The sequence below is a fragment of the Salvelinus sp. IW2-2015 genome, linkage group LG5, assembly GCF_002910315.2.
Source record: "Salvelinus sp. IW2-2015 linkage group LG5, ASM291031v2, whole genome shotgun sequence".
NCBI lineage: Eukaryota > Metazoa > Chordata > Actinopteri > Salmoniformes > Salmonidae > Salvelinus > Salvelinus sp. IW2-2015.
The window spans coordinates 17128088-17200176 of NC_036844.1; the positions used below are offsets into that span (position 1 = coordinate 17128088).

Here is a 72089-nt window from a genome sequence, read left to right on the forward strand (position 1 = left end):
TATTATGAGCTAAAGGCATGCTCGGTTCGGCTGGCGCCTAGCCTAACTTGTGTACTTGCATACTCCCTTAAAAGACCTTCGCTTGAAAATCAAGAAAAAGCAGCAATAGTATTGTTTGTCCATCTTGAAACGCTGTAGCTAGTATACTTCCTCAAAATAGTCTGAATTAATCTAAAATAACTCGTTAATTTTGACGTTTTTGCCAAGGAGATCTTAGTCGCTTTACATCTAACTAAGCAGCCTGGTCTCATTGACTAGACGTAACATAGGAAACATCAATCCGGAACACTCAAGCTAGTGCGATATGTTACGTTTGGTATGGTTACACAAGACAGAAGATTACTTATGACAAAAATTAAAGGTGGGTTGTTGATCTGGGTATATGGGCGGATGTAAAATATAAATGTCTTTCAACCCAAAGGTTGTGTGTTCAAATCTCATCACGGAGAATTTTAGCTAATTAGCAACTTACTACTTTTTAGCTACTTTACAACTGCTTAGCATGTTAGCTAACCTTTCCCTTAGCCCTAACCGTAACCCTTTTAGCTAACTCTTCCACTAAACCTAAACTTAACCCTTTAACCTAACTCCTAACCTTAACCCATAATCCTAACCCCTAGCCTAGCTAATGTTAGCCAGCTATCTAATGTTAGCGTTAGCCACCTAGCTAACGTTAGCCACAACAAATTAGAATTTTTTACATATATGTTTTGCAAATTTGTAACATATTGTACATTTTGCAAATTCGTAACATATCATACCAATTGTAATTTGTAACATATTATACGAAATGGAGGATGGACATCCAAAAACGAATACATACCATACGAAACGTAACATACACAATATATACAAAAGTATGTGGACACCCATTCAAATGAGTAGATTCGGCTATTTCAGCCACACATGTTGCTGACAGGTGTATAAAATTGAGTGTGCAGCCTTGAAATCTCCATAGACAAACATTGGCAGTAGAAAGGCATTACTGAAGAGCTCAGTTACTTTCAACGTGGCACAGTCATAGTATGTCACCTTTCCAACAAGTCAGTTTGTCAAATTTCTGTCCTGCTAGAGCTGCTCTGGTCAACTTTAAGTGCTGTTATTGTGAAGTGGACATCTAGGAGCAACAACGGCTCAGCCATGAAGTGGTACGCCCCACAAGCTCACAGAATGGGACTGCCGAGTGCTGAAGCGCACAGCATGTAAAAATCATCTGTCCTTGGTTGCAACACTCAATACCGAGTTCTAAAAGGCCTCTGGAAGCAACGTCAGCACAACAACTGTTAGTCGGGAGCTTTATGAAATGGATTTCAATGGACGACCAGCCGCACACAAGCCAAAGATCACCATGCGCAATGCCAAGCGGCTGGAGGGTGTGGAGTGGTGTAAAGCTTGCTGCTGTTGGACTCTGGAGCAGTGGAAATGCCTTCTCTGGAGTGATGAATCACGCTTCACCATCTAGCAGTCCGACAGACAAATCTGGGTTTGGAGGATACCCCAAAGCATAGTGCCAACTGTAATGTTTGGTGGAGGAAGAATAATGGTCTAGGAATGTTTTACATGATTCGGGCTAGGCCCCTTAGTTTCAGTGAAGGGAAATCTTAACGCTAGAGCATAKAAGGTCCATACAGAAGTTGTTTGTTGAGATCGGTGTGGAAGAATTTGACTGGCCTGCACAGAGCCCGGACCTCAACCCCATCAAACACCTTTGGGATGAATTGGAACGCCGACTGCGAGCCAGGCCTAATCGCCCAACATCAGTGCCCAACCTTACTAATGTTCTTGTGGCTGAATGGAAGCAAGTCCCCTCAGCAATGTTCCAACCTCTAGTGGAAAGCCTTCCCAGACGAGTGGCGGCTGTTATAGCAGCAAAGAGAAAACCAACTCCATATTAATGCCCATGATTTTGGAATGAGATGTTTGACGAGCAGATGTCCACATACTTTTGGTCATGTTGTGTATCATACCAAATGGAGTGTCTCTGATTTACATACAGAATGATATGAAATGCTCTGAGACCAGGTTGAAATAAGATGTTTGGTGCAATATTTCTCAAGTGAACAAAATTAGCATGAAAATGAGACGTCTTTAATTGAATGACAAACACTAAATTGAAGAATCCCTAATGTTGACCAATGACTGACGAAGGGGCGTAGACTTAGGCTCCAAACTTCGGCTTGCCTCAAGAAAGATTTTTGTGTGAGTGAATAGCCTTAAAAAAAAACTTGCCGAAAACCAAAAACCAACAAACACGTAACAAAATGTTATCATAATATATGCACAATGTAATGAACACGATGGGAGACAGAGAGCTGGTTTCAAATGCAGGGCACAGCAGGTGTTAATTGTAAAGGACCACAGGAGGAGGCAGGTAGCTGGGTCCAGGGGCAGGCAGAAGGTCATACACAAGGGGTCCAAAAAAGGCAACAGTACAGGCAGGGAAAAGGATAGTAACGTCGTCCAGGAGATCAGGCAATAGGTTGGTAACAGGAAATAAACAGGGAATAGGCAAAAGGCGTCGTTAGTGAGGCAGGCAAAAACTATCATACATGGCAGGAGTAAATTACAGGGGAACCCAGCGCTCCAAATGGAAGTGTGTTACAAAACAAACAATACCTCACGATGATGGGGGTGCAAAGAACTGAACTAAGTAGTGTGTGATAATGACATACAGTTGTGAACCGGTGATCAGAATTCAGGTGATTGGGATCTGGAGAGTGAGCTGCGTTCAGGGGATCTACGTGTTTGAGAGTGTGAGCTGGAAAGTGGGCTGGAAAGTGAGCTGCGTTCAGGGGATCTACGTGTTTGAGAGTGTGAGCTGGAAAGTGGGCTGGAAAGTGAGCTGCGTTCAGGGGATCTACGTGTTTGAGAGTGTGAGCTGGAAAGTGGGCTGGAAAGTGAGCTGCGTTCAGGGGATCTACGTGTTTGAAAGTGTGAGTTGGAAGGAGACGTTACACACAAACTGTTCCGAACTGTTTCGGATGGGAAGCATGCGTACGCCTTAACTCTCAGGTCCTCAACGGTAGCACTATTAATAGTACAAATTCAATCAGAAACAGTGCTTGCTGCCTGCTCATGGACCTTAGTCATCAGCTCAGGTATATGCTGTGACATCACCAGTGTCAGCTCTCTCTTGTTATCTTCTCTCCCTTTCCTTAAGGTACTGATCCCAGAACACAGACATGCACTTAAATCCCCTAAGAGGTTTCACTCTGCACCTTAAGTTTTAAAAAATTACCCAGATTTATTTGACAACCTGGGTTCCCATGGTGACAGGTTTTTCTGATTTTCGAGACACATAGTCAGGTCCAACATTAATTCTAGGCTTGACAAAGAGGAGCAAAAATACTGTATAAAATAGATAATACAAATACTGAGCTGCTTTTTTAATAACTACTAGGCTGCAATGCCTTCAGAAGGTATTCACACCCCTTGACGTCTTGTGTTACAAAGTGGGATTAAAATGGATTTAATTGTAATTTTTAGTCAACGATCTACACAAAATATTCTGTAATGTCAAAGTGGAAGACATTTAAAAGAAAATACAAATCATGAAAAATGAAACAGAAATATATCTTGGTTAGATAAGTATACACCCCCAGAGTCAATACATGTTAGAATCACATTTGGCAGCACAGGAGGTTGGTGGCACCTTAATTGGGGAGAACGGGCTCCTGGTAAGGATGGGAGCGCAATCAGTGGAATGGTATCAAATACATCAAATACATCGTTTCTAGGTGTTTGATGCCATTCCATTCGCTCCATTCCTGCCATTATTATGAGCCGTTCTCCACTCAGCAGCCTCCACTGTTTGGCAGTGATTACAGCTGTGAGTGTTTCTAGGTAGGTCTCAGAGCTTTCCACACATGAATTGTGCACCATTTGCCCATTATTCTTTTCAAAGTTCTTCAAGCTCTGTAAAATTGGTTGTTGATCATTGCTTGACAACCATTTTCAAGTCTTGCCATAGATTTTCAAGCAGATTTAAGTCTAAACTGTAACTAGGCCACTCAGGAACATTCCCTGTCTTCTTGGTAAGCAATTTTAGTGCCTTGTTGCAAACAGGACACATGTTTTGCATTATTTTGATTCTGTACAGGCTTCCTTCTTTTCACTCTCTCAATTAGGTTAATATTGTGCAGTAACTACAATGTTGTTGATCCAGCCTCAGTTTTCTCCTATCACAGCCATTACACTCTGTAACTGTTTTAAAGTTTCCATTGGCCTCATGGTGAAATTAGTGAGCTGTTTCCTCCCTCTCCGGCAACTGAGTTAGGAAGGATGCCTGTATCTTTGTAGTGACAGGGTGTATTGATATACCATCCAAAGTGTAATAATAACTTCACCATGCTCAACGGGATATTCAATGTCTTTCTTTATTTTTACCCATCTACCAATACGTTCCCTTATTTTGCGAGGCATTGGAAAACCTCTCTCGTCTTTGTGATTGAATGTGTGTTTGAAATTCACTGCTCGACTGAGGGACCTTACATATAATTGTACTGTATGTGTGGGGTACAGAGATGAGGTAGTCATTCAAAAATCATGTTCAACTGTCACGTTCTGACCTTAGTTCCTTTTCTATGTCTTTATTTTAGTTTGGTCAGAGCGTGAGTTGGGGTGGGCATTCTATGTTGTTTTTCTATGTTTTGTTCTATGGTTATATTTCTATGTGTTTGGCCTAGTATGGTTCCCAATCAGAGGCAGGTGTCAGTCGTTGTCTCTGATTGGGAGCCATATTTAGGTAGCCTGTTTTCCTTTGTGTTTTGTGGGTGGTTGTCTTCCTGTGTGTGTGTTTTCACCATACGGAACTGTTTCGTTTTCTATCATTCACGTTGTTATTTTTGTATTCTTAGTGTTCAGTTATTAAATTGAATATGGACACTTACCACGCTGCGCTTTGGTCCTCACCTCACTCCAACGACAAGCGTTACATCAACACTATTATTGCACACAGAGTGAGTCCATGCAACTTATTATGTGTTGTTAAGCACATTTTTACTCCTGAACTTATTTAGGCTTGTCATAATAAAGGGGTTGACTTATTGACTCAAGAAATGTAATCTTTTAATTTTGAATTAATTTGTAAAAAATGGCTAAAAACATAATTCTACTTTGACATGATGGGGTATTGTGTAGGCCAGTGACACAATCTAATCCATGTTAATGTCAGGCTGTAACACAACAAAATGTGTAAAATGTCAAGGGGTGTGAATACTTTCTGAAGTCACTGAAGTCACTGTATATTGTATGCTCCAAAGGATTTCAAAGGGGTTCAAGTCCATAGATGGCCATTGTAAAATTTAGATTTTGTGGTAAATTCACAATTTCTTTGTGGATTTTGATGTGTGCTTGGGGTTATTGTCTTGGTGGAAGTTCCACTTCAGCCTCCTGGCAATATCCTGGTACTTGGTAAAGTTCATGAAGTCGTTGACCTTAAGAAGCCTTTTGGACCTAGACTTGGTGCTCCGGTACCACTTGCCGTGCGGTAGCAGAGAGAACAGTCTATGACTAGGGTGGCTGGAGTCTTTGACAATTTGTAGGGCCTTCTTCTGACACCGCCTGGTAAAGAGGTCCTGGATGGCGGGAAGTTTGGCCCCAGTGATGTACTGGGCCGTACGCACTATCCTCAGTAGTGCCTTGCGGTCGGAGGCCGAGCAGTTGCCATATCAGGCAGGGATGCTCTCGATGGTGCAGCTGTAGAACTTTTTGAGGATCTGAGGACCCATGCCAAATATTTTCAGTCTTCTGAGGGGGAATAGGCTTTGTCGTGCCCTCTTCACGGCTGTCTTAGTGTGTTGTTGGTGATGTGGACACCAAGGAACTTGAAGTTCTCAACCTGGTCCACTGCAGCCCCGTCGATGAGAATGGGTGGAGTACTCGTTCCTCCTTTTCCTGTAGTCCACAATCATCTCCTTTGTCTTGATCACATACTCGGCCCATTCAACAGTTTTAGATGAATATGTGTGAAAAAAGGACTGGGGGCGGGAGGGTCGAAATATACTTCTCTCATGTGCAAAGATACTCAAAAGGGGTGATGATATTAATTAACAATAATTTTGATCCAAATGTGCAAATTTTCCAAACAGATCCGCAAGGTAGATGGATGATTTTAAGTATGTTATTGGACAATAAACAGATATGGCTCATTAATCTATACGGTCCAAATAATAATGATGCTTCTTTTAAAATATATATAATAATTTATCAAACCTACAACAAATACAAGACTCTATTATTATGGTGGGAGATTATAATATGGATTTAAATACCTCAATGGACCGTAAAGGAAATCACACAAACTATCACCCTCATGCACTTAAGGAAATCACAAATGTCATGGATATATTGGAACTAGTGGATATATGGAGGCTTAAATACCTTGACCTAGTGAGATATAGATGGCGGAGACTGAATCAAGCTAGTCGTCTTGAATATTTTCTTATGTCATTCTCGCTGGCACCAAAAGTTTAAAAAGTGTTCATAGGGGACAGAATGCGGTCAGGCCATCAAATCATTAGCATATATATTTTACTCTAACAGAATTTCCACATGTGCGAGGATATTGGAAATTTTATCAAAGGCTATTGGATGATAACTTGTTTCTAACTAGGACAGAAGAATTTCTAACTGACTTTTTCTGACATAGGTACAGCATCGGTACAGCAAATACCCTTTTTGTATGGGACACTTTTAAATGTGCCTTTAGAGGCCATGCAATTCAGTACTCATCTCTAAAACCAAAGCAATTTAGGTCAAAAGAGTCCACATTAACAAAGGACATGAAAGGACTAATAGTACAGATAGAAATAAAAACTGTACCATAGAGGCACAGAATATGTTAGAGGAAAAACACTAATAAATGGAGGAACTTATTGAAGAAAGATCAAGTGTAATATATTATAACAAATAAAGCGCACTGGATGGAATATGGGGGAAAATGCACCAAATTATTTTTTAATCTTCCACATAGAAATGCTACCAAAAATAATTTACTGAAACTTGTTTCAAATGATGGAGTCGACCATGATTCACCAAACAATATTTTGATAGAGGTGGCAAAGTACCTTAAGCATATGTTTTCGTTTCAGTCTCCTCCATCTCCACAAACCAAAGATAATTTTATGGATTGTTTTTCTATTAATAATGTAAAATTAACGACTTTATGGAAAGACTCATGTGGAGGCCAAATTACAGAGGAGGAACTTCTTGATGCAATTAAAGCCTTTAAGTCCAGGCTTCACGGTTGGAATGGTGTTCTTCGGCTTGCAAGCGTCCCCCTTTTTCCTCCAAACATAACAATGGTCATTATGGCCAAACAGGTCTATTTTTGTTTCATCAGACCAGATGACATTTCTCCAAAAAGTACGATCTTTGTCCCCATGTGCAGTTGCAAACCGTAGTCTGGCTTTTTTATGGCGGTTTTTGAGCAGTGGCTTCTTCCTTGCTGAGCGGCTTTTCAGGTTATGTCTATACAGGACTTGTTTTACTGTGGATATAGATAATTTTGTACCTGTTTCCTCCAGCATCTTCACAAGGTCCTTTGCTGTTGTTCTGGGATTGATTTGCAATTTTCGCACCAAAGTACGTTCATCTCTAGGAGACAGAATGTGTCTCCTTCCTGAGCGGTATGACGGATGCGTGGTCCCATGGTGTTTATACTTGCTATTGTTTGTACAGATGAACAATGGTTTACCTTCAGGTGTTTGGAAATTGTTCCCAAGGATGAACCAGACTTGTGGAGGTCTACAATTTTTTTTCTGAGGTCTTGGCTGATTTCTTTTGATTTCCCATGATGTCAAGCAAAGAGGCATTGAGTTTGAAGGTAGGCCTTGAAACACATCCGCAGGTACACCTCCAATTGACTCAAAGGATGTCAATTAGCCTATCAGAAGCTTCTAAAGCCATTACATCATTTTCTGGAATGTTCAAGCTGTTTAAAGGCACAGTCAACTTAGTGTATGTAAACTTCTGACCCACTGGAATTGTGAGGGTGTGACAAGTTTACCTATTTGCTTATAGTCTTGCCTACACCTATCGACTTGTTTTTTCTTGTCACTATAGGGGTGCTGTTTCAACTTTGTAAAATATCGTCCCCAAATTAAACTGCCTCGTACTCAATTCTTGCTCGTACAATATGCATATTATTATTACTATTGGATAGAAAACACTCTCTAGTTTCTAAAACCGTTTGAATTATATCTGTGAGTTAAACAGAACTCGAGTTGGAGCAATTTTCCTGTGAGGAAGTGAGAAGTCTGAAATCATGCAGGCTGTTCTGAGGTCGCTTTATTAATTTGCCTGTCTTCTATTGGTTGAGATGCACTGCATACGCCTTCCCCTGGATGTCAGCAAATAGTGAGAATTGGAATGGAGTTGCTAGGCAGATCTGAGGCCTTATAAATAGGCTCGGAACGTGATGTCCTCTCTTTCCTTCGTTCGCCATGACGCAAGGCAGACCTCAGGATGGCGTTCTAGAAAGCTCCCGTTATAGCCCTTAGATATATCCGGCTCTGATTTTATTCGATATAGGTATTAGAAACATCATAACGTAGTTATTTTAAACCGAGTTATTTCAGTTTATGAGAGTGTATTGCGATTTTCGAAATGTTCTTTGTGCTGCGCAATAGTGAGTTGGGCACGTCTTCGCCACATGGCTAATGTTTACAGCTAATTCCAAAGTTGAAGGCGACAATCTACAACCGAGCAACGATTATTTTGGACAAAGGACAACTTGCCCAAGATTCTGATGGAAGCTCATCAAAAAGTAAAAACTATTTATGATGTTAATTCGTTGTTCTGTGGAAAAATTTAAAATGATTATTCCTCCATTCATTTTGGTGGGGTCTCGCTATAACGTACCCTGTATGTCGTAGTAACGTTAATTTAAAAATCTAACACAGCGGTTGCATTAAGAACTATTGTATCTTTCATTTACTGTCCAACCTGTATTTTTGTCAAGTTTATGATTATTTATTGATTAGATTAGGTGCCTCTCCAGATTGCCTGAAATGTTGCTACTAATCACATTGTATAACCATGATTTGTGCTGCTAAATATGCACATTTTCGAACAACACCTATATGCATTGTGTAATATGATGTTACAGGACTGTCATCTGATGAAGTATATCAAGGTTAGTCAAAAATTATATATCTTTTGCTGGATTGTTACGATCGCTAACCTTTGCTGCTGGTAAATTGCTTGTGTTTCTGGCTATTGTGGTAAGCTAATATAATGCTATATTGTGTTTTCGCTGTAAAACACTTAAAAAATCTGAAATATTGGCTGGATTCACAAGATGTTGGGCTTTCATTTGCTGTACGCTGTATATTTTTCAGAAATGTTTTATGATGAGTATTTAGGTATTTGACGTTGGTCTCTGTAATTATTCTGGCTGCTTCAGCGCTATTTCAGATTGCAGCTGCAATGTAGAACTGTGATTTATACCTGAATTTTTTTTTTTTTTTTCTAACAAAACATATGCTATACAATAAATATGTTATCAGACTGTCATGTGATGAAGTTGTTTCTTGGTTAGTGACTATTTATATCTTTATTTGGTCGAATTAGTGATGGCTACCTATGCAGGAAAAAAATGGTGGAGAAAAAAAAGTTGTGTCTTTTGCTATGGTGGTTAGCTAATAGAAATACATATTGTGTCTTCCCTGTAAAACATTTAAAAAATCAGAAATGAATCCTGGATTCACAAGATCTGTATCTTTCATTTGGTGTCTTGGACTTGTGATTTCATGAACATTTTATTATATGATATCCCTGTAGCTTTAGGCTAGGCTATGCTAGTCTGCTTTTTTGATGGGGGGATCCCGGATCCGGGTTTGTGACTCGTTAGATAGGAGCAAAGAATATTAAATTTTATTTGGAATGGCAAGACAGAATAAATTAAACAGGCCTATTTATAAAATGAATACGAATTCAGAGAGCAGAAAGTATTAAATATTAAAGCATTAGACCTCTCTCTAAAGGCGTCCATCATACACATGTTATACTTAAATCGGAACTGGTTCTCTAGCAGATTAGTGAGAATGTCTCACCCCATGTTCAAGAATGGCCTTTTCCCCTTTATTCAGATTACAACCTCTCACTTTCAGTTATTTTAAAATTAAATCAAAGCCTTAGAAAGTTGGTTGCAATTTCAGTTTAATCCATCTGAAAATACAAATAATACCACAAATATTGGGGTTAAACTCAAATACACTAATTGATAGAAAATCATTATTTACATAAGTATTCAGACCCTTTGTAATGAGACTCAAAATTTATCTCTGGTGCATCCTGTACCATTGATCATCCTTGAGATGTTTCTACAACTTGATTGGAGTCCACCTGTGGAAAATTCAATTGATTGGACATGATTTGGAAAGGCACACACATGTGGTAAGGTCCCAAAGTTGACAGTCATTGTCAGAGCAAAAACCAAGCCACGAGGTCAAGGTAATTGTCTACTTAAATAAAGGTTAAATAAAAGATGAATAACTATACAATTGTCCGTAGAGTTCCGAGTCAGGATTTAAAAAAATATGTTTATTATTTAACCTTTATTTAACAAGGTAGGCCAGTTGAGAACAAATTCTCATTTACAACTGTGACCTGGCCAAGATAAAGCAAAGCAGTGTGACAAAAACAACAACACAGAGTTGCACATAAACAAATGTTCAGTCAATAACACAAAATAAAAGAAAAATAGACAAATCTATGTACAGTGTGTGCAAATGTAGAAGAGTAGGGAGGTAGTCAATAAATAGGCCCTAGAGGCGAAAATAATTACAATTTAGCATTAATACCGGAGTGATAGATGTGCAGATGATGATGTGCAAGTAGAGACACTGGGGTGCAAAAGAGCAAGAGGGTAAGTAATAATAGGGGGATGAGGTAGTCGGGTGGGCCATTTACAGATTGGCTGTGTACAGGTACAGTGATCGGTAAGCTGCTCAGACAGCTGATGCTTAAAGTTAGAGGGAGATATAAGACTCCAGCTTCAGAGATTTTTGCAATTCGTTCCAATCATTGGCAGCAGAGAACTGGAAGGAAAGGCGGCCAAAGGAAGTGTTGGCTTTGGGGAAGACCAGTGCAATGTACCTGCTGGAGCATGCGTGTGCTACGGGTGGGTGTTGCTATGGTGACCAGTGAGCTGAGATAAGGCGGGGCTTTACCTAGCAAAGACTTATAGATGACTTGGAGCTAGTGGGTTTGGCGACGATATGTAGTGGGGCCAGCCAACGAGAGCATACAGGTCGTAGGGGTAGGTAGTATATGGGGCTTTGGTGATAAAACGGATGGCACTGTGATAGACTACATCCAGTTTGCTGAGTAGGGTGTTGGGTACTATTTTGTAAATGACATCGCCGAAGTCAAGGATCGGTAGGATAGTCAGTTTTACGAGGGTATGTTTGCCGGCATGAGTGAAGGAGGCTTTGTTGTGAAATACGAAGCCGATTCTAGATTTAATTTTGGATTGGAGATGCTTAATGTGAGTCTGGAAGGAGAGTTTACAGTCTAACCAGACATCTAGGTATTTGTAGTTGTCCATATTCTAGTTCAGAACCGTCCAGAGTAGTGATGCTGGTCGGGCGGGAGGGTGCGGGCAGCGATCGGTTGCGGGCAGCGAGTGTTGTATGGCATTGAAGCTTGTTTGGAAGTTTGTTAGCACAGTGTCCAAAGAAGAGCCAGATGTATACAGAATGGTGTCGTCTGCATAGAGGTGGATCAGAGACCAGAAGCATCACCAGCAGCTAGAGCGACATCAATGATATATACAGAGAAAAGAGTCGTCCCGAGAATTGAACCCTGTGGCACCCCCATAGAGACTGCCAGAGGTCCGGACAACAGGCCCTCCGATTTGACACACTGAACTCTATCTGAGAAATAGTTGGTGAACCAGGCGAGGCAGTCATTTGAGAAGCCAAGGCTATTGAGTCTGCCGATAAGAATGTGGTGATTGACAGAGTCGAAAGCCTTGGCCAGGTCGATGAAGACGGCTGCACAGTACTGTCTTTTATCAATGGCGGTTATGATATCGTTTAGGACCTTGAGCGTGGCTGAGGTGCACCCATGAACAGCTCGGAAACCAGATTGCATAGTGGAGAAGGTACGGTGGGATTCGAAATGGTCGGTGATCTGTTTATTAACTTGGTTTTCGAAGATTTTAGAAAGGCAGGGCAGGATGAAAATAGGTCTATAACAGTTTGGGTCTAGAGTATCTCCCCCTTTGAATAGGGCGATGACCGCGGCAGCTTTCCAATCTTTGGGGATCTCAGACGACACGAAAGAGTTGTTGAATAGGCTAGTAATTGGGGTTGCAACAATTTCGGCGGATATCTGGACCCTGGAGAGGGTCCAGATTGTCTAGCCCAGCTGATTTGTAGGGATCCAGATTTTGCAGTTCTTTCAGAACATCAGCTGTCTGGATTTGGGTGAAGGAGAAGCGGGGGGATCAAGTTGCTGCAGGGGGTGCTGAGATGTTGGCCAGGGTAGGGGTAGCCAGGTGGAAAGCATGGCCAGCCGTGGAAAAATGCTTATTGAAATGTTCAATTATCGTAGAGTTATCGGTGGTGACAGTGTTGTGTCGAGGCACAGATCTGGGGAAGGGTACCAACATACATTTTTTTTTGCATTGAAGGTCCCCGACAACACAGTGGCCTCCATCATTCTTAAATTAAAGAAGTTTGGAACCACCAAGTATCTTCCTAGAGCTGGCCCTCTGGCCAAACTGAGCAATCGGGGGAAAAGGGCCTTGGTCAGGGAGGTGACCAAGAACCCGATGGTCACTCTGACAGAGCTCTAGCGTTCCTCTTTGGAGATGGGAGAACCTTCCAGAAGGACAACCATCTCTGCAGTACTCCACCAATCAGGCCTTTATGGTAGAGTGGCCAGACGGAAGCCACTCCTCAGTAAAAGGCACATGACAGCCCGCTTGGAGTTGGCACCTAAAGGACTGTCAGACCATGAGAAACAAGATTGAACTCTTTGGCCTGAATGCCAAGCATCACGTCTGCAGGAAGTCTGGCACCATCCCTACAGTGAAGCATGATGGTGGCAGCATCATGCTGTGGGGGTGTTTTCAGCTGCAGGGACTGGGACACTAGTCAGGTTTGAGTGAATGATGAACAGAGCAAAGTACAGAGAGATCCTTGATGAAAACTTGCTCAAGAGTGCTCAGGACCTCAGACTGATGTGATGGTTCACCTTCCAACAGAACAATTACCCTAAGCACACAGCCAAGACAACGCAGGAGTAGCTTCGGGACAAGAACGGGACTTGAACGGGATCTAACATCTCTGGAGAGACCACGAAAATAGCTGTGCAGCAACGCTCCCCATCCAACCTGACAGAGCTTCAGATGTTCTTTAGAGAAGAATTGGAGAAACTCCCCAAATACAGGTGTACCATCCTGCAAAGCTGTCATCAAGGCAAAGGGTGGCTACTTTGAAGAATCTAAAATATGTTTTGATTTGTTTAACACCTTTTTGGTAACTACATGATTCCATATTTGTTATTTCATAGTTTTGATGTCTTCACTATTATTCTACAATAAAATGTAGAAAATAGTACAAATAAACCCTTTAATTAGTAGGTGTCCAAACTTTTGACTGGTACTGTATATGTTTTTGTATTTATGAACCATTTTTTCTCTTTTCATTTGTGAGTTCTTTGCCTTTTCCTGTGGTGATGGATGACAAAGGGATTTTACATGTGTTACCTAATTTTTATACCCCAGTAAAACAGGAAGCCATGGAAGACCACAATACAGTTCCTTAAACTGAGATTAATTTTCAAAAGTAGAATGATCTAATTTTGTTTGTTTTTATTTCTTTAGGGGTGCCAAAGATTTTGACACCTATCTTTTTGAGACAAAAAGTATTACTTGTTAAACTAAATCTATCTCTGAGCAATTGTATTAGTATAATATAATCTCATTTCAAATTGTTTTGGCATACAATGTAGCTCCATATTTGTATTATCTATTTTATACAGTCTTTTTTCCCTCATTTTTATCAAGGGTGCGAATAATTTTGGACCTGACTGTAGGAGCAGAGGAGCAATTTACTAAGAGAGAGAATTAGCTCAGGCCTTTGCTGCTTCCATGCGAAAGGGAATTGTTTTAATTGTTTTACATATTAAGAGCCAAAGTCCTTTTGTGTGGAGATGTGGAGCGCTAAACCATTTTTCATGACTGGAGTCACATTCATTAAGATTCTGTTTGTTCCTCATTCCAGGGGTTCGCTGGAGGAGCTGAAATATTAAAGTGACAAGAATGAGTTGACACAGCGTCATTTAAAAAGTAGCGACAGAGCAGGAAACCATCTGGTTACTCAGTGGGGTGTGTGTATGTGCTTATGTGCTAAACATGTCTTCTCAGTACCGTATGTGATCTGTAATGAGGTAGCAATTTACCTTAATTACTTTTGTTAAGAAACTGTCTTTGCGTATTTAGGTTCCTTTTTTGTTTTCGTTAGCCTTTCTGACTAAATGCTTATGGCAAATCAGTTGATCCCTGCACTTACTCACTATACGTTACAATAATTACTGTACTGTAGCTTACCCTTAGTTTGAAGTTCTAGTATGTACAGTAACCATCTGTACTAGAACTTAAAATGAAGGGTAAACTATTGAGAGTTTCCCCCCCAATGTATTGCAACACATAAGAGAGTGACAGTACACAGCGGGGTGGCTTTCTTTGCTGTAATGCCTGGGAGACAGTGGGTTAGTGTTTGTACTATACTGTACGTGGGCAGCATTCCCTCAGTGCTGTTCATACAGTAGGTGAGAATCTTTTTAACTCCTCCTTTTCAGAGGAAAATAGGTTTTTAATCTTTCACCTGCTAGCCACAGGAAAGCCTCTCTGCTCTGCTCTGCTCTCTGCTTAGATAATGACTGAAGCTCCACTAATTTGTCCCTGAGTCTCTCAAACAGTGACAAATCAGCGTTTATCTCCACCTCTCCTTATTAAAATACTCTTTGATTTATTTGACTGTCTTGTGTACTTTATGGATGTTTTCACATTATTGTTAAATACAGTACTGTAGGCGTGGAGTCAGATTTGAAGTAGTTTGTGCTATTTTGGTTCAACAGTGAGAAATCTTTGTTTAGTCCCATGTGAGCAGTGTGATACACCTTTTAGCTTAGTTTTCAGTGTCTGTGGGTTTACTTTAATAAGCATTGGTCTTTATAAGTGGGCTTATCCATAGTGAGGAAATGTTTGCTTATGAATCATTGAGTCCAGATTGTAGGGTTTGAGAGCGTGGCGCAGAATGCCACAGACTGACCGGCTAGATCCCTCTCTAATAATGGCTTTAGGAGGATCTTAAGGTATATGCCAACAACCGACGCACATCCTTCTGCTCTATGTTATTCTATAGACCATTGATCCTTTATATATCCTATTGATATAGGCAACGCCATATCTGTATGTACATTTCATATAGTCCATGAGCCAGACTATTAGTTTCTCCCTTGTGAAAGGGCAAGGACAGAGTACAAGAAAATGAACTTGTTTGTCATTAGTGAGGATTGGCTTGGCTAACTCTGTGTTGGGCTTGTCCTGTTGATCTTTTACAAGCAGCAGTGTCAGCTTCAGAGACTTACAAGCTTTTTGTATATATAGTATTGGATCTGGGACATAAAGGGGTCTGCCTAGCTTATTCAGGAAGCCGGTAGAATGTCATAGACAAGCTGTCTGACTGTTATGATCCCTTCCTTATTGTGACTGGAAACTGGGGGGTGAGGGGAGGGTAACAAATGAGCAGGTTAACGTTTATTGGCATGAATCTTTTCCTTGGAGGCAAAACTGAGCGTTTTCTGTCAGGTGGGCCAGCTGCAAAGTCAAAATTGTCTATATTGTAAAAATGTATGAAAACAAAAATGTGCTTTTTGGTCTTAATTTAGGGTTAGGCATTAGGGTTAGTAGTGTGGTTAGGTTTAAAAATCAGATTTTATGACTTTGTGGCTTTGCCAGCTAATGACCACTGCAGAGCTGCCTCCACAGCAAGATTCATGACAATAAATACCAACCTGCAACACATGATAGAGTGTGTTGGCACGTTACATATCAATCTGATGAATTGATAGATGGAAAGTCCATCTATGTGTCTATCCGTCTGACCATATGTCTGTTGTGCATTTGAATATACATGTGTGCTATTGTGTCTCATTGTGCATCAGAATCATCTTTCTCCTTCTGTTCAGTCAGCTGAATGTCAATGTTGGCTGTCAGTGTCAAGCTGGGGAGGAACAGGTAATGGCTTTAAGGAGAGGATTGCTCATGTTCTCTCATTCTGCACCTTTGCCTTTTTCGTCACTCTTTTGTGCTTTCGCCGTTTCCCCCCAACCCTGTTCACGTTGTCCCACCTTACCTTATCCCACCTTATCATCCCTTTTCTAATACCTTTCCAGCACCTTCCCCGCCTCAGGTGGTCAGAGAGAGACAGAAATTGAAAGAGGAAAGATAAATGAAAAGAACAGTAGATGTGCCTTTTGGCTGATGGCGGGGAGATGGCCCACTTTGTTTTATGTGCTAGTAGTCAATTCCCTCATTGAATTTCCTCAGTGTTTCTAAATAGATGACAAACCCCTTGTGAATAGTACCCATAACCATAATATGCCAATGGGAATTGTCTTAAGACCTGTATCGAATAAATCAAATAACACACACTTTTTTTTACACCTGTTTGTGTGCGTATGTGTGCCCTCTTCTTCTCTGATGTATGTGTCGTCATCTTTAATCTTCCTGTCCCATTGTTCTGTACAGACCACAGGTGAGTGGGAGCCGCCCCTACAGAATGCTGCAGAATGCTGAATGACAGCACCTGCCGAAGGTACAAACAGCAACACTACAAACAATGAGCTTCTGTTTAATGTCAAGTGTTCATCTGTTTCCTGCTCCTACAAAGTGCATCACTGGTGTGAGCTTTAATCAGGGGTGGGAGGTGACATAGAGAAAGAGAGTAGAGAAAGAATGAGGGACAGAAATGGATATATACTGTATGTATTTCTCTTTTTCATCTATGAGTAACTAACTCAGGAGTACCTTATTTCATCATGTACTTATACAGTATATTTTCATATACTGTAAGCTATTGTGTAAGGACTAGTAAGCAGAGACCAAAACGGAAACCAATTCTTCTTCTGCCAGTTTATAGGTTTAGTTGAAGGACTGGAACCTAATGGTACTGACAGAAGAACACCGGGGGCTGTTCTTCACTGCCACGGAGGAAGCATAACTGAGCAGCTCAAGTGCACATGGATGATGTTCTCATGTTCTCCAATCCGCACAGTGATTTAGTGAGGAGTGCACTGGAGATTGCAAAGGAATCTGAATGGCAGCTTTATGATTCATTCTCCATCATGGTTCTGTCTGTCTGAAATGATCTCTGGCTATTTGCACCCCAAGTAGACCCTTAGACAAACACTGTGCTTTGTTGGAGAATAAGAGGAGAGTGCATGCGATGGGACAAATGTAGGTGGATGATTGTTGCGAGGAGTGGGCCTTGGATATGGTTATAGGGCCAGGAGATTTCCTTATTTTTCCCATCAGAGCAGGAACAACTTTGGGCCCAAGTTGTAGTCTTTAACAATGTTTAAAATTCCCCAACTGTGGTACTCAGGGCTGTAAAAACAAAATGGGGCTCCTCAGGAAGGTGGTGTCTGGCCAGCTGTGGGGCCCCACGTGGGCCCTCTGTATTCCTGTTTTCTAGACGTCCTTTGATCAGATAATTGCCCCTCAAACCCAGAGTTTGAAGGCCCTGAGAGTCGCTATGGCGACGCAGCTCTCCATCCTCTTTTTCTATTGAGTAGTCTTTATTGGGTCTAGCTTGTGTGGGAAGGATTGCCGGGGTTGCTGAAGGAAACAGCGTGACATGCTCCATGGGGCACACTGGCCAGTTATATTGTATCCCTTTGAAAACCAACACAAAAGAGCATTTTATATGTAATGCCAGTGTTAAATTAATCAGGTTCATGGTGAAAGTTAGGTCTGTATATGATTAGAATACAGTTTACATTTAAAATGTAAGATAGGATACCCTTTGCATGGGTGGACTCCTTCACCCTCCGGAGATTTGCTGAAAATCACACAGAGGGACATGTGTGTGGGTCTGTCGGTGTGTGTTTTGCACAGAGAAAAGCCCTGTGCTGAGTTGAATTGGTCTCCTACGCTGTGCAAATAGCCCATCTTTGTTGCTATGCTAATGCCCCACTACAGACCATACAATGGCTTCCAGATGCATAATGACACAATCAATCAAGCTAGCATCTTGTTTTATAGCAGTGATCAGATCACAAACACTCCAACATACACATCGCACCATACTAGATCCTCTCTCTCTCTCTCTCTCTCTCTTCTCCTCATCATTTCTGTTCAGTGCACACACTCTCTCTCTCTCACTCTCTCGTTCTTTCTTTCTGACTCTCTCTAATGAACCCACAGAGTGCAGGTGTAATTAAAAAATATACATACACTACCATTCAAAAGTTTGGGGTCATTTAGAAATGTCCTTGTTCTTTAAAGAAAAGCACATTTTTGTCCATTAAAATAACATCAGATTGATCAGAAATACATTGTCGACATTGTTAATGTTGTATATGACTATTGTAGCTGGAAACGGATGATTGTACGCCTATGTAGATATTCCATAAACAGAGGCCCATTATCAGCAACCATTACTCCTGTGTTCCAATGGCACGTTGTGTTAGCTAATCCAAGTTTATCATTTTAAAAGGCTAATTGATCATTAGAAAACCCTTTTGCAATTATGTTAGCACACCTGAAAACTGTTGTTCTGATTAAAGAAGCAATAAAACTGACCTTCTTTAGACTAGTTGAGTATCTGGAGCATTAGAATTTGTGTTCGATTACAGGCTCAAAATGGCCAGAAAAAAAGACTTTCTTCTGAAACTCGTCAGTCTATTCTTGTTCTGAGAAATGAAGGCAAGAAATTGCCAAGAAACTGAAGATCTCGTACAACGCTATGCACTACTCCCTTCACAGAACAGCGCAAACTGGCTCTAACCAGAATAGAAGTGGAGTGGGAGTGGGATGCCCCGGTGCACAACTGAGCAAGAGGACAAGTACATTAGAGTGTCTAGTTTGAGAAACAGACGCCTCATAAGTCCTCAACTGGCAGCTTCATGAAATAATACCTGCAAACCACCAGTCTCAATGTCAACAGTGAAGAGGGGACTCCGGGATGCTGGCCTTCTAGGCAGAGTTGCAAAGAAAAAGTCATATTTCAGACTGGACAATACAAATAAAAAAGATTAAGATGGGCAAAAGAACACAGACACTGGACAGAGGAACTCTGCCTAGAAGGCCAGTATCCCGTTGTCGCCTCTTCACTGTTGACGTTGAGACTGGTGTTTGTGGGTTTATTTAATGAAGCTGCCAGTTGAGGAGTTGTGAGGCGTCTGTTTCAATTTGATGTTATTTTAATGGACAAAAAATGTGATTTTCTTTCAAAAACAAGGACATTTCTAAGTGACCGCAAACTTTTGAATGGTAGTGTATGTCCACCATTCATATCAGCGCGCGCACACACATACACACGCGCACGTGCACACACACACACACACACACACACACACACATTATAGTAGGGGAGTGTCATTGGCTTACTAGGTTATTGGTTTTTAAAACTTGTTATTGTGGAGCTTTCAACTTTGACTTGCTGTCACTAGTTTTGAATTCCTTTGCATTCTTTTTTTTATATCCCTGTGACATGCCTCAATTGCAAAATACAATTTGAACTTCCTGAAATTATTCATACTAGGATAGACAATTAGCACGTCAATGATGGATATCAACATTACGCGGTAGATTTTTTTCTTCTTTTCATATCTGATCATGTTGCCTATCATTTTTTTTGTGTGTGTAAGTAGTTCAGGGATGTTACTGGTGATTTCTGTGATTAGCTCATCCACCAGTGTGTTGTGAAAAAAAAGTGATTCTTTGCTGTGGGCTGATTTGGGTATATCTCTATACACAATTATTCCTACAAGAAAAACGAAATGATGCTTATACTTCCATAATGCTTTCTATTGCTGATAGATTTGTAAATGTAGGTGACTCAACACAAATAACAATTTTCCCCTAAAAATGCTATGGCAAATGCCTAAGAGATTATACAAAGCTCCAAGTAAGCACACAAATCAACACAGAAGTACAGAAGATTCTGAAATAGGACATGGTTTATTGAACACTACAAAGCATGTTTGACATGGGCATGAGTGATCAGCTCGGACATCCTGCAAACCTGTTTATACAGCTTCGTAAAAAACTCCTGGTATAATATTAATAATAATACAATTATTTTTATGAGACAACATTACTATCAACTCTTCCACCTTTCAGTAGACTCATATTTGACTGACTAATGCTACTGAAATGGTTGTAAGATTTGTCTTCTGCATACATCAGTCCCAAGTCTGCAGTCAACCGTTTTACATCATCAACGGATTATGTATTATGCTTATGTTTTGCAGTAGTGACATTTTATTATTTTCTTAAAGGCACTTTGGAAGTCTTTGTTGAAATATGCGTAAATGATGGGGTTCAGTAGAGAGTTGGAGTACCCGAGCCAGTTAATGACGTCCTCGAGCCACTTTGGCATTTGGCACGACTGGCAAAAGGGCATTACCAGGGCGACAATAAAGAAAGGCAACCAGCAAAAGATAAAAGTGCCCATAATTATACCCAGCGTCTTCACGGTCTTGCGCTCTCTGGCCATGGCCATCTTTCTCTTTGCCTCCATGTTCTTATCTTGTCTGCTCTCAAAGAGCGGCTCGGAATTGGGGTTGTTGGGGAGTGGCAGGTTGTTTTTTGAGTTGCTGTGAACCTCGATGATCTCCAACAACTCGCCGTGCTTGACCGCACCGTTTACGCAGGGGGTTGGTTTGGGCTCCACGCTCCTCTTCCAGCTTTTACTCGGGTCCCCGTTGGTCCTCTTGTGGAAAAGAGCAGGGGACAGTGCCAAACAAGAATCAGACACTTTCTTTTTCTCTGTTTTACGCACTGTTCTCCTGATTCTAAACCTGGCGGCTTTGAATATCCGTCCATATAAGACCAACATGAGTATCAACGGAATGTAGAACGCGCCGAATGTCGAGTAGATTGTGTACCAGGGGTCTCGACTTATCATGCACTGCTCGGGGTTTGCTATGTCCTCCGCTTTACTACTCGGCTGGGAACGCATGATCAACATGGGTGGAACAGAGATGGAAAACCCGACAAACCAAGTGACACTGATCAGAACCGCCGCTCTTCTGGGCGTCCTCTTCTTCATATACTCTATAGGTTCGGTAATGGCCCAGTACCTGTCCAAGGCGATGGCGCAAAGGTGCAGTATAGATGATGTACAACATAACACATCTAAAGAGATGAAAATGTCACATGGTACCTGTCCGAGAGTCCACCTGTTTAAGACTTGGTAAAGGGCCGCCATGGGCAACACCAGAACCGATACCATCAGATCAGTCACGGCCAGAGACCCGATCAGATAGTTCCCTACATTCTGAAGATTTCTCTCCAGGGCGATAGCTGCAACCACACACGCGTTCCCAAATACGGCACAGAGGATAAGCACGGCAAGAAGAAAGGACGTGACGATTTGGGAACTTAGTTTCACCTCTGCATCAGCTGTCGAGGTTTCGTTTTGAAAATCAAATGGAAACCATGCGGCCGTCGTGTTGTTGCTTTCCTCCATGTTGATGAAAAAGGAAGCGCTCCTCAGTTACTACGTGTCAGTTCCAGTGCGCAACAGAGCTCCATCCTTGGAGAGCATTTGGTGATCTGAGTTGGATTCTTTGCGCCCTTCGCATAGCATTGCATACACTCCCTGTGCCGGGGGTGAAGACTGACGAAACCGTATATTTATACCAGTGATGGAATATACGTCAGTTGCCTGTGAGGTTGAAATAACGATTTTCTGTGCGCACCAACAGTTGGGCTCTCTCTGAGAGAGTGCGGGCAGTGAGATTCAGGAGCTATCATCACTAGGACATTACCAACAGGTTTTGATAGAACAGCAATGACAGTGAATTGGCATGGAATATCCCCCCTCCCCCCAAACACACACCAATTTGAAAGGTTTATGTATTTATTATTCACAATGTTTTGTCAAGAGCAATAGCAATTATTCTCGAAAACCACAGCTTGAACGGAAACAGTAGGCTACATATGCCTATCCTTTCTCAATGCTGAAAATAATAAAAACGAATCTGCCATTGCTGTTCTTGCTTCAAAATAAAGATGTTGAATGTATATAAGTTTCCCCTCAGATCAGAGAGGAAACTTCTATACACCTCGATGTGAGCAACAGGGCTGATGCTGCCACCTGGCGTAGGCCTAGATGGCAGCGTGGATGACTTGTTTAGTATGGTACATATTTTTCTTCTTTTATTGTTAGTATGGTGCATCTGACTCTCCGTAACTACAAGCAATGACGTAATTGTCCTCTAACTTTCTGTAGTCCACCAAATTCTTCTTCAATTAATATGTAAATTCCTCGTTTTGAGGGAATGCAAAGGAATTTGGAAATTCCAGGTAAGATATGTTATGTCTTAAGTATGGCCATTGTTTGAAATACCATCGTCATAAACATTTGCATGGAAATGATTTGGCTAAATTTACAAATTTTGGGCTATCAACTCAATCGCGGCCCGAGACTAACGTTAGGGGTATTTTGTTGTTGTTTTGGTTTTTGCTTGCTGGATTTAACGTTAGCTCACTGGATAGTTTTGTCATTGGCTAGCCCTATAATATAAATAGTACGCCAAATTCATATTAATACACATTTACGAATATCCAAATGTAAATGTTTATTTTTAATATCATGAATTTGTCGTACTATTTATAGCGCTATAGGATCATGGCCCTGCATGGTCTGAATAATTGAACTGGATCATCATCATGGTAGCTAGCTACCAAGTTAAATAGAGTAGATAGGCTACTGTTTCTTAATTTAAGTTTTGTCACTTATGCTAAAATGTAGGCTATTGTGTTTACGAATATAGCTAGCTATCTACATTGAGATCAGGCCATTGTGATCGTCACTCCAATACCTTGACTTTGTTGTCCTTAAGCCATTTTGCCACAACTTTGGAAGTATGCTTGGGGTCATTGCCAATTTGGAAGACCCATTTGTGACCAAGCTTTAACTTCCTGACTGATGTCTTGAGATGTTGCTTCAATATATCCACCTAATTTCCCTACCTCATGAAGCCATCTATTTTGTGAAGTGCACCAGTCCCTCCTGCAGCAAAGCACCCCCACAACATGATGCTGCCACCCCCGTGTTTCATGGTTGGGACTCCCCCATTTTCCTCCATACATAACGATGTTCATTATAGCCAAACAGTTCTATTTTTGTTTCATCAGACCAGAGGGCATTTCTCCAAAAAGTATGATCTTTGTCCCCATGTGCAGCTGCAAACTGTAGTCTGGCTTTTTTAAGGTGGTTTTGGAGCAGTGGCTTCTTCCTTGCTGAGCAGCCTTTCAGGTAATGTCGATATAGGACTCGTTTTACAGATACTTTTGTACCTGTTTCCTCCAGCATCTTCACAAGGTCCTTTGCTGTTGTTCTGATATTGATTTGCACATTTCGCACCACAATACGTTCATCTCTAGGACACAGAACACGTCTCCTTCCTGAGTCGTATGACAGCTCTGTGGTCCCATGGTGTTTATAGTTGCTTACTATTGTTTGTACAGATGATCGCGGTACCTTCAGGCGTTTGGAAATTGCTCCCAAGGATGAACCAGACCTGTGGAGGTCTAAAAGAAAATTCTGAGGTCTTTGCTGATTTCTTTTGATTTTCCCAAGCAAAGAGGCACTGAATTTGAAGGTAGGCCTTAAAATACATCCACAGGTATACCTCCAATTGACTCAAATGATGTCAATTAGCCTATCAGAAGCTTCTAAAGCCATGACATAATTTCCTGGAATTTTCCAAGCTGTTTTAAAGGCACAGTCAACATCGTGTATGTAAACTTCTGGCCCACTGGAATTGTGATACAGGGAATTAAAGTGAAATAATCTGTCTGTAAACAGTTGTTGGAAAAATTACTTGTGTCATGCACAAAGTAGATGTCCTAACCGACTTGCCAAAACTATAGTTTGTTAACAAGAAAATTGTGGAGTGGTTGAAACACTAAGGTTGGAGTCATTAAAACTCGTTTATGTTAACTTCCGACTTCAACTGTAACAGGCTGACTACACCGCTCGGGTCGCTGCGCGAGTGTTGCAAAATAAATGTAGAAATCTATGTTATTCAATTATTGCACCAACAATGCTTGCGTGCGCCAACGAGCATCTGCTTTGCCAAAGGCTAAAATAGATTTCTGACGCAGATCGCGCTGCAAGTACTGCCTCTCCCATCTCCTTATTGGTTTTTAGAAACAGGTACCCACGTGCCATCTCATTGGTTATACCCACATGGGTGACTGAAAGACGAACGAGGTCAGTGGCGGTAATGGACCTAATTTATGAAAGTTGCCAATCGCATATAAAGTCAAGAGAAGAAAAAGCCTGGAAGGAAGAGAGATGACTAGAAACGATTCGGTTGACCGTTTTATGTGTGGATTAATTGGCGGAGTAGAAGACCTTGTGCATTTCAGGTAAAATAACAACTCAATGTTTATATCCCAGGACAAATTAGCTAGCAACAGCAAGCTAGCTAAATTGGACAAATTAGCTAGCAAGTGCAAGCTAACTAGCTAAATTGCCATAAATGTTTAATGCTAAAGACAGAATAATGGAGTTATGTGTGTAATGGGAAATCATACATTCATACAGGTTAGTTTGTTTATTATTTTGCGAGATTATTTTTGACCATTTTGTTGAGCTGACTACAAGACCACAGTGGAGTCCTTTTTTTTTACACTATTTACAACAAGCACACATTTCCCGACCTTGCTTTGACCGTGTCTGGAAAGGGGCAAAGTTACACCTTCGTCTTTGATAATGTGGTCGCCCATCAGCTAAGCATGTAACAGTGGCCAATATGGACCTACATTTACATAACCTTTTAGTCATTTAGCAGACACGCTTATCCAGAGTGAATTACAGTAGAGTGCATACATTTTCATACTTTTATTTTCAAATTTTTTTCATACTGGTCCCCCGTGGGAATCAAACCCACAACCCTGACGTTGCAAGCACCATGCTCTACCAACTGAGCCACACAGGAGCTACAGTGTATTTCATTGAGAGACACTTACACTACTGTGCAGTGTGGTCTACAGGTACTACTCTGGTTATAGTCTGACTGACCCGTAGAAAAGAGCAACGCCTTCTCTTGTGGAGGTACCCCGGTTCAAGTCACCATACGTGGCTGCTGTAAGGCTCTTCAGCCGGTGGCCGTGAAGGGTTTCTTCTGAGGCTTGTCTCACTGCTTTATTGGTGCAGGGCTTGCACTATATTTGGTGCTCATTTATAATCTGTAGTATAAATATGCCCTGCTATGGTGCGCGATACACACACTTGGACTGCACATCCCAATGAAAAACATGTGAAGCAACGTTACGTCTGTACTAGCGGTTGATTTTTGTGTTTTGATAAAGTCGCTATTCTTGTTCCAAGAGGAGTTCAATTCGTTTTGGTTGATTGCTGTTAAACTCAAGCCCTTCCACAAACCACTCTCTTCATGTTTTGCAGTCTGTCTCTGTGATATGGGTATTTTAATTGGGAGGACTAGTGCATGTCAAAAAGCACTCAGTTCTGCCCAAAACGAAATACTCTCTATTGCCTCTGAGTGTTCTCTCACAATGACACTCGACAGACTGATTGGAGTACTCTCATATCATATGTGAACATCATGTGCAAAGGGAACAAAGAGATGTTAATGTCCCCTCCCCTTCCAAAATTCAAACGATGCGAGCACCTGCGAAATCATTATTTGTCCAAATGATCAGTGACAACATATAAGAGTACCTAGATGTCTACTTAAGCCCCTATAGCTGCAACCCCCGTGGCCACATCTTCTGTAAGCCCTGCCTTCACACGCTGGACAAGAACAGGCCTGCCAACACCACATGTCCCTTATGCCGCACCCTCATCTCACACACACTTCTCCAGAAAAGTGAGCTACAGTGTGAATTTATGGTGCATACTCCTCCCAATGGTTCCCTTATTGATAATGACTAGCTGTTTTATCCATACTTGTAAATGGTATAGATGCTTTTTGATGAGAGTTTTAACAACATTTGTTTAATTGCCTTTTGCTTTCAGAGCTTAACCAGTCAGCTAAGACTTTCTTCCCAAAGGTCACCAATCACGGAAGCACAAAAAGCTAACTGTGCAAAATGGCCTCTTACCAACTGCCAAAAACATTATATATATTATGTATTTTGTGTATTGTGTATTGCTTGCAGTCAGTGGTGTAAAGTATTTAAGTAACAATACTTTAAAGTACTACTTGAGTAGTTTTTTGAGGTATCTGTATTTTACTATTTTTATTTTTGACAACTTTTACTTCACTACATTCTTCATTTTGGCTCCCGAGTGGCACAGTGGTCTAAGGCACTGCATCTCAGTGTAAGAGGCGTCACTGCAGTCCCTGGTTCGAATCCAGGCTGCATCACATCTGGCCGTGATTGGGAGGCCCATAGGGCGCGCACAATTGGCCCAGCGTCGTCCGGGCTTGGCCGGGGTAGGCCGTCACTGTAAATAAGGATTTCTTCTTAACTGACTTGCCTAGTTAAATAAAGGTTCAATTTTAAAATAAAATAAATTAAATACATTCCTAAAGAAAATAATGTACTTTTTACTCCGTACATTTTCCCTGACACACAAAAGAACTTGTTACATTTTGAGTGCTTAGCAGGATAGAAAATGGTCCAATACACATTCTTATCAAGAGAACAACTCTGGTCATCCCTACTGCCTCTGATCTGGCGGACTGAATAAACACAAATGCTTAATTTGTAAATCATGTCTGAGTGTTGGAGTGTGCCCCTGGCTATCCGTAAATGTTAAAAACAAGAAAAATTGTGCCGTCTGGTTTGCATAATATAAGTCATTTGAAATTATTCATACTTTTTCATTTACTTTTGATACTTAAATATATTAGTGTTTTACTGAGTGACTTTTACTTGAGTCATTTTCTATTACGGTATCTTTACTTTTACCCAAGTATGACAATTGGGTACTTTCTGGGTGATGTAGTATTCTGCATTGTGCTTATTAGTGCCTACTGTCAGGTAACTCACCTGTCACCTCCATATGTTACTGGAATCAAGAGCACGCCTGAAATGTGTTTCTATTATTTTTGGGGTGCATTTCTGAAGGTCATATTTAAAAAGTTCTCACATGAAGCAGTTGTGTAGATAGGCTTATTTCATATTTTGTGACAGTTGAGCATGTTTCACCATCAATCTTTTCACTGTCAAATCCACAATTGTTTTATGAGGGATATACGTGTGATAGAAGTGAATATGAAAGAACAAAAATGATGATTGTTTAAAAATCTGGTTGGGAAATAGCTTTGCACCGAGACATAATAGGCATATTTTAAGTGTTTTAGTATTTTTGCAATTTTGTGTGTTCCAGGAACTCATTGTAATATTGTGTCATTCAGTGTATTACCAGACATATTATATCAATTTTACATAACAAATTGCCAAATCTCTGGCAAGTTACCTGTCAAGTTTACAGTTTGCATTGGTTTGCATTTGTGGTGACAATAATATTTTGGTTTGCTTGTACAGTAGCCTAGGCCTATATGTTTATAATCATCCACATGTAGGCATATCGATCTCAGACATCAGTCGGGGAGGCTTCGATGTGCATGTAAACTCATGAGATCTACTTTGAGCATATTACTGCTGGTCTTTGAGTGTGCTCTTACTCCTGCCAGATACGAGTAATATTTTGAGGTATTTACGTCTACTCACGATTTCATGTGACAGACTCGCATGTTTTGGAGTCGTCGATGCCTCGAATGACGGAGCAGTGACGAATGGCAGGCTCTGAGTGTATTCGCCTCTCACGTGAAAGCACAACGGAAGACCACATTCAGCCACAGTTGGCCTTCTGCAGGGTGAAGGTGACTCGCCTAGCCGCTGAGGGGAGAGCTGCAGAGAGGGAGCTGCGAGAAGCCATCCGCTACTCGCACTCATCCTGCAGGCTGAACATTTTAGACCCTGCAGGAACATCGACAAGAGCCTCCACCTCGGCTGCGACCTCGGGGTATATTATAGATAGGCTGTCCGCTGGGTTTTATCAGTGGCTGTGTATGCATGTGTTCTGCTCCGAACGGGCGCAAGAACCGCCCCAGATCCGCAGCGAACATTTTTCAGCTCAGCAAACCACTGCAGAGGGACCCGGAACGCCGGGAGAGCACGGAGAGCACGCGGAAAGCCCAGCGGGCCGTAGGCGAATGTAGGATGGTAAGTTATGATCTGTCGTTCCCTCGGTAGTGGTAATAGCTATGGAGTCATCGCTGCCATACTAGTATAACAGCAGACACATTGTAACCATCACGTGTTCTATTAAACCACAAAGACAAATTAAAATGCGCAGAGACACATTTCTTACCAAGCTACATTTTTCTGCCAACTAAGTCGTAAATGTGAGTCCAGGTACCATAGAGCGATCTATATAATACTGTCCTTGGTGTCTTAGCGCTTTAAGGTGTGATAAACAAAATTATGTCTGTTGCACTCAAGGGCATGGCACAAGGAGAGCTGGTGTAATATTACACCAATGTGCCTCAATTAGGAAGCCTATATATAGTCTATAGGAATAGGCTATATTATGTAGCGCAATATTGTTATTATTCAAGTGTAGGCTATATTATGATTAGTGAGGTGCAATTGGCTATGTGGCCTATACGGGTCGGGTGGCAGTCATAACATTGATCTACTGCGTGTCCACTTGCGTATGCAATAATCTTGTCGCTCCAATCTCCCTTGAAAATGTATGGTGCTATGCGTTGACTTGCTGAAAGAGGTTATTTGTCCATGTTGCTTCTCAGACAGTCCAAGATTTCAACACTCTCGTGGCGCTGTACCGAGAACAGGTCATCACTATTGGGGAGATTTCGGCCGATTGTCCCTCTTTACGGGCGGTGCTGCACCGCACCAGGACCAAAGGATGTACCATGGCCCAAGCTGCCCATCAGAACCTCACCGTGATATCTGGGTAAGGAATCTACGATATACGGATACAGTTTCATTAACATTATATGTTGACTTCTTCAATTGTCACTGGAACTGTCCATGGTGCTAGTGTATGTCATTTTAAGGCGCGCTATTCGAGATAACAGCTTGCTACATGGTATGAAAGTCCCGCCTACTTCCTGGATCATCTCCCACAGTTTTGAATGGCCTTCAATACCCCTATTATATAATCAAATCCATTATAACGCGTCATTTAAGATATTATGTAAAATTATATATTCGTATTAGTGTATTAATTTACTTTTACCCAATGCCTTTGAAGGTTTTCGATAAGGAAAAATATTTTGGGGGTGATTTCTGGTATATCATAAAAATCAGCCACAGTTCAACAGTTAATTACCCGATTAAGTACAACACCATTGGAAATTAATGTTGACATTTCCATGTATAGGAATATAAATTTAACTTTCAACATTATTTTCCAATGGTATTGTAGGCTACTTAATCAGGAAATAAAAAAATTGTACTATGATTTATTCATTTTGATGATATATGAGAAATCTAATTTAAGATCTATGTAAAATTATTGTATTCGTGGATTAATTTACTTCTGATCAGTAGCGGTGCGTGTGTAAAATCACTGAGGAAGCCCCCAAAAAAGCCATAGTACAACCTGTATGTGTTGTGATAATTGCGTTGTTTGCTCTGTAACCTGTTAATTCATATGCATTGCGACCGAGATATATAAGAGGCCGAGACATTAAGAATACACAGTGCCAGGATAAATTCACACACACCTTTGTTTTACCACAAAACCGGATGGCAACCTCTGTTACATGACCTACAGCATGGTCAAACAAATTCATGTTTCCGATATTTTTGAATCACTAAACTATTGATTTAGAACCACAGAGTTACCGCAAGTCATTTCAACTTAAACATTTCAACATCATCAAATCACCTCTGCTTAGTCTAATACAGTGACAACTAAAAGATACCAAAAACTATTTAGTCCCATCAATGTAAGCTCAATGTGATGTGGTTGTCCATGGTTCTAATTTCTGTGTGTGTGTGAGGTGTGCTCGTGCAAATTATGTTGACTCACCCTACTAACCCAATGCCATCCTACTCTCTTTGATGTTGACAAAACGGTCTATCACTCTGTTATACAGTACACGCTTTTTTGTTGTTGTCCTAGGCTACCTGGTGAAATTTCTTGCTCGCTAGCCTAACTTCCATTCATTGGCAAAGTAAGCTAGTTAATATTAGCCTTCTACATCTAGCTACATATTGAACTTCCATCCTCTCAGGCCAGGGTTACAACAATGTATGAATTAGGCTAATGGTTGGATTAGAATCACCATTATAATGAGAATTAAGAAAAACCACAAGTCCAAATCCCTATCTCCATCCATGGCTAATTTAGGAAAGGGACAATTTTAGCTAGCTAGCCACCGGAGCCAGAGAACAACAACACAATGAGATGCAACAATTAAAGTTGTTTCTGTCAATGACATAGGCTCTCAAAGCGATTTGATAGGAGTGATGTCAAAATCCAAGCTGGCTTCCCTTGACACTTTTTTTGGTGCGCCAGGACCATTCACAGTTGAGCTCGCTCAATTTAGCTCAATGCTGATTGGCAATTTTTTAATACTTTTTATATCAAGGGAGGCTAAATGCTCACTGGCTTCCCTTGCGTTCCATTCAATGCTGCGGGCGGCAAAAATGTGTTACTCGTTTGGACCAGACAGCGTCAGATAGATGACCTAGACATAGAGAGACAGAGGGGAGCTGTTTTTCTTGCTCGGATGCTTTCTCTGGTGAGACACATTCATCCTCTTGCGAATTGAAGGAAATGTATGAAACACAGAGAGACGAAAGAGAAATTATTGTTATAATAATTGTATTTCTTGCCAATTTTTTGGGGGGGGGGGCCTGACTTCTCTTGGCATTCATGAATATATACCATTGCTTCTGATGCCTTTTTCGATTGCGTTTTATGGAAAATGATGCTGTCGCTTCCTGTTGACAAGACCTATTGATAAATAGCTCCATGCCAAAACAACGTTTTACAGTGTCCAAATCAATAACCAATATGCAGAAACAGTTGATGATATATTGAAAACCTAAACATAGTACATTCTGTCTACAAATAGCCTACATGTGCAACAATAGTAATAATATGACCTGTATTTTTTAAACGAGCATCTTATAAATACACATGTACTAAAAACCCTGTCGTTCTGACAAGTCTTAATACATTTCTCATTGATTAGGGGGGTTAGGAATGCGCTGTTGAAACTAACTCAGAAACCACATGGAAACTGGAGACATGTTTACATCACTGGTTAGAGGACAACCTGCAGAACACAGTCAGCTACATTTTGGAATGTTGCATTTTGATATGGAGGTCACCAAAACAGTAGTAGTGCGTAGGTAAAATCACCCGGGAAGCAAATTCAGAAAAAGTAGTCATATTACAACCTGTGTTGTGATAATTGTGTTGTTTGTTCTATAACCTGTTAGTTCATATGCCTTGACACCGTGATATATATAAGCCTGAGGCCGAGACAATAAGAAGACACAGTGGCAGAATTAATTAAACCACACATTCGTTTCATTACAAAACCGGAGAGCAGCATCTCTCTGGTGAAGTGCACAAAACATATTGCATATAACAGACAGTTACATAACCTACAGCATCGTCAAGCAATGTAATGTTTCTGAAAATGTCAGACTATTAAAAAAGAAAAGGAGAGCCGCACACTCTAGGAGCTCAGATGCAATAATTTAATTACCTAATAACCAACGTTTCGACAGACAAGCTGTCTTTATCAGGGTATAATGACAAACACTTCGGGTCACTAGTTTATATAGTTTCAAAGGGGACGCACAGGTGTCCGTAATCATGGCCGGGTGTGGCTTGATATCATTGGTTAATTTACAGATATAAATAGAACATATAAAAAAACATGAATGGATAGCATACGATCATAGATACAATTTGACTACATGGGCCTACAAACATTTACAATGAATAGCAAAATCACAGTAATCACAAGAATGGCTTCAGATCAGTCTACATTGAAACCGAACGGGGCAAGGGTCTTTAAATGAAAGATCCAGGCAGCCTCTCGTTTTAAGAATAAATTGTTAAGGTCACCCCCTGTCCTAGGGAGGGTGATGTGTTCGATGCCGATGTAACTTAGGGACAAAATAGAGTGGTTCGCTTCCAAAAAGTGGGCCGCAACTGGGTACGTCGAGTTTTTGCACCTACAATTCTCTGACATTCATACTTTTAATTCGCGCTTCGTATTACCCACATCATTTTTACCACAAGGACAAGTTTATAAGATAAATATCTGCCTTAGTGGAGCACGTGATACCTTTGATTGTTATCTGTTCCCCTGTTAGGGGGTGTTTGAAGGATCTACATTTGTAAGTGTCATTGCATTGAGCACAGCAATTACACTTCTAGTTCCCATCCGGTAAAGGTGCAACTAGACGTTGTGCAGCGGTATTTTGGGGTGGTAATTAAGAGTTGACCAATTGATCTGAGATTCCTGCCCCGCTAGAATACGACCATGGGAGGGTCCGAAAACACATTACCGATACTGTCATCGGTTCTTTGAACGTGCCAATGTTTGTGAACGATTCCCTTAATTTGTTCAGAGAACTTTGAATAGTGGGCAGTAAGAACACAATAATGCTTCTTTTTGCGAGACTGTCCTTGAAAGAGATCATGTCTCGATTTGTTCGGGATTTTCTCAATGGCAGTATTAATCTGACCGTTTTTTTTACCCCCTCTCCTTGAATTTTCTTTGCGTCTCAGCCATTTTTTGCAAATTCTTTTGATTCGACAGAATTGGCTGTAGGGCAAGGGAAGAGGGTGACAGCTACCAGCCCCCAACAAACTGTTACAATCAGTAGGTTTCCTGTAAAGATCTGTGTATAGAACATTATCCACACAAAAAATCTGAAGATTAAGGGAAATGATTTGAGGTGTCAGATTGCATAGTAAATCTCAGGTGCTCGGAACAAGAGTTAAGAAAAGCATGGAATGCCTGGAGCTGTTTTGCATCACCCCTCCATAGAACAAAAATATCATCAATGTACCGTTTACAAATAATGATGTTAGGCAAGAAAACATTTTTGAGAGGATTGAGAATTGACTGTTTCTCCATGTAACCCACATACAAATTAGCATAGTTAGGATCCATAAGGGATCCCATAGCAGTACCCTTCGTCTGAAATAAAGAAATACTTTAGAAACATGAAATAGTTGTGTGTGAGTACTATTTCAGCCAATGTTATAATGCATGGACTGGAAGGTAGTTCATTAGGGTCACGTTGCAGAAGAAAATGTTATATGGCCTCAATACCGCCCTCGTGTGGAATATTAGTGTATAATGACTCAACATCAAAAGTAACTATCGAAGTATTCTCATGGAGAGGATCAAGAGATTCAATAATAGAGATCATACTGCTGGTGTCCTTTACAAAGGAGGGGAGCTGTAATACGAGCGGTCTAATAAAATAGTCGATAAAGGGGCTGTTACTGCATCAATGCCCGCTACAATAGGACGCCCTGGAGGTTTTGCTAACATTTAAGTGTAATTTTGGCAAAGTATAGAAAGTGGCAATTTTAGGGTGTTGAATAGCCAAATAGTTACTTTTTTGGTTATCTGACCAGAACTTAAATACCCATCTAGGACAGTAAAGATAGTGTTCTGAAATTGGGAAGAGGGGTCACTTCTGAGTTTTTTGTAATGGGTTGTCTATGACACTCATTTACATAAACTGTCCTATCCATGAGTACAACCGACCCACCCTTATCAGCAGGGCGGGTAAGGACTGACGTATCGGATTGTAAATCAAGCAAAGCTTGTTTTTCATCCTTAGGTAAAGTAGAAAAAACATGTTGACTCACCCTACTTGTAGAGAAATGCCAATGCCATCCTCATCTTTCATGTTGCTAAAACAGTCTATGACTCTGTCATACAGTACACGCTTTTATTTTTTGTTGTCCTACACTACCTGGCTTTAAAACTTGCTCGCTAGCCTAACTAGGGAGTTTTTCCTAGCCACCGTGCTTCTACACCTGCACTGCTTGCTGTTTGGAGTTTTAGGCTGGGTTTCTGTACAGCACTTTGAGATATCAGCTGATGTAAGAAAGGCTTTATAAATACATTTGATAAAAAAATGTATTAATATAGATAGGGATTTGAACTTGTGGTTTAACTAAATTCTCCGGACTGGCCAATGATTATAACGGCGATTCTGATCCAACCATAAATTCATGCATTGCGCCCCTGGCCTGAGAGGATGGAAGTTCAACATATAGCTAGATGTAGAAGGCTAACAGCAAGGAGTCATCAGGCCAGGTAGTCCTGAGGCATGGTCCTGTGAGAGAGAAAGACAGAGAGAGAGAAAGAAAGAAAGAAAGAGAGAGAGAATTAGAGAGAGCATACTTAAATTCACACAGGACACCGGATAAGACAGGAGAAGTACTCCAGATATAACAGACTGACCCTAGCCCCCCGACACAAACTACTGCAGCATAAATACTGGAGGCTGAGATAGGAGGGGTCAGGAGACACTGTGGCCCCATCCGATGATACCTCCGGACAGGGCCAAACAGGAAGGATATAACCCCACCCACTTTGCCAAAGCACAGCCCCCACACCACTAGAGGGATATCTTCAACCACCAACTTACCATCCTGAGACAAGGCGAGTATAGCACACAAAGATCTCCGCCACGGCACAACCCAAGGGGGGGCGCCAACCCAGACAGGAAGATCACGTCAGTGACTCAACCCACTCAAGTGACGCACCCCTCCCAGGGATGGCATGAAAGAGCACCAGTAAGCAGGTGACTCAGCCCCTGTAATAGGGTTAGAGGCAGAGAATCCCAGTGGAGAGAGGGGAACCGGCCAGGCAGAGACAGCAAGGGRGGTTCGTTGCTCCAGAGCCTTTCCGTTCACCTTCACACTCCTGGGCCAGACTACACTCAATCATATGACACACTGAAGAGATGAGTCTTCAGTAAAGACTTAAAAGTTGAGACCGAGTCTGCGTCTCTCACATGGGTAGACAGACCATTCCATAAAAATTGAGCTCTATAGGAGAAAGCCCTGCCTCCAGCTGTTTGCTTCGAAATTCTAGGGACCGTAAGGAGGCCTGCGTCTTGTGACCGTAGCGTACGTGTAGGTATGTACGGCAGGATCAAATCAGAAAGATGGGTAGGAGCAAGCCCATGTAATGCTTTGTAGGTTAGCAGTAAAACCTTGAAATCAGCCCTTGCCTTCACAGGAAGCCAGTGTAGAGAGGCTAGCACTGGAGTAATATGATCAAATTTTTTGGTTGTAGTCAAGATTCTAGCAGCCGTGTTTAGCACTAACTGAAGTTTATTTAGTGCTTTATCAGGGTAGCTGGAAAGTAGAGCTTTGCAGTCGTCTAACCTAGAAGTGACAGAAGCATGGATACATTATTCTGCATAATTTTTGGACAGAAAGTTTCTGATTTTTGCAATGTTACGTAGATGGAAAAAAGCTGTCCTTGAAACAGTCTTGATATGTTCGTCAAAAGTGAGATCAGGGTCCAGAGTAATGCTGAGGTCCTTCACAGTTTTATGTGAGACGACTGTACAGCCATTAAGATTAATTGTCAGATTCAACAGAAGATCTCTTTGTTTCTTGGGACCTAGAACAAGCATCTCTGTTTTGTCTGAGTTTAAAAGTAGAACATTTTCAGCCATCCACTTCCTTATGTCTGAAACACAGGCTTCCAGGGAGGGCAATTTTGGGGCGTCACCATGTTTCATCGAAATGTACACCTGTGTGTCATCCGCATAGCAGTGAAAGTTAACATTATGTTTCCGAATGACATCACCAAGAGGTAAAATATATAGTGAAAACAAGTGGTCCTAAAACGGAGCCTTTAGGAACACCGAAATTTACAGTTGATTTGTCAGAGGACAAACCATCCACAGAGACAAACTGATATCTTTCCGACAGAGCAGATCAAAACCAGGCCAGAATTTGTCCGTGTAGACCTATCCATGGTTAATTTAGGAAAGGGACGACTTTAGCTATCTAGCTAGCCACCGGTGGACAGTGACATCGAGATGCAACATTTCAAGTTTCTTTCTGTCAATATTGATGTTTGGCTTGTGATTGGTCTGAAGCCAAATCCAAACTGGCTTCCATTGCTACTTTTTTTTTTTGGTGCACCAGGACCGTTCACAGCTGAGCTCACTCAGTTTAGCTCAACATTGATTGGTTAATATATATATTCATTAGAATTTAACCAGGCGAGTCAGTTAAGAACAAGTTATTATTTACATTGACAGTCTCTACCGGGGAACAGTGGGTTAACTTCCTTGTTCAGGGGCAGAACGACATATTTTTACCTTGTCAGCTCAGGGATTCGGCCCGATGCTCTAACCACTAGGCCTCAAGGGAGGCCAAATGCTTGATGGCTTCCCTTGCATTCAGTGCTACCAGTGGCAACATTGTCAAATTCTTTCTGACCAGACAGCATCAGATAGAGAAAGCGGGGCGCAGTTTCGTTCGCTCGGATGCTTTCTCCGGTGAGATACATTCAGCCTTTTGCGAATTGAAGGACATTTCTGAAACACAGAGAGATTAAAGAGAGATTAAATTTTTTTTAAATTGCATGCTTTTTTTCTTAGTCCATTTTTTGGGGAAACCTGGCTTCCCTTGGCATCCATGAGTACACTCCACTGCACCAATACAGAAAGAGAAACACACTGTTTTGTCAATTATCACGTTGAAATCAATTACTCAAGAGGAGGAAGATGAGGTTGCACGTCCTGTTAAAAAACACTCAGAATCTGGGAATAATGTGTGCATCACTGTTTAGAGGACAATTTGTAGAAGACAGCTAGCTACATTTTGAAGTATTGCATTTTGATTTAAGTGGGTCGCTGACAGGGTAAGTGTAATGCAACACTGAAATCAATAGAACGGGGCAAACTTTTTGGGGTGTAGCTCTGTTTAAAATAACACAATTCAAAGGCCACACAGAAACTTGGAATAACCTATACATGGTTGGTTAGATGAAAATGTATAAGGCTTATATTCAATGATGTGTATAAACCCTGGATTGCTTATGCTGTGCATTTGTGGTACGTCCAACCGGCCTCACGCCAGCCCAGGACTTCCACATCTGACTTCTTCACCTACAGGATCGAGACCAGCCACCCGGACAGCTGAGGAGTATTTATGTCTGTAACAAATTCATTCTGATTAGCTGGGCCAGCTCCACGGTGGGTGGGCTTGGCTTCCAAGTGGGTGGGCTTATGCCGCCCAAGCCCACCCATGGCAGCACCCATGGCAGCACCCCTGCCCAGTCATGTGAAATCCATAGATTAGGGCCTAATGAATTTATTTCAATGGACTGATTTCTTTATGTGAACTGTAACTCAGTAAAGGCGTTGAAGTTGTTTCATGTTGCGTTAGTATTTTTGTTCAGTATATATTTTGGAATGGCAGATGTTGATTTCACGAGGCTGCCTGCCATCACGGAAAAGGACACAAACTACTTTTTCTGTTGGTTAACTTCAACGAATCATGACCTGCCATAGGATATCAACAGTGACAACGGTTGGCTGCTATTTAAGTTATCGTTTGACTGTCAGATCAGTGTATTGGTGTATGGCAAGTGACTTTAATAGAGAGACCGCCCCAAATGAGGAAGAAAATGCTAGCTGTGTTCTAAGTCCTGCGAGCCCCAGCGCGTATGACAAAGTTAACCGTACAAAACCAAAGATATTCATCTGTTTTAAGCAATTGATTTTGTGTCATCATGTTGACTATAAACTTTTATACTAACATCACCAATCTCAGGTTAATAGGATGTGTAATTCCCCCCCAATTCGATGTGGTCAAAACGTCAGTTTGTGTAATGTAGTAACAAATACAAATGTATCATGGAAAGTAGCGTCATATACATGAATTAGATATGGCAAAATAAATCTATTTAGGGTGATAGTAAATGAAGAAAACTCAACAATCACATGTATTTCTCACTAGTTTAACCATTTAGCGATTAAAAACATGAGCACTCCATAGTGAGTGTGCAGCAGCACATTCTTTCAACTTCCCGACTTAAATGACCGCCTTTTCATGAATCTTTTGAAGGCCGTTCAAAAACAGCGTGATACTTGATCCAAGAAGCAGGCGGGACTTTCATACCATAGTAACCAACTGTCTTTGCTTTATCAAGAAAAGCTACAGTGACTTTCTCATAGGTAGCCTGAAAATGTGTTTAACACTTTTTTAGTCACTACATGATTCTATTTGTGTTATTTCTTAGTTTTGATGTCTTCACTATTATTCTACAATGTAGATAATAGTAAAAAAAATCAAGAAAAACCCTTGAATGAGTAGGTGTCTCCAAATGTTTGACTGGTACTGTATATGTATACGCTACCATTCAAAAGTTTGGGGTCACTTGTTTTTGAAAGAAAAGCACTTTTTTTTGGTCCATTAAAATAACATCAACTTGATCAGAAATACAGTGTAGACATTGTTAATGTTGTAAATGACTATTGTAGCTGGAAATTACTGATTTTTAATGGAATCTCTACGTAGGCGTACAGGTCCATTATCAGCAACCATCACTCCTGTGATCCAATGGCATGTTGTGTTAGCTAATTCAAGTTTATCATTTTAAAAGGCTAATTGATCATTAGAAAACCTTTTGCAATTATGTTAGCACAGCTGAAAATGGTTGTGCTGATTAAAGAAGCAATAAAACTGGCCTTCTTTAGACTAGTTGAGGATCTGGAGCATCAACATTTGTGGGTTCGATTACAGTGAAGATGCGACTCCGGGATGCTGGCCTTCAAGGCAGAGTTCCTCTGTCCAGTATCTGTGTTCTTTTTCCCATCTTAATCTTTTCTTTTTATTGTTGTAGAAGGCCAGCATCCCGGAGTCGCCTCTTCACTGTTGACGTTGAGACTGGTGTTTTGGGGGTACTATTTAATGAAGCTGCCAGTTGAGGACTTGTGAGGCGTCGGTGTCTCAAACTAGACACTAATGTACGTGTCCTCTTGCTCAGTTGTGCACCGGGGCATCCCACTCCTCTTTCTGTTCTGGTTAGAGCCAGTTTGCGCTGTTCTTTGAAGGGAGTAGTACCCAGCGCTGTACCAGATCTTCAGTTTCTTGGCAATTTCTCACATGGAATAGCCTTCATTTCGCAGAACAAGAATAGACTGAGAAGTTTCAGAAGAAAGTTCTTTGTTTCTGGCCATTTTGAGCATGTTATCGAACCCACAAATGCTGATGCTCCAGATACTAGTCTAAAGAAGGCCAGTTTTATTGCTGCTTTAATCAGAACAACAGTTTTCAGCTGTGCTAACATAATTGCAAAGGGGTTTTCTAATGATCAATTAGCCTTTTAAAATGATAAACTTGGATTAGCTAACACAACGTGCCATTGGAACACAGGAGTGAAGGTTGCTGATAATGGGCCTTTGTATGCCTATGTAGATATTCCATAAAAAATCCGCCGTTTCCAGCTACAATAGTCATTTACAACATTAACAATGTCTAAACTGTATTTCTGATCAATTTGATGTTATTTTAATGGGAAAAATATATATATTTCAGTAACAAGGACATTTCTAAGTGACCCCATGAATTTCTTTAATTCTTAATGCATTTGAACTAATCAGTTGTGTTGTGACAAGTTAGGGGTGGTATACAGAAGATAGACCTATTTGTTAAAAATGACCAAGTGCATATTATGTCAAGAACAGCTCAAATGAGCAAAGAGAAACGAAAGTCCATCATTACTTTAAGACATAAAGGTCAGTCAGTATGGAAAATGTTAATATCTTTGAGTGCAGTAACCAAAACCGTGCTATGAAAAGTGCTATGATGAAACTGGCTCTCATGAGGACCGCCACAGGAAAGGAAGACCCAGAGTAACCTCTGCTGCAGAGGATAAGTTCATTAGAGTTAACTGCACTTCAGATTGCAGCCCAAATAAATGCATTCTACTAACATACACATCTCAACATCAACTGTTCAGAGGAGACTGTGTGAATCAGGCCTTCATGGTCGAATTGCTGCAAAGAAACCACTTCTGAAGGACACCAATAAGAAGAGAGTTGCTTGGGCCAAGAAACAAGAGCAATGGACATTAGACCGGTGGAAATCTGTCCTTTGGCCTGATGAGTCTAAATTTGAGATTTTTGGTTCCAACCGCTGTGTCTTTGTGAGACGCAGAGTAGGTGAACAGATGATCTCCTCATGTATGGTTCCCACCGTGAAGTTTGGAGGAGGAGATGTAATGGTGTGGGGGTGCATTGCTGTTGAAGGCACACTTAACCAGCATGGCTACCACAACATTTTGCAGCGATAAGCCATCCTGTTTGGTTTGCGCTTAGAGGGATTATAATTTGTTTTTCAACAGGACAATGACCCAAAACACACCACCAGGCTGTGTAAGGGCTATTTGACCAAGGAGAGTGATGGAGTAATGCATCAGATGACCTGGCGTCCACAATCACCCAACCTCAACCTAATTGAGATGGTTTGGGATGAGTTGGACCGCAGAGTGAAGGAAAAGCAGAACAAGTGCTCAGCATATGTGGGAACTCCGTCAAGACTGTTGCAAAAGCATTCCTCATGAAGCTGGTTGAGAGAATGCCAAGAGTGTGCAAAACTGTCATCAAGGCAACGGGAGGCTACTTTGAAGAATATAAAATATATTTTGATTTGTTTAACACTTATTTGGTTACTACATGATACCATATGTCTTATTTTATAGTTTTTATGTCTTCACTATTATTCTACAATGTAGAAAATAGTAATAATATGAAAAACCCTTGAATAAGTATGTGTGTCCAAACTATTGCCTGGTTGTGTGTGTGTGTGTGTGTGTGTGTATATATATACAAAATAATTCACTCGCGGGCTGGTTTTGGCCGTCAGCCACCTATTTCCGGCCCCTGCTTTAAAGCCAGGGGGATTCAAGAAGGGCCAAGGATAGGAGCCAGTGATCAGATTTGAGACTGTCCATTTTCCAACTGTGTATATGTGCTTTAGGCCAGAGGATGGGGAGATCCACCCAGAGATCTGCCGGCTCTTCATTCAGCTGCAGTGCTGCCTGGAGATGTTCATCACGGAGATGCTCAAGTCCATGTGTCTACTGGGAGTGCTGCAGCTCCACAGGAAAGGTGCTATACCAATCTCAACCAGCAGAGGGCAGGGTAGTCCAGAGTAAAATGTTCAGTGTCATTCCAAGATAAAGTGCAGTGTATCTTCTCACAATGAAATATGATGTAGCTACTGTAGTATGGCACACATGAAGACATCAAAGCCAAATTCCATCGTTTTCTTATATCTCAGACAAAGCATTGGAACATTTAGACATGCAGTTCAGACATTCACAAGCTATTCACAGGTTACCCAGTGTTATATGTTGATCACATGTAAATCCCTCTCAAAGGAAAAGATTCATACCCAGAGCCCAGGTTGGACTACAAGATGGATGAGAGCTCTGATGTGCCCATTCTGGAGGAGCACTCCTCCTCACCTGTAGACTACCAACATGAGTCCTGGCTGGTGTGCACCGATATTGAAAACATAGAGAGGTACAGTATAATGCAAAATGCTAATACACTCATGGTCTCTCATAGTGAGAATGCCCAGGTCACATGAGTATAGGCCATACATAAAGAGGATTATCAACAGATTGGACATCATAGTCAACATGATGTCATTGATGAGCTTTAGTCTGTGATGCTTTTGCAAAAAGATGTGCGGTATTGATGCATAATGCATTCAATGTGAAAAAACAGTTGGTGATAAAGCTGCAATGGGGAAATTGGTGAAAGACTCAGACAGACACAGATAGACTCAGGCAGGCAGACTCTAATCTCAACCCTAAACCTAACCCTCACCCTAATCCTAGCTTCATGTCCACATCCCGGCTCAACCTTAGCCATAATCCTAACCTTAATCCTTGCTTTGTCTCTACATCTTTGCTCAACTCTAGCCACAGGATTATGGTTAGGGTTGAGGTGGGAGTTAGGGTTTAGCTGGAATGTGAACATGAAGTTAGGATTATGTTTTAGGTTGGACCCTCCAAAAGGTTGGACCCAGAACAGACCAGCTACGTGTATAAACAGACCAGCTACGACCTTCGTAAGGTCATCAAATAGCCAAAACGAGAGTACAGGGACAAAGTGGAGTCACAATTCAACGGTTCAGGCCACGAGACGTATATGGCATGGCCTCCAGACAATCACGGATTATAAAGGGAAAGCCAGCCGTGTCGCAGACAGACGCCTCGCTCCCGGACGAGCTAAACACCTTCACCCGCTTCGAGGAAAACAACATCAAGCAGCAGACACGGGGCCCCAACGCTCACAAGGACTGTGTGGTCTCGTTCTCCTGCTCAGACGGTATCCCAAGCCGTGTCCTCAGAGTATATGCAGACCAGCTGGCTGTCGTGTTTACGGATATATTCAATCTCTCCATATCTCAGTCTGTTGTACCCACTTGCTTCAAGATGTCCACCATTGTTCCTGTACCCAAGAAAGCAAAGGTAACGGAACTAAATTACTATCGCCACTTAGCACTTAACCGACATCTTAGACCCACTGCAATTCACTTATCGCCCCAACAGATCCACGGATGACGCCATTACACTGCACACTGCCCTATCCCACCTGGACCAGAGAAATACCTATGTAAGAATGCTGTTCATCGACTACAGCTCAGCATTCAACACCATAGTACCCTCAAAGCTCATCACTAAGCTAAGGACCCTGGGACTAAACACCTCCCTCTGCAACTGGATCCTGGATTTCCTGACGGGCCGCCCCCAGTTGGTAAGGGTAGGTAACAACACATCTGCCATGCTGATCCTCAACACATAGGCCCCCAGGGGTGCGTGCTCAGTCCCCTCCTGTACTCCCTGTTCACCCATGACTGCACGGCCAAGCACGACTCCAACACCATCATTAAGTTTGCCGATGACACAACAGTGGTAGGCCTGATCACCGACAATGATGAGACAGCCTATAGGGAGGAGGTCAGAGACCTGGCAGTGTGGTGCCAGGACAACAACCTCTCCCTCAATGTGATCAAGACTAAGGAGATGATTGTGGACTACAGGAAAAGGAGGACTGAGTACACCCCCATTCTCATCGACGGGGCTGTAGTGGAGCAGGTTGAGAACTTAAAGTCCCTTGGTGTCCACATCACCAACAAACTATCATGGTCCAAACACACCAGACAGCTGTGAAGAGGGCACAACAACAACTATTCCCCCTCAGGAGACTGAAAAGATTTGGCATGGTTCTTCACAGATCCTCAAAAAGGTCTACAGCTGCACCATAGAGAGCATCCTGACTGGTTGCATCACCGTCTGGTATAGCAACTGCTCGGCCTCCAACCGCAAGGCCTCCAACCGCACCGCAAATGCGTACGGCCCAGTACATCACTGGGGCTGAGCTTCCTGCCTAGTCATAGACTGTTGTCTCTGCTACCATACAGCAAACGGTACCGGAGCGCCAAGTCTAGGTCCAAAAGGCTTCTTAACAGCTTCTACCCCCAAGCAGCAAGACTCCTGAACAGCTAATCAAATGTCTACCTGGACTATTTGCATTGTCCACCCCCTCTACCTACATGTACAGATTACCTCAATTACCTTGACTAACCTGTGCCCCCGCATATTGACTCTGTATATAGCCTCGCTACTGTTATTTTATTGTTGCCCCTTAATTACTTGTTATTTTTAAATTTTTCTTATTTATTTTTTTGTATTTATTTTGGTATTTGATTTTTTCATCAGTTTATTTTAGGAAATACTTTCTTAACACATTTTGCTCTTAAAACAACATTGTTGATTAAGGGCTTGTAAGTATGAGTTTCACTGTAAGGTCTACACATATTCTGCGCATGTGACAAATACAATTTGATTTGATTTTGAATATCATCAAGGACCTCAGCCACCTGAGCCACGGCCTGTTCACCCCGCTACCATCTAGAAGGCAGAGACGGTACAGGCGCATCAAAGATGGGAGTGAGAGACTGAAAAACAGCTTCTATCTCCAGGCCATCAGACTGTTAAACAGTCACCACTAGCCGGCCTCCGCCCAGTACCCTGCCCTGAACCTTAGTCACTGTTCTAGCCGGCTACCACCAGGTACTCTACCCTGCACCTTAGAGACTACTGGCCTATAGAGTCATTGAACACTGGTGACTTTAATAATGTTTATCGGCAGGTAGCTTGGCAGTTAAGAGTGTTGTGCCAGTAACCGAATGGTTGCTGATTCGAATCCCCGAGCCGACTGTCGATGTGCCCTTGGAGTTTCTCACTTTCTTCTCTGCAGATCCTGCCATGCTCTGTCAGGTTGGATGGGGAGCGTCGCTGCACATATATTTTCAGGTCTCTCCAGAGATATTCAATCGGGTTCAAGTCAGGGCTCTGGCTGGGCCACTCAAGGACATTCAGAGACTTGTCCCGAAGCCCCTCCTGCGTTGTCTTGGCTGTACTGTATGCTTAGGGTCAATGTCTTGTTGGAAGGTGAAGCTTTGCCCCAATCTGCGGTCCTGAGCGCTCTGGAGCAGGTTTTCATCAAGGAGCTCTCTGTACTTTGCTCTGTTCATCTTTCCCTCGATCCTGACTAGTCTCCCCGTCGCTTCCTCTGAAAAACATCCCCACAGCATGATGCTGCCACCACAATGCATCACCATAGGAATGGTGCCAGGTTTCTCATGGTCTGAGTCCTTGATTAAATAGATTGTTTTTCTCACCCATCTAAAGGCTTCCTTCTTTACACACTGTCATTTAAGTTAGTATTGTGGAGTAATCCATCCTCAGTTTTCTCATATCACAAACCATGAGAAAACTCTTTAACTCCACAACTCTTTAAACTCTTTAACTCCCTGAGCAGTTTCCTTCCCCTCCGGCAACTGAGAAAGGAAGGACGCCTCTATCTTTGCACTGACTGGGTGTATTGATACACCATCCAAAGCCTTATTTAATAACTTCACCATGCTCAAAGGGATATTCAGTGTAAGTTTTTTTTTTCTTCTTCTTTTCACCAATCGGTGCCCTTCTTTGCGAGGTGTTGAAGAACCTCCCTGGTCTTTGTGGTTAAATCTTTGCTTAAAATTCACTACTCGATTGCGGGACCTTACAATTATCTGTATGTGTGGGGTACAGTATGGGGTAATCATTCAAAAATCATGTTAACTACTATTATTGAACACGGAATGAGTCCATGTAACCTATTATGCGATTTGTTAAGCACATTTTTACTCCTGAACGTATTTAGGCTTGCCATAACAAAGGAGTTGAATACTTATTGACTAAAGAAATGTCAGCTTTTAGTTTGTTATAAATTTAAAAAATGTTCTACAAACTAAATTTCATTTTGACATTATGGGGTATTGTGTGTAGATCAGTGGCAAAAACATCTCATTTGAATCCATGTTAAACACAGGCTGTAACAACAAATGTGGGAAAAGTAAAGGGGTGTGAATACTTTCTGAAAACACTGTAACTATTTGCATTGAATGCAATGTATTGACTTATACTTGTTTTTTCAAAAGCATCACAGAATGATGTATGTCAGTTGGCACCAGGCTGGTTACAGTAGAAGTTCATGTGTTTCAGTTTGTGTGTGCTTCCCCTGTGACCATTTAGAGGTGGTAGGGGAGACTGGGGTAAGTTGAGCCATTTTTACATTAAGCATCAAACAGTCTCCATGAAATGATGACCTCTTCCTAAATATTTGGTCAAATAATACATTTTGTGTATTGTTTCCTACAAACAAGGGTGGCTCAACTTACCACATTGGCTCAACTTACCCCATTAGCTCAACATACCCAACTCTCCCCTAAATGGATTTAACCATGATTCACCCTGTCTCCCTAGGGACATGCGAGAGATGAGAAACCTACTAAGCAAACTCAGGGAGACCATGCCGTTACCACTGAAAAACCAAGGTAAGTGGCATTTGTACGGTATGAGTATCACGACTCAGGATAAGACCCAGATGCAGACACAGGAGGCGGATAGTACGATTCTCAGAATATTTATTATAACAAAAGGGACAGGCAAAAGCCAGGTCGAGGGCAGGCAGTGGTTCGTAAAGCAGGTCCGAGTCAGGCAGGTACAGGACGGCAGGCAGGCTCAGGGTCAGGACAGGCAGAAACGTCAGAACCGGGAAGACTAGAAAACAAAAACTTGAGAACAGGAAAAAATGGGAAACATGCTGGTACGACCTAACAAGACGAGACGAACTGGCAACAGACAAACAGAAAATGCAGGTATAAATACGTAGCGGATAATGGGGAAAATGGGAGACACCTGGTGAGGGGTGGAGACAACCACAAGGCCGGTGAAACAGATCAGGGTGTGACAATGAGTGGATTAAATCATAAAAAATACATGAGATTGAAGGCACTGCACTGCACTGTACTCAGGTTTCGCTGTCTGTGTTCTGTCTAGATGACAGCAGTCTGCTGAATCTCACTCCATACCCGCTGGTCAGGCAGAGGAAGAGGCGCTTCTCTGGGTTCTGCTGCCTGGTGTCCAGCTGAGTGCCTGATAGGGCCTGCAGGCAGCAGCAAGGGGAACACACCAACCCTACCCAACACCTTACATGTTTTCCAACTTATTACTGCCATTTAGGAAAGGATCTTTGTTTTATCTTAAGCTGATCAGTCACTTTACTTTTGAATATGATTCGCTGTAGAAAAAGCTATTGAAAGGATAATGATGTTATTTTGCTATTATGTTATTCAAGCCAGCTCCCTTTGTAGAAAATGAGAACCTTTATAGGTCTATAGGCGAGCCCTAACAGATGTGCCAAGCTGATGACATAAGAGATTCAGTATGTTGGTAGACGGCTTCGCCTAAACTTTGCCTTCAGACATCTTCCTCAGAATGTCATTATATTTATTTCACTGTGCAATGCTTCTTTTGCAGTCTTCCATGAAAAGGAAACCGGTCTCCAACGTACATTTTCCATCAGAAGGGCTTTGCAATGTTACTTATAAAAGCCATTTGTCATTGAATGTAAATCAAATATATAAACAATGGTCAAAATTTCTTTGAATCATTTTTATTTAGATCTGAAGATTGGATGTCTACTGTAAATCGTTTGCATCTATTTATTTTGTATGTCTTGGCAGAAAGAGTACAGCATGAATATTGCTCAAAGTACTGTTGTAGATTTGTAGTGTATAGATGTTGCGCTATAGATTATTCTATGAATGATAGTATGTATAGGCCATTTTATAATGTGAATAAACTTTTTGTATAGAAATAATAGTTTTTGTCTGGTTTATACAGTGGCTCTGATCTGTAGTGTCTTGATGTTTGGATTCAGAGCCAATACGTGATGTTCACTGAGAGGATACACCCGTCTAAAAAAAATACTGTAGTATACTATGGTATACAGTGTCTTCAGAAAGTATTCACACCCCTTGACAGCCTGAATTTAAAATTGATTCAATTGAGATTTTATGTCAATGGCCTAGACACAATACCCCATAATGTCAAAGTGGAATCTTGTGAACATTGTTGACAAAAAAATGACAAATCGATTTTTATCCCACTTTGTAACACAACAAAATGTGGAAAAAGTCAAGGGGAGTGAATACTTTCTGAAGGTACTGTAAATATTATATTATTTACTGTAGCATTTTTGCGGACTTTACTGTAGTATTCAATATAGTGTTTTTGTGGACTAAAGTCCTCTAAAACACGACAGTGAATACTGTCGTGTTTACTGTAGTTTACTGTAGTATACTGTAGTATTTATAAATACTGTTGTAAAAGAAAACTGTAGTATATACTATAATTCATGTACTATTTTTGCAGATAGTAGTATACTGTTGTATTTGGGTCTTTCTATAAATAAAGTGGCCAATGTGTAACATCAGGGTAAACATTTCAAAATGGTTTGATATACTGTACGTATATTTAAATATGATTTTCTTGCAGCTTCACATCTGTAGTTACAGGAAAAAGAGTCTAGGTAGGCACAATGAGACCATAACTCCTAGCAACAGCAAAACATCGTTGTCATTCAAAATGTCACATGAAACATGTATACTGCTTGTTTCTTTGTCATGCCTAGTAGCCAGGTCTGTTTGTGCTTTAGTCAACTAATCTATAATTTATAGCCATGCTAAACATTCCAGAATAACTCAACAACAGCATTTCTATATTTTTTAATAGTTGATATAATAATTTAATGCAATAATATAATACAATGGGTTCTGTCAACAAAAACGTTGACAATAATAATAATAACAAAATCATTAAAATTAGTAAACTCTTCAAGCAGTGTGAGTGTGAGTGAGTGGGTCTGTCTTTCCTTCATTCCTTTGTCCTCTAGAATGTCAGAGGGGAGCGACCTCTGACCTTCTCATCCAATGAATTTTGAGAAGGAGACGAGGAGAGAGGAAGCAACGAATCAAGGAAATTCAATTGAGATTCTCCCAAGGACAGAGGAAGCAAGTATTTGACAGCTACAATATTAAACATGTTTGACAGTGCCAGGCTGACTGACTGAGCTACCATAATACCCATGGCCTGTTGAGAAACAACCCCTAGTCCCTACTGCCCAGTCTAGACACTTGTGGAGATCTGAGAGAGATTGATGGGTGGTGACATGGTGAGAGCTCCACCTTACCCTCTGATAGGCTTGATGGAATTTTGGTGGTATTGCTTACACCTGTCCAATTCTCTCAGATCTTCACAAGTGTCTAGGGGTAGGGGCTTTGGTTTTATATAATTTTTAGATTTCTATTCAACAAGGAATAAACAGGTCGTTTTCACATTCCCGATTGCTCCGTTTTAACTCGGAAAACATTAGATCAAAATGTACACGAACCGTAATCTTACCTCAGGATTCTTGACTTAACATGATGTAGGCTAATTATCTTGACCATCCAATTATCTTGACCACCGTAACAACATCGACTCCAAAATGTTCTGTCAATCTTCGAGATCAACATTCATTCCCACACTTTGGCTGTTGTTAAATTGTGTGCGGTATCACACAAGCTCTTTATCCTTTAGTGAATCAGCTGATGTTGAGAGAAAATGTCCCCATGTAGCTGAACAGCTAGACATCAAACGCGTATCAACTATTATGCAGTAATTATTGAAGAACCCCTTTAATTAAAGACGGTATTGATTTTTGTTTTATTAATCATGTTAAAGCTCCTCTTTATGTTAGAAGCATTGGATTTAGCAATCACATGCAGTGCATTATTTTGGATATGTGTGCCCATAAAAACACCGTAACATAGGGAAATACAAAATGTTACGAGGTTACAAGTACACTTCCGAAAAAAGAATCTGACAGCAATATCCAGAAATTTCATAGGATCAAGTTCAATGTGTAATTCATTAGTTAAATGCTTAGTATATGATATAACAACAAACAACAGTATCATAAATGTAAGGAAAGACAGGTAGTGTTTTATGTCACATGTTTTTGTAACGTCAGGAGAATGATGGGTGTAGTCAGGCGCAGAGAGCAGAAGTTAACGTGAGAAAACGCTTTAATGTCCAGAGATAACAGGAACAGGTACAAAAATGGGTGAAGCCAAAACACAGACGCAAACACAACCCAAAGACCACTGTTACAAAAACCGGACAACCGGACACCGGACAGTGAAAACCCAAAATAAATAATACACCTCCTACGTACAAATAACAAGCCCGCACAAACCCAAGCGGGCTAAACGAACTTAAATAGTACCCACCCCAAAAACCAAACAAGGAACAGGTGAAACCAATTAGACAAAAACAAACGAAAAGGAAAAAGGGATCGGTGGAAGCTAGTAGACCGGCGACGACGACCGCCGAGCGCCACCCGAACAGGAAGGGGAGCCACCTTCCCCCCCCCCCCCCCCTGCGTGCCGACACCGGCCTCGGGGATGACCCGGGGACAACACACTGCCTCGGGGACGACACACTGCTTACCCAGCTTCCGGCTGGGCAGGCGGAGGGCCAGGTTTCGGGTCGAGAGCCAGACCCTGTCCCCCGGTGCAAACACGGGGGCCTCACTGCGGTGACGGTCAGCGCTCCTCTTCTGCCGTCCACTCGCCTGACGCAGAGACTCCTGGATGGCTCTCCAGGTCTCCTTAGAGCGCTGCACCCACTCCTCCACCGCAGGAGCCTCGGTCTGGCTCTGATGCCCTGGTGTCAGATCCGGCTGGTACCCCAACACACACTCAAACGGTGACATGTTGGTAGAGGAGTGGGTTAGTGAATTCTGGGCCATTTCAGCCCAGGGGATGTATCTTGCCCACTCCCCTGGCCGGTCCTAGTAATACGACCGCGGATACCTACCCACTTCCTGGTTCACTCTCTCCACCTGCCCATTACTCTCCGGGTGATACCCCAAGGTTAGGCTGACCGAGACCCCCAGACGCTCCATAAACGCCCTCCACACTCGGGACGTAAACTGGGGACCCCGATCAGAAACGATGTCCTCGGGCACCCCGTAGTGCCGGAAGACATGGGTGAACAGCGCCTCCGCAGTCTGTAGGGCCGTAGGGAGACCGGGCAACGGGATAAGACAGCAGGACTTCGAGAACCGATCCACAACGACCAGGATCATTGTGTTCCCCTGAGACAGGGGAAGATCAGTGAGAAAATCCACCGATAGATGGGACCACGGCCGTTGTGGAACGGGGAAGGGTTGTAACTTCCCTCTTGGCAAGTGCCTAGGAGCCTTACTCTGGGCGCACACCGAACAGGAGGAGACATATAATCGCACGTCCCTCACCAAGGTAGGCCACCAGTACTTCCCTCTAAGACCTCGCACCGTCCTCGAAATACCCGGGTGACCTGACGAGGGTAGACTATGAGCCCACCGAATCAATTGATCACGAACAGCGAGCGGCACGTACCTACGACCCTGTCTCTTATACACATCTAGATGTGTATAAGAGACAGCATAGAATCGCACATCCCTCACCAAGGTAGGCCACCAGTACTTCCCTCTAAGACCTCGCACCGTCCTCGAAATACCCGGGTGACCTGACGCTGTCTCTTATACACATCTAGATGTGTATAAGAGACAGGATATACTCCAGGTTACGGTGGTCAGTCCAGATGAGGAAAGGGTGCTTAGCCCCCTCAAGCCAGTGTCTCCACACCTTCAGGGCCTTAACCATAGCCAACAACTCCCTGTCCCCCACATCATAATTCCGCTCCGCTGGCCCGAGCTTCTTCGGGAAAAAAGCACAGGGGCGGAGCTTCGGTGGCGTACCCGAGCGCTGTGAGAGCACGGCTCCAACTCCAGCCTCGGAGGGTCCGGATGCGCCAACACTGGCGGTGAACAGAGCCTTCAAACGACGGAAAGCTTCGTCCGCCTCTGCTGACCACTGCAAACGCACCGGCCCCCCCTTCAGCAGTGAGGTAATAGGCTGTCTCTTATACACATCTAGATGTGTATAAGAGACAGTCATAATTCCGCTCCGCTGGCCCGAGCTTCTTCGGGAAAAAAGCACAGGGGCGGAGCTTCGGTGGCGTACCCGAGCGCTGTGAGAGCACGGCTCCAACTCCAGCCTCGGAGGGTCCGGATGCGCCAACACTGGCGGTGAACAGAGCCTTCAAACGACGGAAAGCTTCGTCCGCCTCTGCTGACCACTGCAAACGCACCGGCCCCCCCTTCAGCAGTGAGGTAATAGGAGCTGCTACCTGGCCAAAACCCCGGATAAACCTCCGGTAGTAATTGGCAAACCCTAAGAACCGCTGCACCTCTTTTACCGTGGTCGGAGTCGGCCAATTACGCACGGCCTTYACGCGGTCACKCTCCATRACCACCCCCGAGGTGGAAATGRGATAACCCAGGAAGGAAACGGCTCGTTTGGAAAACTCACATTTCTCCGCCTTCACGTACAGGTCATGCTCCAGCAGTCGCCCAAGAACCTTGCGCACCAGAGACACATGCGCAGCGCGTGTAGCGGAGTAGATCAAGATATCGTCAATATAATATACACCACCACACTGTCCGTGCAGGTCTCTGAGAATCTCGTCGACGAAGGATTGAAAGATGGCTGGAGCATTCTTTAACCCGTACGGCATGACGAGGTACTCATAATGGCCAGATCTGGTACTAAACGCGGTTTTCCACTCATCTCCCTCCCGAATACGCACCAGATTATACGCGCTCCTGAGGTCCAGTTTCGTGAAGAACCGCACTCCGTGAAATGATTCCAACGCCGTAGCGATGAGAGGTAGTGGGTAACTAAAACCCACAGTGATGGAATTTAGACCTCGATAATCAATACACGGACGCAAACCACCCTCCCTTCTCTTCACGAAAAAGAAACTCGAGGAGATGGGTGACATGGAGGGCCGAATGTACCCCTGTCCCAGGCCTTCCGTGACATATGTCTCCATAGCCAACGTCTCCTCCTGGGACAAAGGATACACGTGACTCCTGGGTAGTGCAGCGTTTACCTGGAGGTTTATCACACAATCCCCCTGTCGATGGGGTGGTAATTGGGTCGCCTTCTTCTTACTGAAGGCGATAGCCATATCGGCATACTCACCGGGAATGCGCACGGTGGAAACCTGGTCTGGACTCTCCACCGTTGTCGCACCGATGGAAACTCCTACACACCTGCCTGAACACTCATCAGACCACCCTTGGAGAGCTCCCTGTCTCCACAAAATCTTAGGATTGTGAATAGCCAGCCAGGGGATCCCCAGCACCACCGGAAACGCAGGTGAATCGATAAGGAACAGACTAATCCGCTCCTTATGATTCCCCTGCGTAATCATCTCCAGAGGAATCGTGGCCTCCCTGACCAGCCCTGACCCTAACGGTCGACTATCTAAGGAGTGCACGGGGAAGGGGGGGGTCTACCTTAACTAACGGAATCCTCAACCTCTGGGCGAGTCCGCGATCTATAAAGTTCCCCGCTGCGCCTAAATCGACTAGCGCCTTATGCTGGAGAGAGGGAAAAAATGTAAGGAAACAAATTAATAAAAACATGTGACCAACAGGAAGCTCTGGGAGAGTGTGGTGCTGACTCACCTGGGGTGACCGAGGAGTGTTCTGCCTGCCCTCTCGACTCCCAGATGGACTCCTCCAGCACCGACCGGAAGTGTGCCCTCTCCGGCCACAACTYGTACAGGAGGAGCCTCCTCCTCCGGRCTCCCTAGATGCAGCCCCCCCTAGCTCCATCGGGATGGGAGCGGGAGGGCCAGGAGATYGAACTGACAGGACCCRTTCAGAACGTCCGCGAGCAGCTAGCAGATGGTRTAGCCGGATRGACATGTCTATTAGCTCATCCAYGCTGAGCGTAGTGTCRCGACAAGCCAGCTCCCTGCGGACGTCCTCTCTCAGGCTACACCTGTAATGGTCTATCAGGGCCCTGTCGTTCCACCCTGCTCCAGCGGCCAAGGTCCGGAATTCCAACGTGAAGTCCTGCGCGCTCCTCGTCTCCTGCCGGAGATGGAACAACCTCTCACCCGCTGCTCGGCCCTCCGGAGGGTGATCGAACACGGCCCGGAAACGGCAGGTGAACTCCGGGTAGTGGCCCCTTGCTGAGTTGGGCCCGTTCCAGACGGCATTGGCCCAATCTAGGGCTCTACCCATCAGGCAAGAGACGAGGACACTCACGCTCTCCTCGTCCGAGGGAGCCGGCCGAACGGTGGCCAGGTAGAGCTCTAGTTGTAGCAGGAATCCCTGGCACCTCGCCGCCGCTCCATCGTACTCCCTCGGAGGCGTAATACGCAGAGCGCTGGCACCGGATTCCGCTGGAGGAGATGGTAGAGTTGCTGGTGGGAGGGTAGGTGGGGAGACCACTCCTCTCCCAACGATCCATCCTCTCCATCATTTGATCCATCACTGATCCGATGCGATGGAGAATGGAAGTGTGATGAAGGACTCTCTCCTCCATCGTGGGGAGAGGGGTGGTTGCCGCTCCTGCTGACTCCATATATGTGGTGCGGGCTTCTGTAACGTTTGGAGAATGATGGGTGTGGAGTCAGGCGCAGAGAGCAGAAGTTAACGGAAAAAAACGCTTTAATGTCCACAGATAACAGGAACAGGTACAAAAATGGGTGAAGCCAAAACACAGGCGCAAACACAACCCAAAGACCACTGTTACAAAAACCGGACAGCGAAAACCCAAAATAAATAATACACCTCCTACGTACAAATAACAACAAGCCCGCACAAACCCAAGCGGGCTAAACGAACTTAAATAGTACCCACCCCAAAAACCAAACAAGGAACAGGTGAAACCAATTAGACAAAAACAAACGAAAAGGAAAAAGGGATCGGTGGCAGCTAGTAGACCGGCGACGACGACTGCCGAGCGCCACCCGAACAGGAAGGGGAGCCACCTTCGATGATATTCGTGACAGTTTTTGCCAAATCTGTGAAGACTCCAAGCATGAGAAAGGATTTAAACATAGGTTTGGATTCAAAGCATAAATTATATTGAATGTACTGTTGAAGTCGAAAGTTTACATACACCTTAGCCAAATACATTAAAACTCAGTTTTACAATATTCCTGACATTTAATCCTAGTAAAGATTCCCTGTCTTAGGTCAGTTAGGATCACCACTTTATTTTAAGAATGTGAAATGTCAGAATAATAGTAGAGAGAATGATTTATTTGAGCTTTTATTTCTTTCATCACATTCCCAATGGGTCAGAAGTTTACATACACACAATTATTATTTGGTAGCATTGCCTTTAAATTGTTTGACCTGGGTCAAACGTTTCGGGTAGCCTTCCACAAGCTTCCCAGAATAAGTTGGCTGAATTTTGGCCCATTCCTCCAGCAAAGCACCCCCACATCATGATGCTGCCAACCCTGTCCTTCACGGTTGGGATGGTGTTCTTCGGCTTGCAAGCCTCCCCCTTTTTCCTCCAAACAATAACGATGGTCATTATGGCCAAACAGTTCTATTTTTGTTTCATCAGACAAGAGGACATTTCTCCAAAAAGTACAATCTTTGTCCACATGTGCAAACCGTTGTCTGGCATTTTTATGACGGTTTTGGAGCAGTGGCTTCTTCCTTGCTGAGCGGCCTTTCAGGTTATGTCGATATAGGACTCGTTTTACTGTGGATATAGATACTTTTCTACCTGATCCCTCCAGCATCTTCACAGGGTCCTTTCCTTTTGTTCTGGGATTTATTTACAGTTTTTGCACCAAAGTACGTTAATCTCTAGGAGACAGAATGCATCTCCTTCCTGAGCGCTATAACGGCTGCATGGTCCCATGGTGTTTATACTTGCGTACTATTGTTTATACAGATGAACATGGTACCTTCAGGCGTTTGGAAATTGCTCCAAAGGATGAACCAGACTTGTGGAGGTCTAAAACTCCGATTTCAACTCTATCTATGTTCCCCTTTTGTATGTTAATATATTCACATGACACAAATTGCAAATTATTCATGAATGACTTTGTAACAGTTCCAAACAGTTGTCCACTACAATAAATGCTCACCCTTACCCTAGTTTATAGAAAGATCCATTTACTGTAGTGTTTTTGCATACTTTAGTATACTGTAGTATTTACTGTAGTGTTTTTGCAGACTGTAGTATACTGTAGTATTTACTGTAGTATTTTTGCAGACATTTCTATAGTATTTACTATAGTAATTTAGTTTTAATATATTTGACATAGAAGTGGAGGCTTTCTCCTTGATTAAACCTACTGGAGAAATACAAAAAGAGCTCATTTTCGATAACCTTTAGGTAGGTAGGACTGGTGTCTAAATGGATAGTTTAGAGCTTCTGCTCTTTCTATAACCTGTAGGGAACACAGTATACAGTATGGTCTATACTTGGCACGTAGATTTCTCACTTATGGGTGGCACAAATTGGGATATGGTGGACGGAAATGGGCAGGTATATGCAAATTAAATACTGTAGTATTTACTATAGTTAAAAAAGCTTGTGTATTTGCAGACTGTCGTGTTTTTGCTGACATTACTGTAGTATTTACTTCAGTGTTTTTTATGTGGATAATACTGTAGTATTTACTATAGTATTCTACAGTATACTACAAAATGCTATAGTACGTACTACACATTATCAAGGGATACTACAGTGTGTATTTTAGTATTCTACAGTATATTCTACAGTACTGTAGTATTCTATAGTAAAGTGTCGTATTTTTTCATGTGGGCAATGATGGAGAGAAATAGTGGATACTTACAGAGCTATTAACTTCATCACAGCATGAAACCCTTTTCAGTTTTATCAGGGTTACAGGAATGCAGTGTGTGATTCATGACCTCTTTCTTTCGACACTCTTTCTAGGACTATGTTAAAGGGTGGGGTGTCAATAGGGGGAGAGTTAACCTTTTGCTGCAGTGGGCTAAATCAGTCTCACACAAAGTGATTGTTGGTAGTCTTAAACAAATCTACATTGAAACAAAAGTACACACATGGTTATGGGCTTAAAAATATATAGAGTTAAAATGTATTCAATTTTGAGGTTGCATTCCAATATTACACTTTATATACATCACAGAACACTGAAATATATCAAAACTGTTTGACATAGAAACACCAGATTTTTGTCAACAAAAAATGTGACCCTTAAGAGCTTTTAATAACATTCCACCCATGAGGCCAAAGAGGGCGCTTGAAGTCATTGACTGCAGGAAAGGGTTACAAGGAGTTGTAGAGAGGACTTACAGCTGGTGAACATTACCGGAATCTGACATTTCCAGACACTTTTTCCAGTAACAGGACAGGGTGGAGGGTTGCGAAAGGAGGGTTTGGAAGACTTGAGATTCAGAACTTTGAACTTTGTGTTGTCATTGCTTAGCCTTCAGTCTTTTTGGTGTATGTTCTAGGCTGGGTTTGTGGCTGTTACAGGAAGGGGGTTTCCTGTTTAAGAGGTAGGCAAGTCAAATAACCAATCGTTTTCACAGTCCGATTCCCTTGGGAGATCATTTAGGGGGGTATATGAAGTAGTTCCCCTCAAGCTATTGAACATAAACATACTCACATGCACACACACTCTTGCAGAGCTCAGGATCTAGTGGCCGAGGAGTCAACACTGTGGTGAGTCAGAATTTGTTTGTTTGAATTGTATTGACAATCTGTTTGTTATCTGGAAGGGGACAGTATCTAGACCGCGTAGTTTTGCAAAACTATGGACTATATGTGAGGAAGAATTTAACCCTTGATGCCTAAATTATATTATAGTATCATGCAGATGCGGACTCGAGTCATATGACTTGGACTAGTGCTGAGCAATTAACCAACATTTCTGTTATTTTCATTTTTTAAAGAACGAATTGACCAAATTATTTGAATTCCATATTGTTCGTTTTTTTTCTGTGAGCTGGATGCACAGGTTCTGTAGAGATAAATCAGATCAAGCCCCGAACTGTGCAATGCAATAGGCAGTTTTATTTTACAACAGCCCAATATTGTACATAGTTTAGCGCAGAAAACGTGGCAATTAACAATAATGAACATAATCCACTGCGTGCCAGTTTACTTGTCCGGTCTGTGTGGAACAGACATGGAGACGGATAGAAGAGAGAACTTGCAATCAAGAGGGATAGAAAGCAATTGCTTTGTTAGTTATCACTACCTGAAAATACATGATATAAGCGATTGATAGTTGGTATTCAGCAGTCATAAAAGTATGCCTTATTTACTTTGAAGAACTACTAAAATAGTGATTTTTGTCAGACAGCATAGGCAGCAGCTCTATGAGAGGATGACTTGGAAAGAAATAATGAAGTCATCAAACTAAACAAATATTTTATGAAAATAAAATAATGTGAATAAATGATGATTAACATGTGATAAGCCGTAATGGGTAGTCACTACTATCATGGGACTTTTATTAATTGTTTATTCTGTTCTTACAGCATTCAACCCACATAGGACAGGTTAAGCCTGATACAGAGGCTATTTCTTTTGGGCCCATGTATATTTGGTCAATCTACTTGTATATTTTGTATGATATGAAGCTTTCACCATTGGATCACCAAGACCTGTAAATAAATGTACACTCTGAGCACGTCAACCTGCCTTGCCTTCTGCTGATGTCACGCCCTTACGACTGCTACAAGGACCCTATTTTACAATTACATCATCAATTACATTTTGTAGACAAAATAATGAAAAGGGTTGTCTGGTAGCCTCAATAAATAGACAACGATTTGTAGTTGAACAAGTCATTGCATGTATAGATAATTTTTACCTGATTTGAAAAAACTTGTGACTTGTGCATTCTAACTTGCTGTTAGAATGCACAACTTGCACTTGACTCGAGACTTGACCCGTTCTACTTGGGACTCGACTTGAGACTGACCTTGTGACTTGAGACTTGCTTGTGACTCGAATAATAGTGACTTGGTCCCACCTCTGGTATCATGTGGGATGAAGTGCATGGATTTCATTGAGTGTGCCTGGATGTAAATCCTGCTCAACTATCTATTTCCTCATCCACCTCCTTATCTTTCTCCATCCAGTTCTTTCAGAAGTGTCCTGACCAGAGTGTGAGCTGTTCCTGGACCATCCTTCTCCATGGACCGTACCAACAGTCTCCTGGTACTGCTGCATGTCCTGGGTTCAGTTACGGTCAGCCTGGGCTGCTTCTGTGACCACTACGCCTGGAGCTCATGGTCCACCTGCACCAGAACCTGCAACTACGGGACCCAGGAGCGCCGCAGGTAAAATACACAACTTAGTATGAGCAGAGAGATAGCACAGAACTAAATGGTAACTTTACATGAAGTAAAGTTGTGGGGCTTGCTTTATCTCTGTCCAAGTATTTTTATGGTAGTGAAAGAAGCTGAAATGTTTTACTGTACTATTTAAAGTAAAGTAGTTGCATACTGTATAGTCAAAGTAACATTTTGTAAAATAATTGGTCTGATTACTTTGATATACTACTATATAAACCTTATTACTTTGGATTGTTGGGAATTTAGATCACAAAAATGTATAAACTACAGTTGATGCGTTTGAACACTGAAAGAAGACATACAGATGTAGGATCTTAATTTGAGCCAGTTTGCTACAGCAGGAAAATAATTGTGCAGCAACAGGAAATGTGAATTATTATGTGGTTTGTAATTAATTGACATTTTTTGTAGGGGTTGATACATTTTTCATTGAGGCAAATAATTACATTTTAATTGGAAATTATAAACTTTAGAATCCTTTTTAAACCTTGGTTACAATACAAGTTTGCTTTTTCTGCTGTGCAGGAAAATTCTCTGCAACAAAAGAATAATCAAATTAAGATCCTACATCTGTATGACAATGCGATATTCTGTCAGAAGATGGGAATAATAGGCAGGATTATGTGCACAAGACTCTTAGCAAAGCAACTCTGAATCAGGAGACATGCATGATTTACTTTTGTAAAACGTTCAGTGTAACTTAAGTTTAATTTTAGTTCAAATCAAATCCAATTTTATTTGTCACATACACATGGTTAGCAGATGTTAATGTGAGTGTAGCGAAATGCTTGTGCTTCTAGTTCCAACAGTGCAGTAATATCCAACGAGTAATCTAACCTAACAACGAGTAATCTAACCTAACAACAGTTGAATGACGATGTAATGATTAGAAAGTTTTAGGCTATTTGGGGTGAGAAATATGATGGTGCATCTAGTGATTACAGCTTTTTAAAAGTATTTTTGTGGTAGTTGAAGAACTGTGTACAATAGGTTTGTATGTAGACCTACTGATAGCTAGTTGTAGTTATATCTAATAAATAAACTATTTAGACTAACAGTGAAAAGTACATTTCCTGAAGAAAATGTGGTGTGCTTGCTAGCTTATTTTAAAGTATGTATGGTTTTGAAATGGTATAGAGTGATAGTGTCTGCAAGAGTAATGGTGGTGACTGTTTTTATTTTTTATTTAACCTTTATTTTACTAGCCAAGTCAGTTAAGAACAAACTATTATTTTACAATGACGGCCTACCGCGGCCAACCCCTCCCCTAATCCGGACGATGCTGGGCCAATTGTGTGCCTCCCTATGGGACTCCCGATCACGGCCGGTTGTGTTATAGCCCAGGATCGAACCAGGGTCTGTAATGACGCCTCTAGCGCTGAGATGTAGTGCCTTAGACCACTGTGTCACTCGGGAGCCCAATAGTTGAAAAAGTAAGTCGACTAAAATATTGATTGATTGATTGGTTGGTTGAGATGAATGGGCAGCCTGAACATGTGAAAGTTAGTTTGGTGTCTCTTGCTTGAACGGTTCAAGAGTTACAATTATAGTTGGTGGGTATTACAGTATATGCATATGTATGCACACTGTCATTTACATTTACATTTACATTTAAGTCATTTAGCTGACGCTCTTATCCAGAGCGACTTACAAATTGGAAAGTTCATACATATTCATCCTGGTCCCCCCGTGGGGAATGAACCCACAACCCTGGCGTTGCAAGCGCCATGCTCTACCAACTGAGCCACACGGGACCGTTGGCTTGTTGGGGGAGGTTTATGACCCCCATAAATACCTTTCCCTTTTCTCTCTCTCTAATTTATAGAGTTGACTCTTGTAAAGCCTTTGTAACATAGAGAGTCTGGTAACATCAAAAGGTGGGAAACGGAACCATATTTCGGTAATCCAACCAGTTGAAAATATGTGTTGGTACTTAATGAATAGGATGTCAGATCAGTTGACGTCTGAGACATGATTACTGATGATAGGACGACATTAACTGTATCTTGGAAAATCTACACATTCTAGTTATCAGATTCACATGAAATTGTTGTGCAATTTAAATGTTTACATATGAAACTATTTGTGAAAAGAAGAAATGTAATTTTAGCTTCTTAAATGAGAGAACGGTGTGTCATAGAGAAACTCTGCTCACTCAGAGGCCCCGCCCAAGTGAACAGACATGGGTTGTAAACTATGAAACACGCCCTTCTTTCACCACTATGTAAACCCGTTGACGAAAATTCAACTTCCTGTTCCAAGGACGTGCGGACTTGCGGTCCCCACGTTGAAAGGACAAAGATCACCTACAGAACTAAGCCAACCTCAGCGTGAGCTCTGGTTGAACGACAAGAACCTAATGAAATTAGCATCGAATTTCAACGTGAAGATGACGATCCACATGCCGAAAGGATGAATTTCGACTATACCAGCCAGAATATAGCATGAGCTTAAAAGTATGGCAACTTGGTATGAACTTTGAACTCTTATTCACTAAAGAAGTGATACCCTCTCCACCCACTAAACGTGGGCTAGGAGAGGACGGACAGAGTATCCATTCTACCACGCTCCAGTTCACCACTAGACATTCTTCAGAGGACAAGCGATCCATAAATCAATCAGCTCTAATTAGCACATCTAGGAGAGTATGCAAGTGTGTGTGCATGGACTTTGCAGATGTATTTCTCACATGTTCAGCACATAGTATTTGTTATACAGTCCTTCTTTGGGGGGAAGAATTGGCATCTCCTCCTCTTGCTTGCCCCAGCTGCAACCTCAGGTGGATCAGGACAAGATTCAGCCCCCTGAACAGCTTTCACAAGCGCTGCAGAGGCTGCTGTGTGGAGGAGGCGCTCCCTTCTTTGAATGTGTGGTGTTACAAGTGCCTTTCCCAGCTGCTCCAGGAACACCCTCCTCTTGTTACGCTTATCAGGCATCCAGGTAGGGTTGATTTTGTTCCATATCACGAAGGCATTGTATGAGGACACATCAATGATGTTATGGAAGATGACCACCAGCTGGCAGTCATCCTCCTGCAGCTGTAAGTTCCAATCACCTTGTCCAGGTTGTCCACGCCTCTTTTGTTGTGGTTATAGTCCAGGATGATGGCTGGCTTCCTGTCCTCACGATCACTGATCTCAGCCATTTTGTGCAGTGTGCTCAGGAGGACCACATTCTTGTTCCTCTTTGGGAGGTAAGACACTAGAGTGGCGGTGGGGGGAAGGCAAAATTTGATGAGGCCTCTCTCTCCCTTGTTGCGAGGAGTGCAGGGGGGAGCTCAGGCTTGTTCTTTCTACTGTGCCAACCATGGTGATCTTCCTCTTCAGGAGCTGCTGGCTGAGTTCAATCAGTAGTGTGTCTTTGTGGTTGTTGTGGTGTGTAAATTTATAACTGCCGGGTCAAAAATACAATCTTTGTACCCTGGTGGTGTACAGCTTTCATGGAAATATGAACAAAGGCGATGTTTCACTTTTTCTAATGTTGGGGTCATTCTAAGAAAAGTAATCAAATTTCAAGTTTAAGAAAGATAATTTAGGGGGTTTTCTCTGCTGTTAAACACAGTGGCAGGTCATTTTTGACCCTTAAGACAACACAAGGGTTAAACGGTTTAAGAGGAGTAGCGTGTTAAATAACAACAATAATAATAATATTTATAAAAAATCAGAGTATGATGAAAATTTACAGTTTAGCAAGTCCCATCTAATAACAAATTCAGAGTTAGCCTACAATTATAATACTTTTGTATTTGATTTTAAATAGCCTAGTAATAGGGCTTTTAAAATATATTTTCATGATTAATAGGCTGACACATTGCCTTTAGCTACAGAATATCTCACCACCATGTATTTCCAGATCCTCCCCTCTCTCCTTCATTCTTTTCTCCAGAAAGCAGAGAGAGGGGCTGTCAACCGTTTTAATGAAATATGTTTTGCTGTGAAAACATGTTACTATCGATGTTCACAAACAATTTTCATGTAGTTTCCCAATTTAAGCAGTGGGTAGCTGCAGGAACAGGGTTGGAGAGACCATGGCATACAGAATTTGGGCGGAATATCACCTCACATCTGTAAAATACCTGGAGTAGCCTACCAACATGCCGGACATGAGTGAAACGAACCCTGCGGGAAAGTGGCCTCCATTGCAAAAGGATGACATGTCTTTTTTCTCTTGCCCCTTTTCCAGTACATTTGGTAATGGGCCATTCTAAATCTAAACAAATTGTACATATTAGTAAAGATAAGATTACATTTAAATTGAGAATAGTCTGATGGGTGAAAATATGATCACTTGAGGAGAGAACAACGTGTGCAGCAAGGAATAAAGTACAAGCTGGGTTTTTTTCTTAGACTTTCTCAAATCATCGATAGCCTAGTCATGATGCAGCCCATATATCTTCATTTATAAGGCATTCTATGGTTTGCAACATTCACAACTTAAGTTGCCAAATAACTTTAAATATAGCATATAGATAGAACCTGTTTCAAATGATCACTTTCACGCTCATCATAGCGTTCATATGGGCACTCTCGTTCCGGGAATGGAAAAAAAATATTCTTTCTATTTTATTCATCTAAATTCATTTAAATTATTGCTACAATAAAATCATATAATGTAAAATAATGGCAAAGGCACTTATAAGCATTTCTTGTCTGCTAAATGAACAAGCCTATAGCATGGTGCATAGCCAGATAACATACAGTGCATTCGGAAAGTATTCAGACCCCTTCTAAAAAAATCATCATCAATCTAAGCACAATACCCTATAATGACAAAGCAAAAACAGGTTTTTAGACATTTTTGCAAATGTATTAAAAATAAAAAACAAAGAATACCGAATTATTCAGACCATTTCATATGAGACTCGAAATTGAGCTCAGCTGCATACTGTTTCCATTGATCAACCTTGAGATGTTTCTACAACTTGATTGGAATCTACCTGTGGTAAATGTAATTGTTTTGACATGATTTGGAAAGGAACACACCTGTCTATATATACAGTTGAAATCGGAAGTTTACATACACTTAGGTTGGAGTCATTAAAACTAGTTTTTCAACCACTCCTCAAATGTCTTTGTTAAACTTCTTATGGCTGGGGGCAGTATTGAGTAGCTTGGATGAATAAGGTGCCCAGAGTAAACTGCTTGCTACTCAGTCCAAGAAGCTAAGATATGCATATTATTAGTAGATTTGGATAGAAAACACTCTGGAGTTTCTAAAACTGTCTGTGAGTATAACAGAACTCATATGGCAGGCAAAAACCTGAGAAAAAATCCAACCAGGAAGTGGGAAATCTGAGGTTTGTAGGTTTGCCTATCCAATATACAGTGTCTTTGGGGTCATATTGCACTTCCTAAGGCTTCCACTAGATGTCAACAGTCTTTAGAACCTTGTTTGATGCTTCTACTGTGAAGAATGAGGGAAGGAGAGCTCTTTGAGTCAGGTGTCTGGCATGAGCTGGTCACGCGCGCTCCCGTGAGAGTGACCTGCGTTCCATCGCATTTCTGAAGACAAAGGAATTCTCTGGTTGAAACATTATTGAAGATTTATGTTAAAAACATCCTAAAGATTGATTCTATACATCGTTTGACATGTTTCTACGAGCGTCATCAATTTGGATTTTGCAACTAAACGCACAAACAAAAAGGAGGTATTTGGACATAAATTATGGACGTTATCGAACAAAACAAACATTTATTGTGGAACTGGGATTCCTGGGAGTGCATTCTGATGAAGATCAAAGGTAAGTGAATATTTATAAATGCTTATTCTGACATCTGTTGATCCACAACATGGCGGATATTTTTATGGCTTGTTTGGGCTTTGAGCGCTGTACTCAGGTTATAGCCTGGTGTGCTTTTTCTGTAAAGTTTCTTTAAATCTGACACAGCGGTTGCATTAAGGAGAGGTTTATATAAAGTTCCATGTATAATACTTGTATCTTTATCAATGTTTATTATGAGTATTTCTATAAATTGATGTGGCTCTCTGCAAAATCACCGAATGTTTTGGAGGCAAAACATTACTGAACATAATGCGCCAATGTAAACTAAGATTGTTGGATATAATATGAACTTTATCGAACAAAACATACATGTATTGTGTAACATGAGTCCTATGAGTGTCATCTGATGAAGATCATCAAAGGTTAGTGATTAATTTTATCTCTATTTCTGCTTTTTGTGACTCCTCTCTTGGCTGAAAATATGGCTGTGTTTTTCTGTGACTAGGTACTGACCTAACATAATCGTTTGGTGTGCCTTTGTCGTAAAGCCTTTTGGAAATCGGACACTGTGGCTGGATTTAAAACAAGTTCATCTTTAAAATGGTGTAAAATACTTGTATGTTTGAGGAATTTTAATTATGAGATTTCTGTTGTTTGAATTTGGCGCCCTGCACTTTCACTGGCTGTTGTCAAGTCGATCCCGTTAACGGGATCTCAGCTATAAGAAGTTTTAACAAGCTATAGTTTTGGCAAGTCGGTTAGGACATCTACTTTCTGCATGACGCAAGTAATTTTTCCAAACAATTGTTTACAGACAGATTATTTAACTTATAATTCACTGTATCACATTTCCAGTGGGTCAGAAGTTTACATACACTAAGTTGACTGTGCCTTTAAACAGCTCGGAAAATCCAGAAAATTTGTCATGGCTTTAGAAGCTTCTGATAGGCCAATTGACTCATTTGAGTCAATTGGAGGTGTACCTGTGGATGTATTTCAAGGCCTAGCTTCAAACTCAGTGCCTCTTTGCTTGACATCATGGGGAAATCAAAATAAATCAGCCAAGACCTCAGAAAAAACATTGTAGATCTCCACGTCTGGTTCATCCTTTGGAGCAATTTACAAACGCCTGAAGGTACCACGTTCATCTGTACAAACAATAGCACGCAAGTATAAACACCATGGGACCTCGCAGCCGTCAAACCGCTCAGGAAGGAGACACGTTCTGTCTCCTAGAGATAAACATACTTTGGTGCGAAAATTGCTAATCAATCCCAGAACAACAGCAAAGGACCTTGTGAAGATGCTGGAGGAAACAAGTACAAAAGTATCAATATCCACAGTAAACGAGTCCTATATCGACATAACCTGAGAGGCCGCTCAGCAAGGAGAAAGCCACTGCTCCAAAACCGCCATAAAAGCCAGACTACGGTTTGCAACTGCACATGGGAACAAAGATCATACTTTTTGGAGAAATGTCCTCTGGTCTGATGAAACAAAAATAGAACTGTTTGGCCATAATGACCATTGTTACGTTTGGAGGAAAAAGGGGGAGGCTTGCAAGCTGAAGAACACCATCCCAACCGTGAAGCACGGGGGTGGCAGCATCATGTTGTGGGGGTGCTTTGCTGCAGGGGGGACTGGTGTACTTCTCAAAAGAGATGGCATCATGAGGAATGAAAATGATGTAGAAATATTGAAGCAACATCTCAAGACATCAGTCAGGAAGTTAAAGCTTGGTTGCAAATGGGTCTTCCAAATGGACAATGACCCCAAGCATACGTCCAAATTTGTGGCAAAATGGCTTTTGCGTTTGTTCAGTGTTTTCATGATCATCTCAGTTTTAAACAAACCTCTTTTGAAATACAATAGAATACGACTTTCTGTGTTTTCACAATTCCCTCCTCTGCAGGAGTATCCAATATGATGACTATTACTGGAAGAATAGTTGTGAGCAGCTGTGTCAGAAGCATGAGAGTCGGGCATGTAATGTCCAGGCCTGCTTCATCCACTGTCAACTCACTGATTGGGCCAACTGGTCCGGGTGCTCCCCGTGTGCCAAAAAACAGGCAAGTGAAAGAATATACACACACAGAGACACACAGACAGAAATACACGCACACACTTCCACCGTCTGTCTCTGACCAGTTTTCTGATGTTGTAGTTAAGGACTCGGTCACTGCTAAGGCCTTCCCAGTTTGGAGGCGTGGAGTGTGATGCTGTTCTGACAGAAGACAGAGCGTGTTACCCATCAACAGAGTGCAAGATGGAAACACTCAACTGCAAAGAGTTTCAGTGTGGCAATGGTAAACAGTCACATATTCACCTACTACATATACAGTATAAACAAAATACTGCATGTGCACATTTAAACAAAACTCTGCTCATGTACATTTCCCCTTGTCGCAGGTCGCTGTATCAGCTCCAAACTAACATGCAATAAACAGAACGACTGTGGGGACAACTCAGATGAGAAGAACTGTGATGAATTCAAAATAGTGTGTCCTGTTGAGAAGAGAGTGGTCCCTGGAGCTGACCTCATAGGAAACGGGTAGGTTAAAGGTCAAAGGCCAGCATAAGACATTGCCTGGAGCAGTGGTCAATGTCATAGTAGATGTTTAGCAGTAGTCAGTGAATACAGAGCAGGACTGCTTCATGTAATTTCTTGATACGTATCCTGTGATTTTAAGAAAAGTAACGTAACTTCAGGGTTAATGCTGCTGGCTTGTGTTACTTTCCTGTTTCAGGTTTGATGCCATGGCAGAGGATATGAGGGGGGCGGTACTGGATAACATGTTCATGGGGGACACCTGCAACTTGAACAAGAGCAGAGGCAGCAGCTACAGGCTGTACTACCGCGTCCCAGCCAATGTAGAAAGCTTTGAGATCAAGGTACAGTACTACTGCATAGAGATCTCATCTTATTCTATTTCCCCATGTTTGACTGGTCTGGGATCAGATCTAGTTGTGGTTCTGCTTCCACAGGTCGAGATCCCAGATGACTTTAAACAGGAACCCCAGCCAGTCTACAGTGAGACCGTCAACCTGGCCTCCCCACCAGTCTCTACCAGCAGTAGTACCTCCAGTGGTGACTCTAGTTTCATCTGGGTCCCGATCTTCTTCTTTGGTTCCAGAAGCCACCACCAATCCAACACAGGCAACTTCAAGCAGGCTATTTCAGCTTCAAAGAAGACGGCAAGCTGCATCTACAGTATATGCACTCTCACATATTCACAATCACTTACATGCATGCAATCACACACACACAAATAAACACCCTGATCACAGTATTGCAACGTAGTGGTAGACCTTGAAGTAGAGGTTTCCCTTAATCACAGATCTAAGATAACATTACCATACCCTCTATCCAAGCAGTATGACTGGCATTTACTGTGAGGCAGGCATACAATCACTGCGTTTCAAAGCTGGGAAAGTAACACTGACGTTATGATTATGTAATCTCACCCTATTCTGCAGGACTCCCAGTTCTTCCGAGTGCACCAGGTGTTACCTGTATCCAGATTCAGGGTGAAGGATTCAGACCTGTACCTGACAGAGCCCTTCTTACAGTTTCTGACCAGCCTGCCTCTGGAGTACAACTACGCCCTCTACAGGGAGATCTTCAAGCACTTTGGGACCCACTACTTTGCCTCCGGGACCTTAGGGGGACACTATGATCTGCTTTACCAATACAGCAGACTGGAGCTTAAGAACAGTGGTACGAGAGCACAACCTTGTAGTCAAAAGGAGGCACAATACCCACTGCCAGTGCATTGTTCTCTCTGATTTCATAAATTGTTAATTTTTTTGTGTTTCATTGTCACAGGTTTAACAGAAGAGCATACCAAAGGATGCCTAAAGTCTGAGTCGAGCATGAATATAATAATATACTCGCGAAGTTCAAATGTTGTAAGATGCTCCGACAATACAATGACTCAAAAACATGAAGGTTGGTTTTTCTAATTACCGTTACATACAAATTTAACATTCAAGATAGACCACCTTGCTCTAGTCGTCTTGACTTTTCACTTGTTCGGTTTCATTAAGTATCTATCTCAATAGTTTTGTTGAGAACTGGCTTTTCACCATTTACTGTTACTTCTGTGTTGGTCAGGCTCTTTCGTGCAGTCGTCAGAAAAGTCTTTCTCCATGGTGCGTGGAGGCAGGACCGGAGAGGCTGCAGCCCTGGCCTGGGAGAATAAAGGGGCTGCCCCTGACAGCACCACTTATAAGAACTGGGCCAAATCACTCATAGACAACCCTGCTGTTGTGGATTATGAGGTCAGAACTCCCTCCATGGAATATAATGAAATAGGATGGAAACAATGAATCCAGTTAATTCACTGATTGTGTATGTTTGGCTGTGATATAGTGAATCCATACCATCTTTTTGAGATACTTTCTGTTTATGACAGCTCTTTCCTAAGACATAAAACATGTCACTTCCTGTGAGAAATTGGTCTCCTTCCTATCTGTCTCCAGCTGTTGCCCATCATCAATCTGGTCAAGGGGATCCCATGTGCTGCCACAAAAAGAAGGCATCTGACCAGAGCTCTGGTGGAGTACCTGGAGGACTTTGACTCCTGCAAGTGTGCCCCCTGCCCTAACAATGCCCGTGCCATCCTCTCTGGCACAGACTGTCAGTGCATCTGCCAGACGGGTACCTACGGGCCCAACTGTGAGCAACGGGCGCAAGACTACACCTCAGGTACACAGCAGCACCCACTCACTAATTGATATACACATTTTTATACAGGATGAGGATTATGTATAGTCCCTGTTGTGTATTGCACAGTCATTTGACAGTGCTCAGTATGTTTGACTGACACCAGACACTGCTGAATGTGGTTTGACTCCTGGTGATTAGTACACACCAAACAGTGCTGAATGTGGTTTGGCTTCTGGTCTGTAAACACCAGGCAGGTCTGAGTGTGGTTTGCTGTGTGGTTTCCTCAGAGGCAGTAGATGGTTACTGGAGCTGCTGGGGGACATGGAGTGCCTGTGATGCATCCCTGAAGAGACATCGTACCAGAGAGTGCAACAACCCCGCTCCCCTGAGGGGGGGCAAACCCTGCCAGGGACCGGTCAGACAGGAGGAGGGATGCTTCATCTCCATCTTCCAAGAGTAAGAGAGACTGACATGTTTAAGCCTTGAGACAATTGAGATATGGATTGTGTATTTGTGCCATTCAGAGGGAGAATGGGCAAGACAAAAGATTTAAGTTCCTTTGAACGGGGTATGGACGCGAGCTGCCCAGTGACGCGAACCACCAGACGAGCCAAATCCCTTTTATGCTCGCTTAGAGGCAAGCAACACTGAAGCATGCACGAGAGCTGGATGACGGTGTGATAACGCTCTTGGTAGCCGATATGAACACTCTTGGTAGCCGATGTGAATCAAACCTTTAAACAGGTCAACATTCACAAAGGCGCTGGGCCAGACGGATTACCAGGACATGTACTCAAAGCATGCGCGGACCAACTGTCAGCTGTCTTCACTGACATTTTAATCTCTCCCTGACGGAGTCTGTAATGCCTACATGTTTCAAGCAGACCACCAAAGTCCCTGTGCCCGAGGAAGCGAAGGTAACCTTCCTAAATGAATACCGCCCCGTGGCAGCCATGAAGTGCTTCGAAAGGCTGGTCATGGCGCACATCAACAGCATCCTCCCGGACACCCTAGACCCACTCCAATTCGCATACCGCCCCAACAGATCCACAGATGATGCAACCTCAATCGTACTCCACACTGCCCTTTCTCACTGGGACAAAAGGAACACCTATGTGAGAATGCTGTTCATTGACTACAGCTCAGCGTTCAACACCATAGTGCCCACGAAGCTCATCACTAAGCTAAGGACTCTGGGACTAAACACCTCCCTCTGCACCTTGTATCTGTTCTTTCTGACGGGCCACCCCTAGGTGGTAAGAGTATGCAACAACACATCTGCCACGCTGATCCTTAACACTGGGGCTCCTCAGGGGTGTGTACTTAGTCCCCTCCTGTATTCCCTGTTCACCTACGACTGCGTGGCCAAACACGACTCCAACACCATCATTAAGTTTTCTGACGACACAACAGTGGTAGGCCTGATCACCGACAACGACGAGACGGCCTATAGGGAGGAGGTCAGAGAACTGGCAGTATTGTGCCAGGACAACGACCTCTCCCTCAATGTGAGCAAGACAAAGGAGCTGATCGTGGACTACAGGAAAAGGCGGGCCGAACAGGCCTCCATTAACATCAACGGGGCTGTAGTGGAGCGGGTCAAGAGTTTCAAGTTCCTTGGTGTCCACATCACCAATGAACTATCATGGTCCAAACATACCAAGACAGTCGTGAAGAGGGCACAACAAAACCTTTTCCCCATCAGGAGACTGAAAAGATTTGGCATGGGTGCCCAGATTCTCAAAAGGTTCTACAGCTGCACCATCGGGAGCATCCTGACTGGTTGCATCACCGCCTGGTATGGCAACTGCTCGGCATCTGACCGTTAGGAGCTACAGAGGGTAGTGCGAACAGCCCAATACATCACTGGGGCCAAGCTTCCTGCCATCCAGGACCTATATAATAGGTGGTGTCAGAGGAAATCCCATAAAATAGTCAGAGACTCCAGTCACCCAAGTTATAGACTGTTTTCTCTGCTACCGCACGGCAAGCGATACTGGAGCACCAAGTCTAGGACCAAAAGGCTCCTCAACAGCTTTTACCCCCAAGTCATAAGACTGCCGAACAATTCATAAAATCGCCACCGGACAATTTACATTGACCCCCCCACCCCCCTCCCTTTTGTACACTCACTGTTTGTTTGTTACCTATGCATAGTCACTTCGCCCCCACCTACATGTACAAATAACCTCAACTAGCCTCTACCCCTGCACTCTGACTCGGTACCAGTGCCCCCTGTATATAGCCTCGTTATTCTTATTGTGTTACTTTTATTCTTACTTTTTATTTTAGTCTACTTGGTAAATATTTTCTTCTTGAACTGCACTGTTAGCTAAGGGTTTGTAAGTAAGCATTTCACGGTAAAGTCTAGTTGTTTGATTTGGTAGTAGGTTCTAGGCGCACCGGTTTGTGTCAAGAACTGCAACGCTGCTGGGTATTTCACGCTCAACAGTTTCCCGTGTGTATCAAAATTATTAACCACCCAAAGGACATCCAGCCAACTTGACACCTGTGGGAAGCATTGGAGTCAACATGGACCAGCATCCCCGTGGAATGCTTTCGGCAACTTGTAGAATCCATGCCCCGACGAATTGAGGCTGTTTTGAGGGAAAAAAGGCAGGATGCAACTCAATATTAGAAAGGTGTTCCTAATGTTTGGTATACCCAGTGTATATTGAAAGCAGGTGTGGTTCCAGTGTTCATCAATACACTTTATGTTAGTGTTTCCTTTATTTTGGCAGTTACCTGTACATACCACTCCAGTAAAATAGAATCGATCAGGAAGAGTGTTGGTCTTCTAGATAAAAACGTACTGTTGATTTATATACCTGAGTGCGTTTCTGATTTTC

The 72089-nt window shown here is 42.3% G+C and overlaps 3 protein-coding genes across 4 annotated transcripts in view; 2 read left to right on the forward strand and 1 right to left on the reverse strand.

Annotated features, from left to right (window-relative positions):
- Nucleotides 1-20240: 20240 nt before the first annotated feature.
- LOC111963640 (5-hydroxytryptamine receptor 1A-beta-like) lies at nucleotides 20241-21842 on the reverse strand. Its single transcript, XM_023987158.1, has one exon. The coding sequence runs from the start codon at nucleotides 21714-21716 to the stop codon at nucleotides 20484-20486; it is 1233 nt and encodes a 410-aa protein (XP_023842926.1). The 5' UTR covers nucleotides 21717-21842; the 3' UTR covers nucleotides 20241-20483.
- Nucleotides 21843-28152: 6310 nt separating this feature from the next.
- Nucleotides 28153-46823, forward strand: LOC111963985 (regulator of G-protein signaling 7-binding protein B-like). The gene is made up of 6 exons (XM_023987609.2): nucleotides 28153-28399; nucleotides 28987-29153; nucleotides 41214-41344; nucleotides 41617-41761; nucleotides 46060-46130; nucleotides 46636-46823. Exons 1-6 carry the CDS (start codon nucleotides 28250-28252, stop codon nucleotides 46725-46727), a joined length of 756 nt encoding a protein of 251 aa, XP_023843377.1. The 5' UTR covers nucleotides 28153-28249; the 3' UTR covers nucleotides 46728-46823.
- A 10158-nt stretch (nucleotides 46824-56981) lies between these two features.
- Nucleotides 56982-72089, forward strand: part of c6.2 (complement component 6, duplicate 2) — a 17835-nt gene continuing 2727 nt past the window's right edge. The window contains exons 1-13 of one of the 2 annotated variants that reach the window (XM_023987608.2): nucleotides 56982-57040; nucleotides 57171-57206; nucleotides 58634-58834; nucleotides 66484-66640; nucleotides 66736-66877; nucleotides 66981-67122; nucleotides 67319-67463; nucleotides 67557-67766; nucleotides 68049-68289; nucleotides 68398-68520; nucleotides 68686-68852; nucleotides 69054-69279; nucleotides 69528-69696. In XM_023987608.2, the coding sequence (XP_023843376.1) occupies nucleotides 58689-58834; nucleotides 66484-66640; nucleotides 66736-66877; nucleotides 66981-67122; nucleotides 67319-67463; nucleotides 67557-67766; nucleotides 68049-68289; nucleotides 68398-68520; nucleotides 68686-68852; nucleotides 69054-69279; nucleotides 69528-69696 (1868 nt within the window). In that variant the 5' untranslated portion in view covers nucleotides 56982-57040; nucleotides 57171-57206; nucleotides 58634-58688. Of the gene's footprint in view, nucleotides 57041-57072; nucleotides 57207-58633; nucleotides 58835-66483; nucleotides 66641-66735; nucleotides 66878-66980; nucleotides 67123-67318; nucleotides 67464-67556; nucleotides 67767-68048; nucleotides 68290-68397; nucleotides 68521-68685; nucleotides 68853-69053; nucleotides 69280-69527; nucleotides 69697-72089 lie in introns of those variants that run through there. The other variant, XM_023987607.2, reaches the window with a different exon arrangement.

Coding starts and splice junctions, on each gene's coding strand:
- LOC111963640 (XM_023987158.1), bottom strand. CDS start 21,716: ATGGAGGAAAGCAACAACACGACGGCCGCATGGTTTCCATTTGATTTT.
- LOC111963985 (XM_023987609.2), top strand. CDS start 28,250: ATGTGTTCTGCTCCGAACGGGCGCAAGAACCGCCCCAGATCCGCAGCG. Junction 29,154..41,213: donor AACCTCACCGTGATATCTGG/GTAAGGAATCTA, acceptor TATGTGCTTTAG/GCCAGAGGATGGGGAGATCC. Junction 46,131..46,635: donor GTTACCACTGAAAAACCAAG/GTAAGTGGCATT, acceptor TGTTCTGTCTAG/ATGACAGCAGTCTGCTGAAT.